General features: G+C 41.9%; 1 protein-coding gene across 1 annotated transcript; it reads left to right on the top strand.

The window, feature by feature from the left end:
- Positions 1–12,754: 12,754 nt before the first annotated feature.
- On the top strand, positions 12,755–46,836 carry SLC25A36 (solute carrier family 25 member 36). The gene is made up of 7 exons (XM_068145470.1): positions 12,755–12,906; positions 22,385–22,555; positions 27,266–27,343; positions 30,356–30,456; positions 37,604–37,670; positions 40,701–40,990; positions 41,509–46,836. Exons 1-7 carry the CDS (start codon positions 12,866–12,868, stop codon positions 41,700–41,702), a joined length of 942 nt encoding a protein of 313 aa, XP_068001571.1. The 5' UTR covers positions 12,755–12,865; the 3' UTR covers positions 41,703–46,836.
- The last annotated feature ends 25,253 nt before the right edge of the window (positions 46,837–72,089 follow it).

Raw genomic sequence — 72,089 nt, 5'->3', positions numbered from 1 at the left:
ATTTATCTGCAAACTACCTTTGGTGTATTTGCTCAACCCTCAACAGTTGCTAGCTGCATGTACTCTGGGAGCTCAGTTCTCTGCAGCACTGTCCTAATTTTATCTTGGTATAAGAGGTTGTTACAGCTGAGACATGGACAAACCTTTTTAGTCCCATTGTCTCCAAAAAGGCAAAAAAACAATCAATGAAGGAAGTTATAACAAAGAACAGTCTGAACACTAAAAATTATCTACTTTATCTAACTCACATTGAAGGCAGCATTAATTCCATTTACCCATGTTGGCTCTGAGATGCCATGTACTCCACCTCTCCTGCCTGCTTATAACTGCTTTTTAACCAGTGCTCCAGAGTACCACTAACCAGAACCAGAGCACTGTTGAATAATCTTTCTTCCCTCTACTTAAGACTACAGCAAGCAAGCAGAGCCTAACTGGAGACTGTTCCCTGATTTCCTGCTTCTACAACTCTTCCAAACCATGATTTATCTAGGGCAGAAAAGGTGGCCTCAAAGAATTCGTCCTCATGTTCAGGAGATCCTGAAGGCTCAGCATGGCAGCAGCTCTAATCACATTTTGCAGTACTTTTCAGTGCTGCAGCAAGCGAGAGAGGAAAAGAAGGTGGTGTCTCTTTTCACTCTAAACTTTTCTAGGTGGTGGTGGCAAGGCGCTAAGTGGAAGGTGACACAGCCACCCCCAGTTTGGGAAAGAGACAATATGCACAAGTCATGCAATATTCTTGAATTCAGACAGAAGAGTCCAAGGACTTCTTTACTATTTACTGCTTTCCAGTGCAAGAAAAACTCTTAATATAGCCAGAAAGTTAACATGAAAATGATCAATCACCCATACAATCCAAGTGACTTTATCCACAAATCCAGACATCTCTATATCCATAACCTTTGGTATCATTCACTCAGCCTTATTCCTGACTGCTGCTCTGTACACAAACCCTCTTCTTGGGTGTGGAAACATATGTGGCTCCATCTGCCTCACAGCTGGCTCTGCCTTCTTGCATAAAAATTGTGCTGTATTAAAAACAATGTAGGAAATCACCATCAGCTACCAGACAGTGATGCATTTGGGCTCACTTTTCTAATGAGATTCCTGAAAATGTTCTGAACTACAGCCAAATGACCACATCTGCTGTGGAGCAGAACACAACCCAGAAATTTCCTCATGTACTTCTCTCTCCTCTGCAAGACCAAGACTACAGGCCCTTAGAATTAGAACAGGAAACCTACTTTTTGCTCTTGAGGACAAAGCTACCTCTCAACAGAAGTTCCAATTCAAAATGTTCGGCATAAACAATGGCCTTAGTGACTACAGAATTACAAAATGGGAGAGGGTTGGAAGGAACCTGTGGAGATCATCTGGTCCAATCCCACAACTCTCCTTCCTAAAGCAGGGTCACACAGAATGCACTGCCCAGAATCACATCCAGGTGGGTTTGGAATCTCTCCAGAGAAGGAGACTTGACAATCTCTTTGATCAGCCAGTGATCAGCACCCTCACAGGTAATAAGTTTTTCCTCATGTTCAGATGGAACCTCCCATGTTCCAGTTTGTGCACTTTACCCCTTGTCCCATCACTGGGCACCACTGAAAAGAGTTTTACCTCTTCCTCTTGACCCCTGTCCTTTAGATATTGATAAGGACTGAGAAGATCCCCTCTCAGTCTTTTATTCTACAGGCTAAACAGCTCCAGGTCTCTCAGACTTGGTGGTGGCACCTCTGACTACTGCAGGCAGCATTGCTTGGGATGTAGAAAACAAGGCTGGGAATCAAAACATCCCCTTTGCCTTGAGAAAAGAAGATATGCACAACAAAATCACATCTAAGAAAGATGAAACCATGGTATTTAGCAAATCTATTGAGTTACAAGGCAGTGCAGGATCAAAAAAAAAGGCATTTATATGAAACAGCCTGGACAAAAAGGGCCTATGGACAAATATGTTCACACCACAGAATAAATTGTCATTGTGGACAAAGACTTAAGAGATAACACACTTAGGTTGCACTTAGAATCTGAGGAATTGGAAGTGGCACACTGCTTGAGGTTTGCTCAGCTTTATTCAAATTGAAATCTTTCTTTCCCACATGTGCATCACAACCAGCTTTCATTTAGAATGTTGAAGCCATGCTGATATAATTGGAACAAACCCTGGAAAGCAAATGAGGTTGATAAAAACACCGCCTTCTGTAAAGCAGACTGGAACATCGATGTTTGCACTCAAAAATCCACGCTCTGCTTTCAATAAACCAAGTTTGAATACTGAAGTTTTCATTGGCTATGTCTGATATATTGGATATAAACATAAGCAGTTACTTGGCAGCTGCTCTAAAGCTAAAATCACACTCCCATTTCAGAAAGAAAAAGGCTATTGCACTGGAAGAAGCCTTATGTTTATCCTGCTTTTAAGTGATGTCTCCATTACCTGACCTCTCAAAAAGACTACAAAAACAAACATCACAGGTGCATGTTTCCAACTGGGCTAATCTCTCCCTGTCCAGGCTGATTTATTGATTTCAGTTGAAGATTAGCCAACACTGAGCTGTAATGGATTACCTTCAGTGTGAATTAGGTTCCATGTTGAGTCTGTGGAACTGGAAGTAAGTATCAGGCTGAGGGAGCTGGGATTGTTTAACCTGGAGAAGGGGAGGCTCAGGGGTGACCTCATTGCCCTCAACAACTACCTGAAGGCAGGTTGTAGACAGGCAGAGGTTGGTCTCGTCTCCCAGGCAAGCAGCACCAGAACAAGAGGACACAGTCTCAAGCTGTGCCAGGGGAAGTTTAGGCTGGAGGTGAGGAGAAAGTTCTTCCCAGAGAGAGATGTTAGCCATTGGAATGTGCTGCCCAGGGAGGTGGTGGAGTCACCATCCCTGGAGGTGTTCAAGAGGAGATTGGACATGGCACTTGGTGCCATGGTCCAGTCATGAGGTCTGTGTTGATAGGTTGGACTCGATGATCCTCGAGGTCTCTTCCAAGCTTAGTTATACTGTGATATCATTTGAGGATTGCTCAGTTTTATTCAAACTGAAATATTCCCTTCACATAAGTGCACCACCTTCAGGAAGTGCTGAGGCTAATGGGATACAGCACAAAATGGCCAAGTGAAGATCTAGCACTTGGGTCACAACAACCCCATGACCTCCAAGGAAGAGTGGCTGGAAAGCTGCCTGGTGGAAAAGAACTTGGGGGTGTCAGTTGATAACCATCTGAATATGAGTCAGCATGCACCCAGCTGGCCAGAAAAGCCAACAGCATCCTTCCATTTATCAGGAATAGTGTGCCCAGCAGGACAAGGGCAGTGATTTTTCTCCTGTACTCAGCACTGGTGAGGCCATACCTTGAGTACCGGGCTCAGTTTTGGGGACCTCACTACACAAAAGACATTGAAGTGTTGGAATGTGTCCAGAGAAGGGCAATGAAGCTGGTGAAGTTTCTGGAGAATAGGTCATATGAGGGAACTATGATTCTAAGATTTGAGCTACTTGAAGTTGTATGCTTCCCCCTTCCATCTTCCTTTATATACCAGAAGAGACCATTTCTGAGGATGATTCTAACATCCAGGATAATGATTTTCATCATTGGAATATTCTTATTATTGGTGCCATACAAATCAGTAAAAGGCTGTGAAGGTCAGTGGGATGGAGCAGTTAGAGCTGTGCTGATCCCTAAGGGAAGGCTGGAGGTTGATGATGGCCTCAACACAGCTGGGCAGCAAGCTCACCTACAGGGCACCCAACACCCATGATAACAGGTCAGTTATTCTCAGGCAAAAGCAGGGTAAGAAGTCAGATCCAAGGTCAGACTGGGAAACACAATAATTCATGAGTGAGACTGGGAACACCTACATCATCTGTCCTGGCTCAGGCCAGGATTGATGGCTCAAGCCTAAGCTTAGATAATGTTTTTGGACCCATGGATAAGTGGGAGGTATGTCCTACAGCTGAATCCATGCCATCTCCTCTAGGATCTACTGCTGAAAACTCAGACTCACTGAGTTCTCCTAAGCCCAGCCTTTTCTCTCTGACATTCTTGTCCATCTCTAAAAAACATGAAGCTGTAATATAAAGGCCTCTCTCACCCACTTTCCTAATTAAGTCTGTACCAGTATTACAGTGGAGATGTCTCTTTCTTTTCAAAGACAGGTGGTGGCTAGTAGCTACAAACTGATTTATAATCATTTTTATTAACTTATACCAAAAGCAATGCAAGACAGACATAAACCTCAAGTAAACCTCTCCTCATGCACCATTTCATGTAAAAATGTGGCCAAATACCTCAAAACTTCAACATTGTGCTCTAGTCTGAACAAAACACAGTAAAGGAGAAGCAATTGGACTTTTACTGATGCACTCTCAGAACCTGAAGGACAAGAGGAAACAGATACATTGCTGCACAGCTAGATTTAGCAACATCTGAATGATGTTTGGGGATACTTGAAGCACAAGTGTGTTATGTAACCGCATACAGATTGGGCTTTGTGAGCAAGATATTGCTGCTTTGCTCACATGGCAAACTAAACCTAATATAAGATTAAACTGTGACTGGAGGAACATTGTGGGAAAGAATAAAGAGTATATTCTTAGCCAGACATTCCTCTCTTTGAGAGGAAAACTGAAAAGATTCTTTCAAAAAGAGAGATGGAAAATTTTGTAGCATGATTAAAAGTAGGGGGTTTGAAATGGAGGTCACCAGGCTCACTGAGTCATATAGAATTTCTCTTTTATTTATGGGGAGAATGATATCCCATTAGATACAGGTTTGATCATTAAATCAAGACAAAGAATGAAATCTCTTCATCATTTTATGTCATAAATACCAATTAAATATTGTTCTTCTTACCACAGTTACTAACACCCTAACTGCAAATTCAGTCTGGAATAAATCAGCTCAACTTGTCATTTTCCTTTTAAATGGGAACTTTTAAACATAAAATCTACTTTTTTACTCTTTTAATTGCTATTAAACATCTCTCATGCTGGCATCACTTTCACTCTACGTTTCTTCTAAGTGCCTTTTCTAGGCAAAGGTACTGCTGCCACAGGTTTTTCAGTGGCAGAAAAGAAACTACAACCTGATAACCTACCACCATTTGAAAACAACCAAACAAACTAAGAGATGGTCAGAAGACTCTGGACTATGACAAGCCATTTCCACAGCTTATAGAAAATAATGAAGACTTCCTAAATTGGAAATAAAAACTGATGCAAGAGTTGCTGCAGAAGGATAAAAAGAAACCCTATTAACAATGCTCAATATCCTCCGTTAGTATCAGCAGCTAATAGAAGTTTTCATTTTATTTGTGGTTGCTACACTTCATCATTGACTCTCCAACCCAGCTGTGTGTCATAGAATCACAGAATGGTTCAGGCTAGAAAAGACCTTTAAGATCATCAAGTCCTACCATTAACCAAACTGTACCAAATCGGCTGCTAAACCATGCCACTCGGCACCACACCTACACAGCTTTAAATCCCTTCAGGAATGGTGACTCCACTACTTCTTTGGGCAGCCTGTTCCAGGGCTTCTGGCAAAGCAGTTTTTCCTAATATCCAACATAAATCTCCTCTGGCACAACTTGGGACTATTCCCCCTTGTCCTATTGCTTGTTATTTCAGAGAAGAGACAGACTCCCCACCTCACCACAACCTCCTTTCAGACAGCTAAAGAGAGGTCTCCCCCAAATCTCCTTCTCTCCAGGCTGAACAACCCGTTACACAGCCAGTCTTCATAAGACTCATGCTTTAACTCCTTTAACAGCTTTATTGCCCTTCTCTGGCCCTACAACAGCACTTCAATGTTTTTCTTGTAGTGAGGGGCCCAAAACTGAATCTACTATTCAAGGTGCAGTCTCACCAGTACAGAGTACTAGGGTCAATCATTTGCCTAGTTCTGCTGGCCGCATCATTCCTGATACAGGCCAGGACATCACTGGCCTTCTTGGCCACCTGGGCATACACTGGCTCATCTTCAGCCAGCTGTTGACCAACACCTCTAGAATCAACCTAGTGTCATATGCATAACATCCAGGGTACAGCCCAGGAAACAAAAGCTACACGCTGCAGCCATGTACCAAAACTTCAAATGCATTATCTCCTGGAAAAAGCAAAGCCTCCTTGCAATGCTTCCTTAATTGGTTCATTAGCAATAATGAAGCTTAGCTCCCTAAGGTACATCTGATTCAGCAAATTCCTTGTCCAAGTTTAGACAGGAAGAGTAACATCTCCTCCAGATGGAAATTAATTATTAAGCCACATTTATTAAGCAAGACCAGCAAGGTGGCTGACTCCCTTGACAACTGCTAGTGGCCTGAAAAGACTTGTGTAGCCCTCATGCACATCTAAGAGGGTTGAATTTGCTCAACTGTCCAAATCAGGCTGCTTAAATTAAACCAGTAAGGGACAGTACACCACACAGACCAACTCACTCCACTGTTATTCCTTCTCTCCACTTATACCCAGGCTCTTCAAATAATCACATCAGTGAGGTGCAGTTACGAACCACACTACTACTAAGCTCCTTTGTTTTGCTTACTCCAGCTGTGTAAAACCCCTTGCCTAAACAAGTTGCTCTTCCTTCTGCCTTTTAATGAGAAATTGCAGAGGTTCTGCTTCATTCTATGAAGGAGTGAGTAAATTCCTCAAATCTTTGAAAATGTTCACAGCACAAAACTCATTTCTGGTCCGTAGGACACTATTTACACATCTCATACAAAGTAAGCCGAGGACAGAAACTCACACTTTAGAGATTGACTACAACAGAATTGGTTGATGGAGTAACATCTTTCAGGTGAGGGATACTTTTACACAGTAACCTATACTCATCCTCTCAGAGTCTGAGACTCAGATATCTGAGCATAAGATACATACATATTAGGGCTGGAGCACCTCTCCTATGAGGATAGATTGAAAGAGTTGGGGCGGTTCAGGCTGGAGAAAAGATGGCTCCGAGGTGACCTTATTGTGGCCTTTCAGTGTCTGAAGGGGGCCTACAAGAAGGCTGGGGAGGGACTTCTCAGGATATCAGGTGTGATAGGACTAGAGGGAATGGAATGAAGCTGGAGGTGGGGAGATTCAGGCTGGATGTGAGGAGGAGGTTCTTCACCATGAGAGTGGTGAAGCCCTAGAATGGGTTGTCCAGGGAGGTGGTTGAGGCCCCATCCCTGGAGGTGTTTAAGACCAGGCTGGATGAGGCTCTGGGCAGCCTGATCTAGTGTGGGGTGTCCCTGCCTATGGCAGGGGTGTTGGAACTAGATGATCCTTGTGGTCCCTTCCAACCCTGACTGATTCTATGATTCCATTCTAGACTCTGGGTGCTGTAGAAAAAACACATCACTTCTTTTCTCAAACTGGAATGGTTCATAACCTCTGGTAACTCTGCTAATATTGACCTTTAGCTTATATAACATTTGACTTTTCTGGTCCCTGTAGTTTATTCCCTTGACAGATTTATGGGCAGCCATCGTATCTTGTCTTAGCCTTTATTTACCCAATCCAAACATACAAAATCTTTTAAGTGTTCTCTGATATGATAAGCCATCCAATTTCCAGATAACATGCACAGCTTCTCTGTATACCTGATTCACTTTGAATACACCTGTCTTGAAAATCAACAGCTTAAGTCCAGCAGTGTTCTCTGCAGCTCTCACCAGGGCCAAATACAACAGAATTAAATACTTTCTTGTCTCTCTGCTAAGTATGTGGATGTTCCCAATTCTAAAATACATTTTTCAACACAGAGGGTTTATACCTTCTCTAAAAAGCTCCACCAGGTATTGATATGATCTATCCTCTCTTCACTTCTTGTTTACAGATCATCATCCTGCCTTCGCTTCTTTCTCAGTCTTACGTGTGTTACTCTTCCAGTCCTCATTTTCATGCTTTTGACATCCCCACCCCTATTTTAAGAAGGGAAGAGCAACTGATCTCCTTTATTTCCCTACTTATTATCCTTTTTTCTGGTCCTCTTCTGCTTTACCTTCTGGATATTTCCCAAAAGATTGTCAGCTACAAACTTCAGATAAACAAGTTATGAAGCCATGGACATAGAAATGCATCTGTCCTCAAGGAACAAAAGTTGCTTTTTTCTCAAGAAAAAGGCAGCCTCCACAAAGTATAAAGTTGTTTACCACAGCCTCTCTGCTGGCATTTTTGGTCAAAAGGTTATTTCTAAATCCAAGAGTGATGTGTCCCATGGTTTTGGTCAAACACCTGACTAGTCTCATTCTGCCCTAATATTTGTGAAACGGAGCTTAATATAGATTCACATGCAGATTGCTAGAAGAGTATTAATAAAACCCACAGAATTAAATTCCTTTCTCAGAGTTCAGAGTCAGGTCAGCTTTTGCTAGGATGGAGTAGAGGTCATCCAACAATTGTACTTCACATCATGACACAAATGCACCTCTACTATTTAAAAAGGGCAGGATTAATACTGGCAACAAAAACAACCTAATGGCGTCTACCACTGAAGCTCAAGTTGCACAAGTCAAGAAACAAGCTAGGACAATCTTAAGATTTTGTTTATGTGCCTGAAGTTCCTTTCCCTTCATTGGAAACACGAACACAAGCAGAGACAAAAAGAACATAGGATGTGAAAGCACAACCATCATCTCCCTCCATTTTGAACACTTTATGGAAACAAACAAGACAAAACACCAGGAAATTGGCATTAAAATAAAAAAATCACCACAAAAATCCAAACTCTTGATCTCATATACCACATACTAATGAGACCCATTGAGTTTCTTCCTAGAGGCTTACTGTATATCTAAATTTAACCCTTCTGCCAGTTCTTCATTAGCAGTAATGAAGCGGTTCAATTTCTCAGTGTCATTAGTAAACCCAAGGTCAAGTCTTATTTGTCAGACAGATGTACTTTAATGCTGTTTAAAAAGCTAAACTTTATCCATTCTCAAATGCTGCATCAAATGACTTTGAAAAATGCCCTTCACAGAACACACACAAGAATGTTAAAACAAGAAGCCTTAGCCACCACTCCTTTCACCTGTTTTCCAAAGCACAGAAGCTGTATTTTAAAGCCTCATTTGTGACTTCCTTGTGAGAGTTGCTCCCCGTTTTCCCCCCTTACAGCAGCAGCCCACTCACACTTTGCTGCTGCCATGTCCTTGGGCTTTGTCTCACTTGGTGTACTTGTAACAAGGCTTCATCTGAGCTGCAGCTGAACCTGCAGTATCAGATACCTTTAGCCATTTCCACTCCTGTTTATCACATCACTTTATTAGGCTGTTAGGTTAACTTGTCCTGTTTAGTATATTGCCACACATTCATTCATTCTTCTATATGATGTTGAAGTATGATGAAGACTACAGGAAGTGATTAAAAGCTTAACTTCATAGGCTTACATTCTGAGTGTTTTTAAGTTAATTCTATACAATTCCTGAATAACTTCATTTAAATGGAATGCCTTAAGACACTTTAGCTTTTCACGATGACTGGAGAAAAACAGAGCACTGGGGACAGTATGGTCATTTGAAGACAGAATAACTGTGGCTCTTAGCATGTTTTGAGCAACTTCCATAGACTGACCTGGTCAAGAGAAGCTGGTTTCTTCCATCTTCCTACTCAGCATCTCAGGGATGGCAAGTTGATAACTTGTTTTGCTTCAAAGCACCTTGAAATTTTAGCTGGCCTCTGCCTCCAACTATCAACAGCAATGCAGACCATACACAGCACACTCTATTCATGAGATATTCCCTAAGCCAGAGCCTGAGGTGACCTCTGTGTCACTGTTTTCTGTTCTTCAACCTCAGTTCTCCATTCACCACCATGAAAGGGGGTTTGTTTTTTTGGGTTTTCACATTCACACCAACTTGAGGAATCTGTCAGACTGATGGATCTTATCTACTTTCAGTGTCTCCTGGGGATATAAATTTCCCTCTCTCCCCCATGAACATGTAATACAGGCATCCATTTTACCATATCAACAAATAATTTCATCCCACAGCAGCAGAATTTCAGAAAAGGACAAAGACATGGATTAACATGGTTCAGAATCAAAACTCCCAGCTGAAGAAACCTTGTTTTTACATTTCTTGAAGGGAGAAAACACATTTCTGTAAGCTTGGCCAGGAAAGGGAATAATATATCACTTAGATCAACAGAGCATCTAAGAATGTTAAATAGTTGAAACTAAGTTGCTGAGGACAAATATTATTTCACAGAGGAATTGTTTTGTATTGTTTTATGAGCGTTAACCTTGGCACTGGCAAAATATAGCAAGTGCTTGTTTAAAGACTGTTGAAAAATAAACAAGGCCATGACTACACTAAAGCTGTGTGTCAAACTTGGAGTTGCAATCTCACTTCCTCTGTGTTAAATGTCTCCTTGTGGTCACATAAATATTAGAAAAATAGAGTGTCATTTTAAGCATATAAGAACAAGATTCCAACACAGCAGTTGTGAATAGAAAGACAAATGCAGTCTTGAGACTTTTAATTGATCATTAGCAGCAGAAATTCTACTGCGTGGCAAAAACATGTCATCCCACCTTAATGCTGCCATAAAAGAGCAGCTGTAAAAAAAGGTATCAGGAAAGTAGGAAAGTTTTTCTGTTGCTCTTTTTACCACTAGAAGGCATTGAGGAAGTTTAAGAAAGGGTGTTTTCTGTTGAAAAATGACAAGAGGTAAAGTGCAGCACATGCTATGGAGAAGAGTATCCTAAGACATTCAGAGCTAGAAAACATGGAAACAAGAGTTTAATTTGTGTCACTCATTATTCTCCTTACTGCAACGTTGTTGACTCCCATTTCACACCTTAGTTACACCAATCAGACAGGAAAAGTGAATCCAAAATCCAAGGGAATGTTTTTGTAGGCATTACTATTTGTAAAGAATCAAGAGGTAGAAACAACAGAGGGTTCAGCAGAAGAGTTACTCAGGTTTTGCTATAAAGTTATGGGGAAAAAATTCCAGAGGCTTACAAAGACACAGATGAATAAGATCTTTTGAAAATAGGACCTCACACATTTTGAATGCTTTTATTTATGTTCTGGGTTCTCAGATGTGGTCCCGCATGGTATTTCCTCTCCACACTTACCTCTCCCTGATGTATGAAAGGAGAAATACAACGTAAGAATGCATATCCATCAAACATTCCATAAGCAGCCTAGCCAGAGAACAGAAGAAAAAGTAGTGTTACAGACAGCTCTCAAGAAGTGCTGCAAAATCATTTTGAATCAGAGTGCTCCAGACTTCTAATAAAAAAATGAAAATATTTCAGGTCAGGCCTTCTAAGTGTTTCCATGCCATATTTAAGTTCCACATTAAAACATGGGGGGGGGTGGTGTTTATTACAAAACATCTAACAATTTGCATAAGCTGTTACAATAGCTCTACATATTCTTACTATTCAACCACCAAGCATAAAGATCATGTTGTAATATTTTTTCATTTGTCACACTGTACACAGCATTACAGTGTAGCTTTAGTAGCCAGAAGTAGTTACCTCCAGTGTAGCCAGAAGTTGTTACCTCCCACATTAGGAGTTCACCTCTACAGAGACAGAATAAAGCAGAAGTTGTATCTGGTATTTAATCTTTAGAATTCACAGGGACTGTGCAGGTTGCCCAGGATCACAATGTCCAGGCTGGTTTGGAATCTCACCAAAGAGGATGACTCCAGAACCTCTCTGGACAACCTGTTCCAGGGCTCCAGCATCCTCATGGAACAGACGTTTCCTTTCATGTTCAAATTGAATCTCTTGATTTCCAGTTTGTGCCAGTTATGCCTTGTCTTATTCCTAGGCACCACTGAAAAGTCTATACCCATCCTTTTGACCTTTGTCCTTTAGATACTGATAAGCATTGAGAAAATCCTCTCCATTTTCTCTTCCCCAGGTTAAAGAGACCTAGACATCTCAGCCTTTCTTTTTAAAAGGATACTCCAGATCTGTCATTGTCATAGTCCTCTGCTGGACTCCCTCCAAGAGTTCCCTGTCTCTCTTGAACTGGGGAGTTCAAAAGTGAATCAAACACTCTAGAAATAGCCTTATTAGGGCAAAACAGTTAATGTGGAATCTCCTGCATGCCAGTTTGTGCCCAGTACCCCTTGCCCTTGTGTTAGACACCACTAAGAATAGCCTGGCTTCACCTTTCTGACATCCACCTGTAGCAGTTTCAGGCTGTACCTAGAAAGTTTTCCACAGATCTTGAACAGAAAGTTGTAAAATATAAATAAACTACTATTAGGTATAAAAAGGAGGGGAAAAAAAAAGGCAATGATATCTAAAAGATCCTGTTGGATAGATAACACACATAAGCTAGTAAGGTAACGTTCAACCCACCACACAACCTAAAGGTGTTTATAAACTTATTTCCTAATACTGCTATAGGTGATCTTTCTTGAGGCCTGACACACAGCCAAGGGGGACAGCAACTCACTGTTGGCCTAACAGAGCTCAACAGAAAACACTCTAGGAAACAGAAGAGAAAAACAAATAAACCAACCATAAAAGCACCAAATAAAACTAGGGAACCTCAGGTATAGGCGTTCTTATTAAGAACCACCAGCTCCCCAGACCAGGAACACCGAGAGTAAGAGTAAGGCGCCCTCTCGCTTATAAGGCGGAGCCGCTGAAGACGCCACACCCCTTAGCCAATAGCGGGCTCTGTTTACGCGAGGCGGGGGCTCATTACACACTCACGAGGGATCCCACACCAGGACCTTGCCGCAGAGGCTTCGGGCAGGAGGCGGAGCCCCGCCCCTGCCCCGCCCCTCGCTGCAGGAAGCCGCGCGTCCGTGGTGCGTATTTATGCAGAGCCCGGTAAGGAGCGGCCCGGCTGAGCGCGGGGCGGAAGCGCCCGGCACTGCTTCCTCCCGCCCGGTTGCAGGCGACGAGGATGAGCCAGAGAGACACCTTGGTGCATCTCTTTGCTGGCGGGTAGGTGAAGCTGCTGCCTGGCGAGGGGAGCGGTGGACATGGTACTGGCCTTAGCCTGACTGCAGAGGCTGTCAGGATGGCCGCCCGCCCACTTCTCAGTTCCCCCGCCCTGACTTTGCTATCTCTGCTGCCCTTCTTTTTCCTTTGCGCTGGAAACCGTAGGGTGGGTGCAGTCCTGCAGCTGTTCCCCGCCCTTGTCGCTGTAACCCCGGAAATGGCTCTTGCGGAGTTTTCCCGTCTTGTGTTCCTAGTGCTGCGTGGATCTTGCCTCACCATCGGACCCGCCCGTCGCGGCCTGGTCCAGTAGGGAAGCTCTGCTGCAGTCGGGAGGGGCTGCCCGGTGGTATCGCAGGGATGCTTCCAGGGTGGGAGAGCTGAACGCGCACCCCTGGAGCACTGCGAGGCGCTGCTGTGCCTCTGAGGGGCCGTGGGGCAGAAGAGCAGGGGTCTCCGAGGGGTAGCAGGTCATGCTAAGACACTTCTGGTACGCCGCTTCCCGTCCGGTGCCCGGAGGCCCTTCTGGGCCTGTAGGGGGACCAGTTGCGCTCGTGTGGGCCCAGCCGTGCCCGGGCAGACGGCCCCGAGCCCTGTTAGCAGGCAGGGCGCACCCCAGTGCCTGCCGGCCCCGGATGCTGCGTTTTGTCACAGGCAGCGTGCGGGCGGTACGTGGGTCTTTGGGGGAAGAGGGGGTAAAGGTTTCCTTTATAGAGAGTGTATTATTTCTGCTGGCCCTTCTAGGGGGTTGTCCCTGTTTGATATTTTCGTGAAGAAACGTGCTGAGCTCCTCTGCTTCATCAGAGAGGCTGCCCAGATATGCCTCTTTGCTCAGGCTGAGAGCTGCAGTCTCAAAGGGCCACCGTGTTGCTTGAATGCATTTCAGTACTATGGTACTATTTCAGTACAACTTTTCACCCATGAAGACAGAAGAAATAAGTGGCAAGGCTATTGCTAAATGTAAAGACGTGGCCCGTGTAGCTGTGGTAAATTTGAGGTGACTGTTGTACCTTCACAGTTGTTAGTCTGTCTTGATCTTAAGCTGAGTAATGTGCAGCATGTCTGGATTACACAGCCTGTGGTTCCTCCAGGTGTAAAGTGGAAAGAGCTCCTACTTTAAAAGAGAAAGCTGGGCTTCCTGTTTGGAGTAACAGTAAAAAGTGTATTTTGAGTAGAGAGCATGGCTGTGTGACCTGGGAGAAGCAACAGACTAAGAACATACTTTGCATCCCAGGAGAAGGCTTGAAGCTTGACTTTCTACTTGTGCTCACTTATTCTAGACAGAGGTATTTGAAGTGGAAGAAGAGTGTAGCACTTACTTGGAGCAGGTGTGTGTGATTTCGGTACACATGAGTATACTTAGCAGATTTGTGCTGTGGCACATGTGATTTAGTATTTTTATTGGTGCTTTTTCACCCCCTTGATTTCTGTTGCTCTCCTTAAGAGGAAGAGGGGTTATATACAGCAGGAGGCATGAGATGTGACAGTGTGTACTTCTCGGAATTCTCATCTTTGCAAACATTAGAAAAGCAGCAGAAAGGAGGACTGCCTTATTTTATTGCTTTAACTTGATAGGCAGAATTGTGTGTAATGATAGTGCTAGGTTTATAAAACTGAAACAAGAGTGGATGCAGATTGCCTAGCTCAACTTGTTGCAGAGAGGTCTGGTCATCTGGGTCAAGGGTTATTCTGTGAGGAAAGGGCTGATTGTTGTTTCCTCGTGTGCCAGCCACATGCTTCCTGTAACCTTGGTTCAAAGTGAACTGTGTATGTTTGGTTACATTTAGCAGTGGAAAAGTTATCCAGGACCACCTCGTGATTCCTTTGTGAGCACAGTGGACTACAAATCACCTGAGTGATCTTTAGTCCTCAAGTGAAACTTGAAGAGAAAGGGAGAAAACTTTGTTTTCCCGTGTGTTTCACTGGGGTGGAAACAACGTGATCATCTCTTATCTGCTGCCCTTACTTATTTTTTTTTTAATGTCTGAGTTCAGCCTTCAGTTCCTGCTTTCTGTAGTGAAACTAACTGATGACACTGCTCTTTTAGCAATGTAGGTGGGGCTGTCCTGGGATTCTTCTGTAGCTGCCTAGCTTGCTTTGCCAGCTTTTGCACTCCAATACTTCTGGGCCATTAAAAATTCAGTTCTGTATTTCTAATAATTTCCCCCCTCATTTCTTTTTCTCTTATCTCTGAGTCCTTATCCCTTCCTAACAGGTCTAATAGTCTTTCAGCAGTGCTGGCCACTGAGTGAAGGAATTACTCAGAAATTGCTACTTGTTCTGTTGTAAACTAACTTTTACTCAAGCAGTTTCAATTGTAAAAAAATCCCAGCTCTGTTTTATAACTGTGTATTAATTGTGTATGTCATACTTTGTGACAGAAATACTAACTTGGAAGTTTAAAAAGAGAGAATCCAGTACTCACTCAGAAATGGCTTTAATGTGCTTTCTAACACTATCATGGAAGTGAAAAATAAAGAGGTAAAGAAGAAAGCTTGCCTAAATGGTTTTGCTGAATTGACTCATGCGTTAGCCAGTACATTAACAAAGTACTGCTTCATTTACATGCTACCACCTCCCCATGCAATACCTGGACCTTCTTGACTTCTTAAAATAGCATATTCTCAGAAGTTCTGTAGGTAAAATTAACAGCAAATGTGTTTAAAAGTGAAAAATACGTAGCATGAGAAAATGTCACACTTACATGAAGTAAGGTAGAGAGAAAAAGAATTTCTCTTTTGATTAAAAAAGGCTACTAACTTTTGAGAACACATTCCTTAACTGATGGAATTTGTAAGCTTTGTCACCAAAAAACACTTAAGGGTAGTTTTCTAGGCTATATTCAAAACTGTGATTGTGTTCTCTATGCTGAAGAGTGCATACAAGGAGCATACCTGATTGGATCAGCATCCTATGTGGAATTGTTTCATGTTGTGACATTTGAAATCATTTGTGTAGAGGCATTGTGACAAAATATGATGCATTTCTCAGCTTCTGTTTCGGCAAGCCAGCTGGTTACCACAGCTCCATTTGCTGTCAGTAGTGTCTTGTGCTTGTGGGTGCAGGAACCACCTGGTTGCCTGTAGTGTTGGCTTGTGACATAAAACTGTGCTTCAGGTGAAACTTTTCCCCTAAGGTACTCTGCTGCATTGCTGACACAGTACTTTGCATTATAGGGAAGATCAGTATGTTTTGGATGTACCTGCTTGCAATTGAATGAAAATTCAGGTATTGTCATGCTTTATTCTTAATTTTTGGAACGCCTATGACACTAATTCTCAACCTCGAAACTTCCATTGGGGTGCGGGAACTTGCTTGTGCTTTGTTTCCACAGCAAAAGGAGGGTGGGTAGAAGGTGCAACAGCTGCTTTTCTGAGTCTGGGACTGGACAGTTTCAGGTTTGCTTATCAAGTATTTCTGTACTCTTGGTGTTTCTTGGAGAAAGCTGGCTTTTTCTAATTCACTGCATGAGGAAGTACAAGGAGGGGGACTTGGTTTATTTGTTGTAATTGTAGAACCATCTCAAACTGGTCTGTAGTTTAAATTACTCTTTCTGGTAGGTTCTTAGCAAATCCCTCCAGTGACTGAAATAGACTCAGGAAATGTATGAGATAAATATTTGAATTCTTCAGAGAGATCAGAGTGTCAAAATACAGGAATTAAAGGTGAAAAAATGCTTGTGTTTTTCTAGTTTAGGAAGACCCTAGTTCATGTAGCAGGTAGTGTGATGATAGGGACTTGTTACTTCCTTTCAGAAAATAGCTGCTTGAGCCATAACTAAGTCACCAAGGTCTTAGATTTGTCTCTACCCTAGAACACATTCATCTCATAACAGTGTCAGCCTTTCAGAACAAGTTCTTCCTGTTGTAAGACACAGGAGACAGCTAGTACCTTCCTGTCCAAACCTTAGGTCTTGTTCAGATACCCTTCTGTGGAGAGTAAGGCAGCATTTCTTTAACACACTGATTAGCTTGGGGTTTGCTCCATGAGGTTTCCAGAGTGCATGCCAGTTGCTGTGAGTACTTGAAAACTGTGAGGCTGGTGTTGTTCTCATATTCTGTTCTAGATGAATGATGTTTTCAACTGGCTTTACATAGTACTAATGTGGTTGTAAATATTAATTTACCCAGGTGCATAACAGAATCTACACTGTGCAGGTTGATATTTGTTTTGGATAATGGAAGCTGGTGATGCTTGTTTACACTGCTGTTTTTCTTGGTTTCACTTGCAGGTTTCTATGTCAGCACAGGTGAATTATATTTTTATGCCATTAACTAGAAGTACCTGATAAGTATTTTTAGCTTAAGGATATTAGCTTAGCTTACACTTTGAGCAAAGAAACAGTTGGTGAATTAAGTTGTTGAAAGCTTCTGGCTGCCACTGCTCCTAGTCATTGTATTAGTGCTAAAGAGAAAGGAAGGTGTGTAATATACAAGTTCAGCAGTGTGGTAAAAGGAAAACCCTACAATCCCAGGATTACTGGGAAGTTCTTGGTGTTTCTGAAAGCTGTCCTTTCTAAAACTCTTAAGATATCCTCTCTAAAGAGGGATACTGTAAACTTAATATACAAACTTGCAGTTGGATCTGTTGATGTGAGTTGCTCATGTGTTGTAGGATGGCAGTATGAAATTGCTCATAGGTTTGGGACCTAAATTTGCAGTAAGGGGTGAAAAGATAAGGAGCTCTGCTTACCAACGCCTTGGGGTTTATTACTTTGGACGGAGTCTTGAGCTCAGTTTTCTTGCCATTTTTCTTGGCAGCCAATATTTGCATGGAATTTTTGTTTTCATACAGGAAAGAGAAACAGGTGGTAGGACATGAATGAATGTGGACCCAAGATAAGAGGGTCAGGGTTATCTTTGAGTGTCTGAGGCTGTTTACAAATACTGTGAAAGGTGAATCTGAGACTAGTGTTACGCAGCCTTATCTTATTGCATAAACCTCATAATTACCTGAAGGAATACAGTCTTGCAGAGTTTCAATTCTAGGTCAGATGACACTGATATTTAGAATATTAATCTGCTTTGGAGCACCTGCAATGGCTGAAGTTGAGACCCTCATCTATACTGAAGTAGTCTCTGCTTTTATTTGTAGGGATGTAAAGTAACAGCAGGAGATACTTCATTGCTTTGGGAAAAGGCAGTGGTTTCTGAGCAAATCCCCTCAACTTGCTGTAATAAAAGAAGGTTTTATTGTGTGGCCATCTCTGGAAATAAAATTTAGGATTTGAAGGCTACACAGGATTAAGTTTTCGAAGCATATTGCTTTCCTTGCTATGTCTCACAAATCATAGAGGTTTATCTGGGGAAAACAGGTTTCAATGCTATTTCTGTTAAATTTTTAGCAGACTTTAAAGCTCATATAGTGCCAGGTTTGTTAATCAAGTGATGTTATGGACTTCTAAATGCACATTAGGGATCAAATTAAATGTGGTTTTGTTGCTTTGGGGGTTTTTTTGCCTTTTTTGTATGGTTGCTTTCTGGAATAAACTGTAATTTAGGGTAACATTACCATATTCCTGAGTTCTTCTGTCTAACAAATGTCAGAGACAACTGTTCTTAGTTTTACTGTCTACAGTTTTGTCACAGTCATGCAGTCCACGTGACAACCAGATGTCTGTTTCACTGAGGGTCTCTATTTCATGAGTTGAAACACAGATATAATCCTCTTGACTGTGATGGTAGTGGGGTTTTAATCTTCCTTTTTTTACCTGTATACATGTATTTGTGGATTTACCTACCAATGTTTGCTCTTCCCATTAAATTTATTTGGGGCCTACAAGTACCTTTTCACACCCTTGCATGATCAGGTGTTTCTGTAAGTCAGCTCTGCAAATTCTTCTTGCACTCACTTGGTGAAGCTGAAAGGCTGGATTAATCATTGACTAGAGGTAAATGTCAAGTTTGGGATAGGTGAGATGAGCCAGTGGAAGTAGCTTCCAAAATCTCACCTGTGTTTTTTGAGGAGAAATCTAAACATTTTCTAACTACTTGTTTTTTTTCCCAAACTGCTATTCCCTAATTTGTGTTAAACCACAAACTAAATGAACTCCCCTTAAGTTGAGCCAGTGGGGATGGTAGCAGGAGTGGTGGCCACAGTCTGCTGGCAATTTATAGAACACTTCTGCTAAGCTGGAGCTGGTGACTGGCTGTTAAGGGCCTGCCATGACTTGGAGCACAAAGAAGTTGCTGTCTCAGTTTTTCTACTAGTCTGTTAAATAAGCAAGGCTGTAAATCTATTTCTAAGTAAAATATACTGTCACTGGTGCTAGGGGCAGTTGCTTATTTGTACAGGGTGCATAGTTACTGAGTTGTCTCTTCGTTTACCTACAAGCTATGTTTACTGACAGTTTCTCAAACAGATTTCTGTCAAGCCTTTCAGTGTTTATCTTGAAGGTCAAGTGAACCAGATAAATCAGTGTAGTTCATAGATTATGCTTTGACTTAATGATTCAGTTCAGACTCAGAGCTTGTGACTAGTGAGCAAGGTCTGGTTCCTCAGTGTTAGGGGGCTTTTTCCCTTTGATTCTTCAGTTCTCTATGCTTTCTCTATTTCATGAGGCTTTTGGGGGTCTGGAAGAGTGAAGTATTATACATTTTTATAGAAGTACAAGTTGGGGGTTTTGTGAAGCCTGAAGTGGTATGGAACCACATAGCACTATAGAAGTGCTGCTACATTAATTTGTAAGTAGCGATTTAAGGTCTTGAAGATGGGGGACAGGAGAATTTTAATCCACACTATCATCTGCTAGTGGAAAATATCCCAAATATTCCTGTTAAAAGAAAAATCAAACATCCCCAAACAAACTGCCCAACAAAACAGAAAAAACTACCAAGAGTGATGATTTGAATTGGTGTGAATGGGAGAATGTGGTGCAGGTAAAGCATGCCCAGTTCTCAGAGGGAGACAGTTGGTCTGCAGCTTCCTTGTGGTGCAGTTAAAAATAGTGCTGGCTGCTATTAGATCAGATGGTTATCACTGAACATTACTTGCTGTGGGCAGACTTAAAGAACAAGCTTTGAGTAGCTGTTATGTCTGCCCACTTCCTTAGTAATCCACTGCTGAATGGGGTATCTGTAACCTGTCCCCAGTGGCTGTCTCACAGCAGTGCTGTGGCAGTCAAGCGTCTCTTGTGGTGATGTGGATATGCTGCAGGGGAGCAAGCAGGATACCAGCTCCAGGTCACTGTTAATCTTCAACTTTGGAAAATTTTTTCAGTGCAAGGTAGCTGTGGAGCCAGTAGTATTCAAGGCTGCAAATTCTAAGTCCTTGTGAAGAATGCAGGCCAAGGTTTTTTCCTTTCTTCCCCAACCTTCCATAATAACCTCATTAATATAAACCATACCACATGCTTTCTTTTGTTGTTGCTTCAAAACAAGTCCTCATGTAATATGTGGAAAACTGAATGCAGAGAAGTCTGAAGTGGGTGGCCTTGACTAGATCAAAGACAGGGGTAGCAACTCAAAGCTTCCTACATTGGACAGGCCCATTATCAGCAGTCTGCTACTGAGCTGCAAGGAACACAGTAAATTACTGTCTTCTGTGAAGATATTCAGGCTCTAAAGCTTTGTGTCAGATGGTTTTGAGGGCTAGTGTGCCTGTGGTTCTCCTGTCGTGAACCTGAACATGACACAGGCTCTTGCTGCTTCCAGAAATAAATATTAGCACATCTAGTCTGTCTCTCCCTGCAACTCTTTTTAAAAGGCTATTTTTAGATTACTGTTAGAGTAGTAAGCAAGTCAATTGCTTGTACAGAGGTGTTTTTGATATGTTACTACTTTAAAAGCCATGCCAGTCTGTTACTGCATGCACTGGGAGACTATCTCCCCACATTCTGTGAGAATACCTTTTTCCAACCTGATGAAGAAACTGGATCTCTTTCCTTAATTAAAATTTGGGAGAGCATAGACTTCAGTCTAATGTTAGAGTTAGGAGCGGGACAAGATGCCTTCAGGCTTACTAATGATATCTCTAGGTCACTAGGTCTAAATGCAACTTCAAGTGAACATGGTCAAACATCCTGCTTTGCAACTGTTTGGTATCTTCAGGTCAGTTCATACTGATCAGTTTAAGATGCAGTGCTGTGTGAAGAACTGCCATTATTTCTGTCATCCTCTGCAAGAGAGGAATCAACACATTGCAAGCTACCTTCCTCTGAAGGTTTATAGGAGGTTTTGAGTCTTAGCTACTGCTTCTAATTTGTGCTGACCTCTGCTTTTTATTGTGGAAACCTTTACTTAAAAAATACTGTCGACCAAATCTTTTAGCTTTTAAAAGGTTTCAGGTGGTTTGAGCCTCTCATCATAACAAAATAGCTGGAAACTCCCCTGTCAGAATCAAAGAACAGCTCTAGTTAACTGCTTATGAGAAGTTGTTGTGGTTTTAGTGAATGCTGGACCCTGCAAATGTAGTAAGAATTGCTTTTTTATAAGTGGATTTCAGAATGAGTTATTACCACTGATTAACACCCTAATTTAAACCTGAGCTTCTCTGGTTATGTGGGTGTTTTGTTGCTTTTTAAAGAGTGCATGGTTGTAGTTTTAGGAAAGCTAACTGGTTAAGTTAAGACTGGTCTCAGAAAAGCTTCAAAGAAAGCACTTTTTGTTAATGGTTTCCTCAGGGAATTTGGGGTTGTCTTTGGGATCAGTTTTCTCTCATAGAGGCTGTATGTGATTGTAGTTAAACAGGTAGGAGTGTAGATATTCCTAAATGGGTCATGGACAAGCATCAGAACAATGCTCTGAGCAGAGCTGCTACATGGTAATATGTTTTCGACAGTGTTCTGCTCTAGCAGAACAAGAGTACTTCTCTGTTGGCACAAGTCACACGTGGCTTGGCTTGCTCATGGCAGTGAGTAGCAGACTGAAGCAAAACCTGCCAGTTTTTAACTGCTTAGTTAGTTAAAGCTCTTGTCTTCCAGGTTCTAGCCTGCAGTATCTAGTCTGTCTTGGTGTAATGGGCAGAGCTCAGGAAACACTCAGAGTTGATGCTTTCATGGTGCAATGCCTGAAATACTAATGGATTTCTGAAGATGCCTTCATAGTATTTTAATTGTATTACATTGCCATACCACAGGTTTTCATGTAGCATTGCATGCATAGTGCATAAATATTTTATACCCTTAATTTGTGGCACCTTGTTTATGGTCAAGAGTGCACCAAACAGAAGTTAAATTTTACCATAAGAAGTTAAATATTTTGACTGAGCTACTTTCCAGGACTCACTTGAACAGCATGTCCTGAAGACTGTGCTCCTTCATTCCTTTGGGAAGCTTTATTGTTGTCTGTTTAAATTTTCACTCCAAGTTGTGGGGTCAAACTGATTTAACAGTTTGCTTGCCATGGAGGGCAAATAACTGCGGCATTGTCATGCGTGTTGTGGTTGTGCTTCACCTTCTGCAGTTTGAGTATGAAGTTAATTATATGTGAAGGTACCTTTTATTTCTTTGCAGCTAAGAATATAATGATCCTGTTTCTCATTGTAGATGTGGAGGTACAGTTGGTGCAATTCTGACATGTCCGCTGGAAGTTGTGAAAACACGTTTGCAGTCCTCTTCTGTGACTCTGTACATCTCTGAAGTCCATCTCAACACTGTGAATGGTGCTAGTGTCAATCGAGTAACCAGAGTTTCTCCTGGACCTCTTCATTGTTTGAAGTGAGTTACTAGGGTATGGGGCATTTTGGGGGAGGGAAGAGAGCTATGTTGTGCAAATCCATATGAAAAATGCAGACTCTTAAATCTGCTCTCCAGTAGCCAGCAGGAAGGTTGTATGGTTAAGCTGCTAGACCAGGCTGCAGGCAGGGCTCACTTCTCTGAGGTACCCAAGCTAGCCAGTTCTGAGGAGGTACCTGCAGTATTTGGCAATGAGGGTAGCTTTCTTCTAGAAAGGACCTGCTATTGCTGCTTGCATCAGGAAGTATGTGAGAACTCAGACCAGCCATCTTCGATCCCCAATTATCAGTGAGAAGCAATGTGTAAAAAGCTTTCTCACAATTGCAGTGTAGGATTTAGACTTAGTATCATAGTATCAGTCAGGGTTGGAAGGGACCACGAGGATCATCTAGTTCCAATCCCCCTGCCATGGGCAGGGACACCCCACACTAGATCAGCCTGGCCAGAGCCTCATCCAGCCTGGGCTTAAACACCTCCAGGGACGGGTCCTCAACCACCTCCCTGGACAACCCATTCCAGGGTCTCACCCCTCTCATGGTGAAGAACCTCCTCCTCACCTCCAGCCTGAATCTCCCCACCTCCAGCTTCATTCCATTCCCCCTAGTCCTATCACTACCTGAGATCCTGAGAAGTCCTTCCCCAGCCTTCCTGTAGGTTAATTAGTTAAATGGTTATAGGACAGGATTTGTTTAAATGGAGGTTGTATCCAAATAGCTCCTTGAACAGAATATAGTTCTTATCCTGGAAGTTTTGATTCAGAGCCTGTTTATGTGTAAATGTCTGATGGGAACAGTTATGTAGGAAGGAGGAGCCCTTAGGGGTTAGGAGAGCACCATTTAAATTACTTAGCTTATTGACTTATCTGGGTAAAAGTTTAGCCATTTGGCTTCTTCACTGAAAGTATGCCTATCAATTTGTCTTCTGTTTAGAAACCTCTGAAAAGCAGGATGAGCAGACATTTGCTTTATGTGCCACTCTGCTAGAAGCCTTAAATCCAACCCTAAAACCTGAAGTAACTTGTCCTTCTAAAGAAGCAAATTGAGACTGAGGTAGAAGTAGTAGGTGCTAGGCTTTATTGATTCATCTTGTTTGGCTTGTTGGTAATCTGTAACAGAAGAAAATGTATCTTCTGCTTGTGTTGATCTGTGTGTAGATGTTCAGGTTTTTTCCATGTCAGTATCAAGCACCTGAGATACCAAGTATCTTTTTGGGGTTTCAAGTTCTTGAAGTACAGGAAATAGCAAAAAAAAAATCTCAAGTAATGTGGAAGTGAACTGACAATACAAATATGTAGGCACAGGATGTAATTATTCTTGGTTAAGGAGCACATGTGCTTCAGTGGGGCAATCAAATTGAATCCCTGTCACTCTAATGCCTTCACTGTTACTTGAGAGGTTATGACTCATGGGTGCCAGGGTTTGGTTGTCTCCCCTCATATCAAATTCAGTGTACTGCTCTAAGGCTCACAACATACATCATAAAAACAGTGAAGCAGGCTAATGATGTCAGAATTTCAGATAACTGACTGCTGTGGAATCACTTCTGTGTCCTAAGTGTCAACAGAGGTGACTTCGAAGGCATCTGTGTCAGGAATCAGACTGGCAGAACTGGCACAGTCACTGCATGCTCTGGCAAGAACAGCATATTCCGTTATTCTTAGGCATCTGTGGTGTGTATCATATTGCAGATGGCTCTCTTAACCTTGCTGACTTTAACCTGAGGTCTTGATAATGGGAATCTGACCAGCTTCCCAGTGCAGGCTGCCTCATGTGACAGAAAGCAGGTCAGCTGAGGCCATATGGAGCATTTCTGCTGTCCTTTCAACCATGGATTTGCTATTTACTGCTTTCAATAAACTGGGACATGCTCTTTAATGTGAAAAGTTTCTTGAGTCTTTGGTGTAGACTCTGGAACTCCTCCAGCTGGTGTTTGTGAATGCCAAAGTTTCGGTAACTACCACCATGATAATCCTGTCTGCTGCAACCTCATTAACCCTTTGTTGCTCTGTCAAGTCTAGGAGCACTGTAGATCCAGAAGAAACAGGCCTGCTCCACTTTACTCCCAAGTTTCTCCTAAGACTCTGAAGTTCCTGCTGCTTTGTATGCATTCATATATGTGCACGTGTAACACGTGGTGGTATTGGTTTTGTAGTAGTGTTTTAAGTAGACTGATCATATTAATTGCATTCTGCTTTGCTGTAATGTGTTGCTCTGCCCATGCTGACTTCTGGAATAATGCAAGATTTTTGCTTTGAAACTCCTTCCATAAGTGTTAGAAACACTTTACAAATGACAGACATGTTGAATCAATTTGCATTTCTGAGGTGCTTTGGAGTATGTGTTCAATGCTCTGGTTACTACTGTGAAAGAGGCTATCCACCTAGTGAAATCATCTCTACTTCTTACAGGCATGAAGTGTAGATGTTGCTGGACATCTCTCATGACAGCAGTCTTGGAGAGTGTGCAGCTGTGCAGAACCACCTCCTTTTTTCTTACTGAAAACAAATGCACAGTTTCAGTTAGATTTAGCAGTAGAACCAGCTGCTGGAATTCACAAGTGGTTTAGAATCTGTTCTACTGCTAAAGATGGCTTTCACCTGTTTGTTCTGATGGTAAATGCAAAACAAACCAGCCATTTATACAAGGGTAGTTTGCTTTATTGAGCAATTGACTTCTTGTTAACCTGCATGTGCCTTTGAAGAAGAAATACAGAGGAGTGGGTGTTGGCCAGTGTTTCTAAATCAAGAAGCACAGAGTTCAGGTTTGAGGCATCTAGTGAAGTAGTTAAAAATTAACTTCAATCTGATTCTAAAGCTTTGCTAGAGCAGTTTGCAGTGATGCGATGTAGATAGTCCTTGTTTCTCCTGCCATACTTTTTAAGGCACCACATCTGATTAGCATCTACATTGTTGGACAGATTGATTTCACTGAGACTAAATATTAATGGAGTATCCTCTTACTGTGTCAGTGTACCTTGCTGTGTAGTGGACTTGAGCTCTTTAAGTCCCACAGTTATATGGGATAGATATTCCAAACACTTAAGTACTAGTAATGCCTTGTTTGAAGTCTCAGTTCACTGCTAGGTTTCTCTGTAAATCCCACGGAGATGGAAAGTGATACTTCAGTGCCACCCAAGCAGCCTTTCCAGAACTGTTTATAGTGGAGATTGTACCATGAGATGCTACAGCTGTACTGTGGCTGTGATTCTATTCATGGGTTACACTTTTTTCAGTTACAACTAAGTTCAGTTTGAGTTTGTTCCATCTTTTCTACAATGAGTTGGAAAGGAAAAAGCATCAGCTGTACAGTCCAGCAGCAGTCCTTGGGTAGGTGTACACAAGCAGCAATTAAGGCTGCCAGAGATTCCCCTGTCAGTTCTTAAGAGGCTGCTTCTCACATTGGAGGCTTCTGTTTTAATTTTGCTGTAGTCAGGATAATCACCATATCTTAAAGAATAAAGCTCAGAATGGGTTCCTGTCTGAACCCTTACTGGATTTAAATCATTTATGGGGGTGGGGAAGATAGGATAGTGTACTTATATTTTTGTCAGAACCAGAGGAAATAGCTGCAGGTTGTGTCCAGGGAGGTTTAGTCTGGGTATTAGGGACAATTTCTTCCCCAAAAGGCCTCACACAGGCCACTCTGGGAAGTGATTGTACATGAAGGATGGAGAGAGACTGCTTATAGGCCTGCAGTGAGAGGACAAGGGGTAGGGTAATGGCCTCAAACTAGAGCAGAGCACATTTAGAGTGGATGCTAGGAACAAGTTTTTTTACTGAGAGTGGTGAAACACTGGAACAGGTTGCCCAGGGTGGTGTTTGAGGCCCTTAACCTGGAGAAACTCAAGGTGAGGTTTGACAGGGCTGTGGGCAATCTGGTCTAGCTGACTGTGGGGAGGTCAGACTGCATGACCTTTGGATGTCCCTTCTGGCCTGGACCATTCTATGATTGTCCCTGGAGGGATTTAAAAGCTGTGTAGATGTAGTGCTGAGTGACATGGTTTAGCAGTGACTTGGAAGTGTCAGGTTAATGGTTGGACTTGATAATCTCGGAAGGTCTCTTCCAGCCTAAATAATTCTGTCTAAAGGCTGCTTTCCTCTAACTTGTGGCATGTTTTCAGGAGTCCAGTAGAATCAAACCAAGTTAGCATGTGTGAAGTGTTGCTTCTGTCTTTGAAAAGAATAGTTACTACACTGTGAAAAGATGTGCTTGGCTGTACATGATAAACAGCGTAGCCAACGCCTTCCCAAGTGCTGTTGGAAAGTATGACTTGCTGTAACTGAACCTTCATAATTCTGTCTCTCTCTTCTCCTGATCTCTTGCCCTTAACCCTTTCCTGTCCCCCCAAAAATGCTCCTCAGTGTTGGGAGCTAAATGGTGACTAAAGGAATCTTGAATAGAATCAAATCTCTCCTGAACAATCTACAGGAATAGGAACACCTCCATGCTTAGTATTGACATCAGGCTATACTTCTGCATTTAGCTCCTGGATTTCTATGGCTGCTCAAGCCATAATTATATTCTATTTTGTGCTGGTTCTTGGAAATGACTCATTTTTTTTGTGGTCAGAAATGCCTTGTCAGTTGTCATGAAACTTTTGCACAGAATAAAGCTTAAAATATAGTTATGGTGGTCAGGGCATTTTTTTGCATTGTGCTCTGAATGTTACAGTATTGTCACTTGATTTTTCTAGGATGATCTTGCAGAAGGAAGGTCCTCGATCTCTCTTCAGAGGCCTGGGTCCTAATTTAGTAGGCGTTGCTCCTTCCAGGTAAATACAGACTTTTACAGTAAATGAAACCATTTTGGTGAAATATCATCTTCTGTACATTGTTTAAAGGATTTAAGTTTTATTTTGTGCAGTTTTCAGCTTCATTTGGTCATAACAGCAAATAACCTTTGGTTCCTAGGTTAACTGTTGCTTAGGAAATGAGCCACCCGTGTACTCTGCAACTCCACTCCCTCATTCCTGCCCTGCCACAGCATTTACTGTCCCATATGCCACTATAATAGCATTTATTGTTGTGTGCTATCCTTTGTTCAGTGCAGAAAGAAGATGCTGCAAGACTTGCATATATCAATAACTTTGTGTCTTTGAAAATACAAAGGTAGATTTAACTTCAGCTTTCAGTTAATCCATCTGCAGAAAGCAATTGTATGTCCATAGCCTCAAAACACTGGGTTGTTTCTTCATGGCTTCTGGTAGAGCAAAGACTACTGTCCTGCTGCAGCCACAAGCCTGTTCTGAAACCTCAAAAAGGGTGAGACTTGGTAGGATGACACTTAACAGCTGTCCCAAAGAAAGCAGATCCATCAGTGGGCTGGTCTCCACAATGTATGGGGTCAGTGTCAGAGTGCAGCAGACAGGGATGCAACTGCTGTAATTGGCAGTGCTAATGCTACTGCCAGTTGCTCTGCATCAGCACAAATAGCCCAGCTACTCAGCTGGCAGTGATAGTGCCAGATATGCCAGAGTTGGAATTGATCCTTTGGTACAGGTGTTAGCTTAAACTCATTCCAGGAGTAGAACACCTAAAGAAGTGTATGCAAACAAAGCTCTGTAAAACTAATATAAGTACTTAATCCTGGATGACTCTATAGTCATATTCTTGCACATTTTAATGCCTTTCTTTTTAAGAGGAAAGTCTTTATGCAGAAGACATGTCTTCCACAAAGGTTTTACTCCTTCTCTTTGTCTTAGTGCCCTGGTTTTTTGTTTGTTTTTCAAGGGTGTGGTTGCTGTGTTTTGTTGTTTGAGTTTTATTTTTATTGGGGTGAGGGAGGATCTGAAGAGATGTCTCCTCTGCATCCAGTTGGAGACTCTTACCTTTTCTGGTGTAAACTCTCTGGATGCTTCTGGAAAACATCATTAAACCAGACTTTTTATTCAGCATTGATTTGATCTGGCTGAGGTGATTTAGACACAGGATCCACAGAACAATGGGAAAACATAACTCAGGAGTTGGAGTACTTTTATTTTAGCAGCCTTTTTTCAAGGAGTTGGGAATACCTGAGGTTTTCTGGTCACTGGTTTCTCCAAACAACAATGTTGAAGTAAATCCAGTAGCTTTGTTAGTTGTTGACACACCTATATGAGCACATCCTAATCTGAAGGGCCTCTTCCTTTATTAGATAGTCCCTCTGATCTGAATGCTCAACACTGACATTGCTTCAACACTGATACTGCTTTAACAGTGATTTTTTTGCAGCAATGGATACCACTTTTAGTGACTCCCTTCAATAAAGAATAATCTCAACTGCAAAAAAACTTTTCCATAAGTTTTATGTTAAGTATCTTAATTCCCTTTCCCCCAGGTAAATACTTAGCTTATTTCCCCCCTCCTCATACTAAAAATGTCAACTTGATATAATGTGTGAGGTCTTCCATATAAGCTTATCCTCATTCCCCTCTGGCTAACTGTCTTCACCCAGTACTTCATTTCAATTAAGCATTAGCTAAGTGGATTTAACAGCAGCCTGTTGTTTAAATAAGCTGTAGAGAAGCATGTTTCATAACACATTCAATATACTTAACTGAGTTGAGATTTCCATTTTGGAAATTGCCCCCATGAAGCAAGCACTTTATCTTTTCTGTAACAAGGAAAAACATGTTTGCACAGCTAATGAGGTTAAATGTTCTGCTCATGAAAACTGGCATGTTCTTTTTTTCCCCCTCTTGTGGAGAGGTGTCTGTGTTTGAAAGTTAGTCACAATCTTAGATGTGAGGTTTGGGTGTGCTTCAAGTAAGGGGTTATAGTTTTAATGAATGAAAACAAGTGGGTTTTTTGGTTATGTAATGCATTGGCATGTTAACTTTTGTCTCTGCTTTGATTTGAATATAGTACAAGCTTGTGGATTTTCTCTGAATACACTGCAAAAAGTAATTTGCATGTTTGAAATCAGAACTAAAAAAAACCCACAGAATCCAGCCTCACAGCTCTTCCAGCATTTAAAATATACCTTGTGGTTATTAGTATTTATATAGCTAGGAATATATACATCAAGTGTTAGAGCAATATTATATGTATAAATATGTTTGGCTTTTTGAAAGCTATATATGTGCTAGTTCTCTTGACACTGTAATGCTATTGAAATTAGCTTAGGTTTAGGAGAACAAATTTGATCTGTTACTAGAGAAATACAAGACACTAACTTCAGTTTGAGTTCAGCAGTGTTCTGCTTCCTACTGTCACAAAAATTGCTGCTGTTCTTATCCTTCCCCTCACTAATTAATTGGAGCTGCTGGGGAAGAAAAAAGTTATAGAATCATAGAATCAGTCAGGGTTGGAAGGGACCACAAGGATCATCTAGTTCCAACCCCCCTGCCATGGGCAGGGACACCCCACACTAGATCAGGCTGGCCAGAGCCTTATTGAGCCTGGGCTTAAACACCTCCAGGGATGGGGCCTCGACCACCTCCCTGGACAACCCATTCCAGGGCTTCACCACTCTCCTGGTGAAGAACCATTTGTTGTAGTCTAGCTGTCCCACCACCCTGAGCACAGCTCCCAGGACAAGGTGTAACTAGGGGAAGACATTTATTATGTTATACAGCAAAGTTGTGAAGTGTGATTTGTTTTCTTTTGTTTTGCTGTTTGTTTTTCCGTTCTTGTCTATTCTAAGAATAGTCCCACTACTTCGGAACAGTTATTCCTTGAGTAGCTTTCTACTGAGGAAGTAAGACTTGACCCAACCTCTTCTTGAGTTGGTGAAGTTAATGGCACTGCTTCTAGAAGTATTGGCATGAAACATAACAGAACTTTGGATTTTGTTCTTATTTCAGAGCAATATATTTTGCTGCTTATTCAAACTGCAAGGAAAAGTTGAACAATATTTTCAATCCAGATTCGACCCAGGTACACATGATTTCAGCTGGTGTGGCAGGTAAGGATCTGTAACTTTTCTTGGCTTCATTCTGGAGTCATGGCTACAAATGAGGTGGCAGTAAATAGGGAAAAGAAGAAAATCAGTGATATTTACTTGTAGTATTTACCTTCTTGGCATCTCATTAAAGACACTATCTGCATGATATGTGTATGAAACTTTCCACTGAGTGTTGAAGATCTTTGTGTATGAACAGTCTTTTCTAGGAAGAGTTGTATGCCTGTTTATTTTGAATTGTGAAGTTGTGAAATGGAAAAATGAAACTCCAGTAGCTTCTCATTATGCAGACTATAAATCTACTGTTTGCCCTTAAATCTGGTTTAATGCTGCTTAGTCTGGTGTTTTTACTATCACTTCGTTACAGCTTTGTTTTTGCCTTTCTGAAATGCACCTGCAGATGTTTGCATAAATTATATGTAGTACTCCCTCCTCCTGTGGTCAAATACCAGTCTGTGAAGTTTGCTCTATCTTTGAAGTGATACTGAGCAGCTTTCTGTAGTTTTCATATATGCCTCTCTAAATTCCTGGTTTGTATCTTCAGTGTAGCTTTGATGTATATAACAGCTCCCAATAGTTGCTGCTTTATTTATATGTTCTGTGCCTTGAGAACATTAACAAGAGGAGTTAAAGGCAACTGAGCTGAGTTACTTGCTCTGGGCTTATCAACTCTTGGGCTGGCAATACTTCACCTGTTGTTGCTCGTGTCTTTCCTACAGAAGAAACTTCCTCGAGTGTTTTTCTCTGTAGGCCATAGACACTTGGCCAACAGATTCTGACAATTTTCTGGTATCCTGTTGAAGTTCAATTCTTGTCACATTGTGCAACCAGTCTGAGAGTGCTAGCTGTCTAGAATGGGCTGCCAAAGGTGATGTCAGAATGAATAGGAGTAGTTTTTTATATAATATTTAAGTCTGATGTAAAAAAATTGTTACATAGCCTAGGAGAGATAAGTGATATTAGTTTTATACTTGAATAACACTAATGGTCACCTCTAGCACATAAAAATGTGATACCAGTTTTTAATCTTTGTAGATATGTAAGGAGAGCAATTCTTGTCTTAAAGGGGCAAAATAAGTTGCTCAAGTGATGCATTACCACCTGGGAATGTGCTTTGTTGTTAGGTGAGCAGCATAGGGAACAGGATGGAAGGGGATTTTTGAGAAGTTTGTCCTAAAGAATCAATTACTCAGAAATTTGTTTTCAGCTATATGTCAGGGAGGAAAAAGTAAGTTTAGAACCTGTCACCCATGCAGTCAATGAGGATTCAGAGTATTCCTTATCTTCAGAAGCTATTGCACTCATTCTGTAGCAAAAAAACATTTTCAGAGACATCCTGTAGTGACTTCTATGAAGTACTTGCAGACACAGACTGTGTTTTGTTACGGAGTTCTATATCTGCAAATTACTGCTCTTTCTTAAGGTTAGTATTGTTACACCTAGGACTGCAGGAGACTAGGGTAAACACACTTGAGCTTTAAATGCTTTTTTATGCTCCTATACTATTTCTAATATTGAGCAACTCCTGTGCCTGTTGTTACTCTAACTTATCTAGTTCTGCAGTTTTATTTCTAAACCATACAGCAAACGAAGCTGAATCCCCAGTGCAGGTTCACTCTGCAGGTCACCACTTGGCACTGTCACAGACATTCTCTGGAAGGCTTCTAAAAGAAGGTTTTCTTGACAAAATTTCTCTATATTCAGTACTGGTGGTGTTCTGATTTAGTCAGGACTGTAGGTAACATTAGGAGTACTTTCTTTGGAATGTGCTAACCTTGTTTTTGTAACTCTAATATATTTCAGAGAGTGCACTTAAACCAGCTATTAACAGTTTTACCTGAAAGGTTTGTATTGCTGTGTTGCAAATCAACTGAAGGAAATGCCAAAATAACAGGGATAAGGTTGAACGTGAGCTCTTAACTGGTTGATTTAGGGCTGACACAGAACATCACCATAGTATGTTTCAGGACTTAGGATTGTGAAGTTTGCAAGGTGGATAGATATTCTAATAATCAGCATGGAATAATCAGTATTGACTTTTTTCTTTTGCAGCTGCCCTTGGTTTCAGTAAGGAATTGAGTAACTCAGTCAAGGGGTGTTTTTGGATATGAACTTTCTGTTACATAAAAGCTTCTAACACCTAATGAGGATGAGGTGGCTCCAAGTTACTGTCTTGTATACAAGTACTTGAAGTTGTGAACTTCAGCTGACTTTAAATACTGTATACTTGTATTGTATTGTCCCTAAATATCTCAGGCTAGTCTAATGTCACTGTTAAATAAGGACTTTTTGAATGCACACAGCATTTGTAGAAGGGAGAAACTCAGGTATGGCACTTCAAGCTTTTGTTTGGTTTTAGGCCTGATTCTTTTTTCTAAAGATAAACACACATTTTTGTTTGGACTCTCATTGTTTTATCCTAAGGAGGATGATTGATGCCTTAAGTAATTAAAACTGTTTCTCTCTTGCTGTGTGCTAGCTTCCAGCATATAATTCATGCCACCTTCATATCTATATCTGTGTATTGACATGAAATACTTGGTGATCTTTTGCTTACTACTCGGCATATCATATGGGGTTTTTGCAGGCTTGGTAAGTGACTGTTGGAAGCACATGACAGAAAAGTTTTCTAGTGTCAAGACAGTCACTCACTGTACATCTGTTAAGCCTAGATTCTGAGATTCAGTATGAACTCTGCCTTCACATTGCACTTAAACTCTCTTGCCACAGAGGACTGAATGAGATACGTGATTGCTGTGTGGCTTTCTGATTTGCCATTAATGATTCATAGCCTCATTAGCAAATCTGCTCCCAAACTGCCTTGCCTTGTATGTTATTGCTGTTCTTTCTAGAGCTCTACTGGGAAACCAAGCCAAATATCTTTCATTATTTTTAAAAATGGGACACCACTTTATCACTTTGAGATACCATATTTTTTTAAGTTTAAAATGGGACTGCTATTACTTAGAGATACTACACTTATGTAACTTTTTAGTATCTACACAGCTAATGCCAAATAAAATGTGTATTTAACTCATTGGTACTAGGAAGCTTGATTTCATAAGGCATGTATCTTGTTGTTTCAGTCTTAAGACTGAAAAAAGCTTTTTTCCAATATTTGGGAGGGAGTGGGGAAGGAGGAAGGCTTCAATTGCAAATTTTACATATATGTAGGTAAGTATTTTGAGGTATCAAATTGACCTGCTGCAAACGAGCAGAAATTTCAGTACTCAGTGCATTTTACACAACTATTTTAATATCTTGTGGCCTGTTCTGATTATTTTTCTTTCTTTCTTTTTTTTTTCCTAAACTTTTACCTGAAAACAGTTAGATCTCACAATAACTTAACTCACAAATCCTTCCACTGGGATTCGATTTGTACACAATGTGTCTGATGAGGTCACTGCTTGTTGTTATGATACAGAAAAGCCTGTGTCTATTTTAGGCATTTACTGTACATTTCTCCCGTGAAAAGAGTGAGATCGTGTCATCTCATGCTCCCCACCCGCAGGTCACTTCCTGCAGAAATATGGACTAACTTAAACCTCGTGAGTACTGAACCGAGCATCTCTTGCAGCCTCTAGTGTAAGAACCACACGTTGGGTTTGTAACTTATCTATGAAATAACCAAAATAAGGGGAAGTCACTTTGTGTAGAACTTGGATGATGTGCATTGTGCGAGGACGTCACTTTTGAACACGGTTAAGAGTTGTCTTGGTTTTTTTGCTTTTTTCCTGGGCAGTTCAGGGAAAGGTGGGGGAAAACCTTTCACTGAGAGCTGCTACTTCAGCTCTAGCTAATAGAAAGCCCCCACTGGGTTAAACAAGGCCTTATGGTTTTGGTTGGTTGTTTTCTGGTTTTTTGTTTTGGTTGTTTTTTTTAAGTGTCCCAGAGCTGCCTGTAAAATGTTGCAGCTGGTACTGTGTTGTCACATTATTTGAAAGACCTCTTTTCTTTGTCTCTTAATATGTGTATAATCTCTTTTCTGTCTCTTTCTGTTTTCTCTTCTGGTTTGTTTTTATTTCACTACTTTGGATTTTTTAATTCAGCATTCCATATTCACATGTGTCTGTATCAATTACATTGGCTTATAGATTAAAAAAAGAAACCTTAACCTTTGAAACACATGTAATAGGAATACCTGGGATCTTACCTGTCTATAGCTGGTAGAGCTGAGAAGAGTTTTGAGGTAATTCTGACTGAAACTGGGATACAAGTCATAGACAAACCATAGAAAAATGCAGTAGTTGTCAGTACTGCCAAATTGATCCACACTTAGTATCATAGTATCATTCAGGGTTGGAAGGGACAAGGATCATCTAGTTCCAACCCCCCTACCATGGGCAGGGACACCCCACACTTCTAATGAACCTGGAATCTTTCTTGAGGATGCCACACATTAAACTTCATAAAGCATTCTTAAGTTCACTAAGACTTCTAAAAATCAAAGGAAACAACTGCTAGAGTTTTGTATAAGTTGTTGCAAGCCCCCTCATGTATTGACAAGCAGTTTTGCCACACATTTTCTGTATTTAAAAGGAAAAGCTTCTTATCAAATATCCCAAATGGACTGGTTTTCAGTTTTGGAGTGCTTTTCTTGATGTCTGCATCACTCAACTCTTTTTTTTCTTCTTCCACTAACTGTATTTTCTCCATTACCTGTAAGAACTGTGCTGCAGTAGTTTCATCTTGAAACCTGAATTATCAAAGACCCTTTGATTTGGAACTTTGGCTCAAACTGCCATGTAATTTAGGTTTATGGAATCCCTAGGGAAGTAAACTGGCTATGTTGCTAAGTGCCTATCCTACTTTTGGGGTGCTGTGCTTACTGTTTAGAGCAACCCAGGGAGTGCAAGGTTGATGAGAATAGATTGTCCTCTGCCAAGCACCCTTCACTAGCTATTTCCCATATAATCTTCCCAGCCTCCCTAGAGGCTGCTGCTGCTGTGAATGAGTACAGCCACTCATGTCTGTGTTACTGCCTCTGAACTCACCTATGTCTCTTGTCCCAGATTCAAGATCTATAGAGACCATTTTTCGGGGGGGGTTGAACAGGAAGGAGAAAGGGCTGAATAGGTCATGCTTTGACATTGTAACTTCTTAACTGTATGTTATAGCATGAAACTCAAATAGGAATGCAAAAGATTATTTGGTCTTTTGCCCTTGGAATTAAGAAGTGGGGATGGCTTAGGAACTAGCTTTGGGTATTAGAGAAGTCTTTCCTGGAAAATGTGTTGGTAGGAGGAAACATTTTTCCCCACATCATTGCAAAGCCTACTAAGGCTTTGTGCATTGCTAGTGCCCTTTGCTGTGCTATGGATATGGAAAGAGTGATTTGAAGTCAAAGAAAATAGAAATAAAAAACACCAGAACAATGTTTCTATTCAGTTTAGATCAACCCAGGTTCAAGTACTATTGGACCCAGTAGAGTCTATAGCATTGAGTGAAAGATCAGAAAGGCTCTGGCTAGTTGAGCTATGGAACCTTGCTTGTAGATGTGGTACATTTTCTCTTTACATCATTTACCTACATGAAATAAAGATCTGAACCACTTTTGGCTTGCTAGAATTTCACTCTATCATATGAGCAGCTATATATGTTCCTAGACACAGCTATAGAAAAAATAATGTTTAAAAAAAGGCTAGCAGAAGTTTTTCAGTGAAAAGACTTGAGTCAATTTAATGATCTGCATAATCAAAAGATTAAACTGACATCTCTAAGGTGGCTTTGCTGTTTTGGCACAAAAATATAACTAAATCTTAGCTGCTAAACCTGTTAGCTTGCATTTTAGAACTAACTGAAAAATCATGATTTGTTGAAGATAGGGAGTAGGAGCAGGACAAACCTGATAACAGTTAAGATCCCCTGGCATTTCTGAGTATTGCAGTCATCTGTGTGCAATGTCAACCTAGATTGTGATTGAACAGAAGGAACAAGTATGCCAACAGTTCTGCTAAGCATATCTATGTGAGCTGTTAATGATCTCCATAAACCAGCTTATCGATAGCCTATTTGCTGTGTAAGAATTGTGCACCAGATGTGCACTGAACAAGGTAACTCTCTGTTGCTTTCCCACACCCCCAGTCCATTCCCTTGCCGGAGGGCAGCATGTCTCTCTAATGATATACAAGTGATGTGTGCCACTTACAAAGCAAGTGTCTAAATTTAATCATCTCTTGCCTGGCTATGTTGCAGCTCTTCCCTTTTCTCTCCTGCAGACATGACACCTCATTAATGGTGCATGTGTGGTAGTACAACTCTAGATGTGTTGGTGTTTTTTTCACCTTTTTTCAGAGCTGCCTTTCACTCTGCTCTTTTTCTCTCCACAGTTGTGCAGAAGTAAGAGCTATTCTTACTTTGCTTTATTTTGGTTTTTAATTCATTTTCTTTTCTCTTTTTTGTTCCTTTCCTTTTTCTTTAAGTGGACTGAAAATCAAAGCTTTAACCCTTAGCCCTTATGCAAGCCTGAATAGTTGCTGTCTGGAAAGTAATAAGTCATACTATTTACTTTAACAATCTAAACACTCATATGCTTGTAAAAGTATTCCTCAGCCACCCAATAATTTCTGCTTTGAATACTAAATAAAACATTAGCAGTCAAATTTAATTGTTCTTCTGTAGCTCAGTATTAAAAGGCCTCTTAACTGGCAGTAATACCTGCCTTTTAACTGCACCAAAAGTCATCTATATGCCATCTGCATGCTTTTAAAATCAGATTGTTTCAGATAGCACATTAAATTGAGACAGTGCTTTATTAACATCTCAAATTGCTGTACCTGCAGTGCATTTGTACTGATGTTTGCCAAATTGGCTAGTATTAGCTAGCTTTGCTGTTCTATGGTGTCAGAGCAGGGCTGGTGTCATTAGGTAGGCAGAGAAATGTACACTATTGGGCTGATTTCATGAGGAGCCTATTGGTAGGAATCAAACTTGCTCAGTATTAATGGAAAATTGAAAAACAAGCTAAATGGTTTATTTTGTCTGTACAGATTTGTAAAGTAGCAGAAAAGGGCTACAACAGGTACTTACTAAAAAAGCAGTGTAGTCTGAGGTTTTGCATTCATTGTACCTTACTCTGTGCATCTCAAACTTAGGTGTGCTTGCTCTTGTGATGCTGTCACATCTAACTTTTCTGTTTTAAATGTTTTAGGTTTTACTGCCATCACAACAACTAATCCCATTTGGCTGGTAAAGACACGATTACAGCTTGATGCAAGGTATAGTGACAGTGGGAAATCTTACTGCAGCAAAGATTTTCCTGAAAACTTGTATTTTATTCTGCATCCCAGAACAGAATGCTCCTTTAAATATCCAACACTTCAAACTAGAAAGTTGATGCTGGTCTATCTACAAGTTACACTATCACTTGTCTCTGTTTTGAAGCATGCTTGAGGCACTAGAGCAGGCTGGACAGCAAATTTGGAATGACTTGTAGGGTTAACAATATCACATTCTTATTTCAATAATTTTCTACCAATTGTATGCTTATATTTCCCTTTAGGAATATATTCTCTTTTAGCTATTAAGCTAAATATTTCTCAAATAAAAATTGAAGCGTTGAGGCAAAAGCTTAGAAATATAACTTGAAACATCCTGGGGTTTGTTTTTTGACATATAATGGGTTTCAGCTTATAAAAAGAGGAAGACTACTTTTCATACCTCAAAACACTGGAATTCTCCCAGGAGAGGGTAGTTGATGGAACTTGTTTGGAATGAAACAGTTTCTGTAATCAACTCTAGAATATTCCAGAACTTGTAATGGAGTACAACTTTGAAAGGGGGAGAAAGACAGTCTTTGATACTTGCAACCCCAGCTGTAAGTATATGGAAATATCTCAGTGCCACTGTCTTGTCCATTTGATGGATGTTCTTACTGAAAGCTTAGCCCATGGTATAAAACTTTCTCTGGCCATTCTAAATACATTAGTGAGTCATATTCCTCTTTTGACGAGCTGTTGGACTTGCTGCAAGTGCATGTTAGCATTTAGCCGGCATACTGCTAAGTGTGTTGTGACTGAAAACTGGCATACTGCCAGTTAAAAGGTCCTGTGTACCAGTTCTGGCCTCTTCAGTTCAAGAGCTGGGGAACTAGTGCAGCCCAAAGAAGAGGGGACTGGAACATCTATCTGAAGAGGAAGAGCTGAGCAACTTGAGGTTGTTGAGCCTGAAGAGAGCAGGCTGAGAGGGGATCTCCTCAATCCTCATCAATATCTAAAGGGAAGATGTCAAGAGGATTGGGCCAGACTCTCTTCAGTGGAACCCAGTGATAGGACAAGGGGCAACAGGCACAAACTGAAACCCCCAGGAAGTTTTATCCAAATAGAAGGGAAGACTCCTTTCCTGTGAGGGTGCTGGAGTCCTTGACCGGGCTGCCCAGAGGGGTGGTGGAATCTTCTCTGCACAGATTCTAAATTTACCTGGCCATTGTGATCCTGAGCAACCTGCCCTAGGTGACTCTGCTTTAGGAGGGGTCTCAGGCTAGGTCTCTAGTGGACCTTTCCAATCCCCACAAAGCTGTTTTGTGTGACCATAATAATGTATCCCAGAGGTAATTTTACCACAAAGTGTTTTTATCATTGTATGACTGGGGTGGTAATTCCATGATTAAGACCAAGGGGTATTAGGCACTATGTGCAACCTGACAGCATTTTGTGCCTGGTTTTTTTGATTACTCAAATTGCTTAAACCATAGTATTATGGGGACTTAGTGAGAATTATGGGTGTCTTGTGCACGTTATTTCTGTACATTATATCAAGCACATTGTTCATGTGGGAGACCCAAAGAAGACTTTTAACTTCATGTAGGATACTGCAGTGATGTGGGCTAGCCTAGCACATATTGCATTCTTGGCTCCTTTAGTTCAGTTATTAGAGACTTAGAAACACTTGGCCTGTGGAGTTGTCCTGACTTGATATTTTTTCTGTTGAAGTTCTTCTCAAAAATTCTCTGGTCTCAGGGAGAGTTGGGGAAGGTGTTTGTTTCCAAAGCAAAATTGTTTGGGCCTTTGAGATAATGTACATCAAAAGAACAAACTCCTAGAGCAGCGTGTCAGTGCACCTGCTCAAGTGAACTGGGGACATAATAGGGACTGAGGTGCTCCTGGAACTGCAGCTGTAGGTCCAGCTGCTCTTCTCACCAGTTGTTCTTTCACTCTTCTCTTGTCTGTCAGCAAATCAGTGCCCAGTTCTCTGCAGCATCTGCCACCTGACTTAATCTGACTTGCAGCTGTGTGCTGCCTCTTTCTCTTCATTGTGCTTGATCTCTTGTTTCACTACTGTTTGACGTTGCATGTTCAATCCACCAAGACTTAAATTCTGCCACAGAGTGATGCCTCATACAGTGTACACAGTAGCTACTGCTGCCGCCTGTCTTCTTTGATGGGACCCATATGAGTTACCATAACTTCTTGGAGTTCTTTACCCTTTTTATTCTGTGACTTGCTTGCTCAGGAGACCTCTGCTGGCAGTATCCACATGCTTCAAGTGCATGCACTTGCTGGTGAAATGAAGCACATTTTATACAGTACTGTAATGGTTTTGCATAGCTGTGTACAGTATGATGAAGATTTGTGTATGCACAACTCAATTCAGTCAGCAAAAGAAAAGTGGACATACGATTTTATTTACCAAATACTGCTTGATACAGTCATACCTAGTGAGCATTTTCCTCAACATCAACAGTGACTTGGTTGAATCAAGTAAGAGCTACCTGTGTTGGTTGGGATGCACCCTTTGGATGTGCTTAGTGTTTGCTAGTAGTCCATGATGCTGTAAGGCCTGCTGTTCAAACTCTTAGTCACTGTAGTTACCTTGCTACTGAACTCTACAGGAGAGGCAAAACTTAAGGGAAATCCACTCATGCAGAACAAAATGGTCTCCTTTTTTTGGGTGTTGACAGTTTGAGAGTGCTTTCAAGCTATTTAGTCTTTTATTCTGTAACACTTGTCTGATTTCAGTCACCATATGAAGCCTGGCTTGGATTCAGTGTAATGCTTTACCTATGTTAAATGCTGAAGGCCTTTGAGACTTTAAGTTCTGCTTTAACAGGAGTGGACTAATCTCCAGAGGTCCTTTCCAACCCCTACCATTCTGTGATTGTATGTGTTCTGAAGTCTATTTGAATTAGACCCTTTAAGCATCAGTATAAAACACTGCCTAAATTCTCTTGTCACTCAAGTAAACCTGTTTGATTCTTTTCCAGTCTCATGCTGCAGCAGCTTCACCACTTCTTGTTCTTTCCTTTCTAGGAATCGTGGAGAAAAGCGAATGAGTGCTTTTGAATGTGTCCAAAAGGTTTATCGATCAGATGGTGTTAAAGGCTTTTACAGAGGAATGTCTGCTTCCTACGCAGGCATATCTGAGACTGTTATTCATTTTGTTATTTATGAGAGTATTAAGAGAAAACTACTTGAGCATAAGACTGCTTCTGCCATGGACAATGAGGATGAATCAGCAAAAGAAGCTTCGGACTTTGTTGGAATGATGATGGCAGCTGCCACTTCCAAAACATGTGCAACATCTATAGCATATCCCCATGGTAGGTGGGGTTTGTATGGCTGAAAGCTGGAATCATATTGTTCAAAGAGTTTGCTCAGTGGCATTGGTAACATACTTTGGCTCACTTGCTCAAACTCATTGTCTAAAGCTTTTCATGTCAGATTCAGTGAGCCCACATGAGTGTAGTATTCAGAAATTGAAGTATTTTTAAAGCATGGCCTCTTCTCCGGCAATATTTATTCTTCCAAAGGACTTGTCAGGATATGGCTCCAAATACATAAGGGAAAGGGCTCTTTTCACTTCAAATCCCTGTGTATATTCAGCAATTTTAGATCACTTGCCAGCAAGTTCTCTGCCTCACTGCAAAGCAGGCTGTGTAGCTTGGTTTTCAGTCACACTTACTTTTCCTGCTTGTCTTCCTGCTTTGTTTAAAGAGCTCTCCTGCGATTGAGAGCTTGGGAATGGGGGGAAGGTTGTGTGTTCAAGTAAAATCACTAATTAGCTCCTGGAAGAGCTAATGAAGTGGTGAACATAACCACGTGTTTTTTCTTTGCACAGAGGTTGTACGAACAAGACTAAGAGAAGAGGGGACAAAGTACAGATCTTTTTTCCAGACACTCTCTTTGCTTGTGCGAGAAGAAGGGTATGGATCCCTCTACCGCGGTTTAACTACGCATCTGATCAGACAAATTCCAAACACGGCTATCATGATGTCAACCTATGAAGTGGTAGTCTACTTGCTGGATGGATAGCAGTGTGACAAGGCTTTCTAGAAGAAGGTGGAAGATGGAAAGACTGGAGTGGACCACTAAATGTCAATGTTGATGCGGTGGGCAAAAGGAAAGTTCTATCAGGAACATGCAGCTCTGGACAAAAGAAGGGTGGGCAACTGTGAATAATTTGGCTGCCTTATTGTATGGTCTCATGGTAGTGTGACAGATGGGGAAGTGCCCCTTGGGGAATGTCTTTATACATCTCTTAATTCAAAATCGTCGCTTTCCTTTCATCTGTTAATCTACACAGGGCCATTCATTCATCTTCAGAGGCCTGATGGGTAAAGGAGGGGGCATAAATGTGTTCTTAGGCAGCCTTAGTCACTGCTTAGTGGTTGCTCTCAACTGCATCCTGTTTGCTCTCTCTTTATTGCACAGTAACCTGTTGCAGGAATGGGGAAGACAGTGCTTTCATACCCTTCCATACCTGAAACTTCCATTCAGTTGCTCTGAAGATTCATGAAGAGACTGAGGTAGTAATCAGCATATAAAGTGTTTTCCATGTTGCTACCTCAAGACAATACACCACAGGGACCTGGAACAGAGTTATTTCTTCACTACCAAAAGTGATGCTTAGTTTGTTTGGGTTGTTTTTGTTTGGGGGTTGGGGTTCACTTATTTTTGTTCAGGACTTTTTTGTGGGGTGTGTTGGGTTTTTTGTTTGGTTAGTTTTCTTTTGAAGTTTGAGCGGTGTTGTAGGCTAGGGAGAGGATTGATCTGATTGAACTCTGGAGGTTTTCTGTCTGTTAGTATTGGTGTAGTTCTGCTGCATCATCCTTATTCTGGAACTTTCCTTAACTAGGAGAGGCTTAAGAAAAGCTCTCCTATATCATCAATTTCTTGCCAACCTGTCAGGTCGCTCACACAGCTAAGGAAGAACTTACTGAATGCCATTTCTAGCCTTTTTAAGGGTTCTTAGTGTGATGAGAAACTTAACTAGTTCAGCCTACTCTTTGTGATGATGGGATTCACTTAGGTAGTTATATGCTACCTAGTAACAAGCTGTATTCCCATTAAGTTTCTGGCAAATCTGACCATGAGTTACCAGTACCTGCATGGGAGTACAGGGGGAAAAATCCATCACCATGGCTGAGGCAAGCAGAAAGCAGTTGAATTTGTGGTAGATACTTTCAGTGCAAACAGCCTCATTATGGAGAGAATTGCAGATGAGCTTTGTCTTCTGAGCATTCCCCTTGATAACTGCTGTATTCCAGCTTGAGCCTGTGTACTGAATTGCAGCAGTCCTTGTCCCCAGGATTGTCCAAAAATTCAGGTATTGGTATTGTCAGTTCTATAAGCCAATTGCAGAGCAATGTGCTGCATTCATCAGTAAGGATGAGTTTGTATGTTCTGTCATAATTCACAGGACTTTCAAAAACCAGACACCTGAAGTGTCAAAATTGGAAACCTAATGTCACCAAACCTGTACCAGTTTCCAAACATGTCTTTTATCTGCACCTTAAGTAATTATCAGTCTGTATCCATGATCCTTATGAGAAAGATGCTCATTATAGACTGGGGACAATAGCTTTCTAAACATAAATGCTGCTTACACTGGTGTGGACAGAACTGTGCTATCAGCTCTTCCAGTGTGGTACTGCAGTCCACTTCAACTGTGCATTGTGTGCAATGGCTTTATGAATTATTCTTTATGCACTTTGGCCTCTGGGCCTTATGACTTTTCTTCCTCAAAACTGTTTTTAAGCAAACCATGTCCATTTTATTTCTGTGGAAGCTGTGCCAGATAAAACACTTTATGCTGTAGGTCCATAGTATCTGTTGCAGTAGTTCTGTAGGCTGTATGTAAAAGCTTAAAAGCATGAAACTTGCAGAACAATTAACCTGAGTTTTTTTTTTTACCCTTGTCATCTTCACTACTGTGTCAAAGCATCTGGATATTTCATGTAATTTCCTAATTGCTCATCTGAAAAGCCACCCATATGGCATATACAGCAACCTTGTAGTGGCTTAGCTGTATTAACTTTCTTTGCCATGGAAAGTGTTGTCTGTTTAATGATGGATAGCATGGTCTGTGATGTGTCCAAAGGTGAGCATGGCTGTTGAAGTGAGGGGAGTGCTGAAATTTGTGTCCTCAATAGTTGGTTTTTTTTCCTAGTGATCTCTCTAGGAGAAGTCTGGAGCATTTGTGACTCTGACCTCAATTTTCGCTGTGATGCCATTGTTCAGATAATTAAGTGCAGGAATAGCTGCTTGCTGTAGTTTTTGTTCTGTAGAAAGGATCCAGATTGTTCAGTCATAGCCAGAATTGCAGTTGGCCAAGAAATATTGGACTTTAGAATTTGAAGTTGGATTCAATGCTTGGATTGGCTTAGGCTTCTTCAGAGTTACTGTTGGATACGTTCTCCCTTAATTGCATGTTCATTTCCCATTAATTCACTGGCACCATGTGTGCACCTTGTCTAGTGAGAACACATCCTCTGGAGTTCAGCAGAGGTTGACAAGGATGAGGCAGTATGGGAGACAATAGTTAAAGGCAGACAATCAATTATTCCGCTTTTGTAATGGGTGTTTAATGTTTTAAACTTTGGGCTGGTGATCTTGTTGGTTCACTTTAAATAAATCCAAAGTTTTTAGTTTTAAGTTACCAGTACATGGTAAGTTACCTCTGAAGTATTTCCCAAAGATCTTTGAATTATTTCTAGTTTTACTTCGTATTTATTACTGCAAAGGGAATAAGAAGAAAATGCTGCATTCAGTAATCTTAACTACAGAACTAAAAGGAGTGCATTTCAACTTTCTTGTAACTGGTTCACATTGATCTTTTTTCTCTTCATTTATCTTTATGTATCTTGATACATCCATCATGATTTTTTTTATTTGTATTTGAATGTAGTATGCTTGTCACTCTGCTGTGCTAGAGACAAAGGTCTGAAGAACTCCTGCTAATCCGTTTCCTCATTTTCCTTGCCCGGATGAAACCTAAATGTCACTGCAAGGTACCGATTTTGACACGACAACCAGTTCTGTTGGGGAAACCGAGTGCAGTTCCCTGAGGCAGCCAGAAGATGGCACTGGAGCACGCATTCGTCGCGGGGAAGGGCTGCCTCTGTCAGGGCCTGGCTAGAGCCCTGTGCCACAGCCTGCCATGTCGCTGAGTGCCTGTGCCACACTAGGGGAATATGGCGAGGTGGCCCGAGTTCCGAAAGCCGTAAAGATTAGGTTTCAGTGATTGCAGTCACATTTATCTGCCCCTCTATTATTGGTTTGGTCCCGGTAGGGCTGTGTGAGGACAGGTGAGTTAGGGTGTGTGGCAGGAGCCTGAGCCCAGCCTTTACAACTGTCTGATCTCCTGCTTGTCCCATTTTCTGATCTCCTAGACTGTTGTTTTAAGCAGGTTTAGACTAGGGATTTAGGGATTTTTTTCCCAGTCACTTTCATTTAACTGAAACATCAATCTGACTATTTGTATATTGACATTGCATCTATGAAGTTCCCTGTTTACATCATGCACTCCATGTATTTCATTACTGATTGAGGTGTTTGCCACTGGCAGTTCCTGCTTCTCTGCTTTTGTTCTTAGTGTCCTTTGTAACATTCCTCAGACTGTAGCATTTTACAAGAATGCTTCCAGATACAAAGTTTGGAGAGCCTTTATGAATGTTGCTTTCTGTTTAAGCTGTTCAAATTTGGAGAAACAAGCTGGATGCTGAAGTGTGCCTAAGCAAATGTACTTCTCTGAACCTTACGTCTGTTAAGACTCAGTTATGTAAGTTTCTAGCTCTTGTACTTCAGAGAGTCTGCCTACCCCACGTGTGTGAACATCATTATGCCCTTGGAGTTAGAGCAAGACACTCACAAATAGCAGTCTGGCACTACTGCAGTGCTCATGTGAGGTTTGCTGTTACTCTTGCATACATGTAGTTGGCTGTAAACTATGTGCATTTGCTCTGTATTTATATAGCTAACTGTTTCCTGGTTGATTTAAAATTCAAAGCAAATTAAAATGTGTTTCTGTTCAAATGTTGCCTTCTGTGCTAAACTGTACACTATTTATACCTTTTTGTTTTTCTCTTATTGCTATATACCAGTGCCTGGACAGTTGTGATTAAAAATGAGCAATTCCTTAGTCCAGTGAATCATTTTATAACAACTCAAAATTGTGTTATACCTTTTAATGTTTTTTTGGGGTTTTTTGGAGGAGTTTATGGATGACTTAGACTAGTTGGATGTGTTCTTGCTGTTGGATTTGAATACTGTTAGCAGAGCTGAGTGGCATTCTCTCTTAATTGGGATTCAGTAACTAGTGATCAGAAAACTTATGCATGTTTAAAGTGCCAGCTAACACAAAGCACTGACAAACTCTGTCTGATTATAACCAAGTTCTTGAATATGAAGCATTGTTACATATCCTTTCTCTTAATAGTAGGTGTTGGATCTGAAGTCTGTCTTTAGAATTTCTTCATAAATCATTCTGCAAATACATTTGTAAGTTTTAATGATTATGTGCTGTGATTTCCCCCACACCTCCCAATGTGTGTTCTGCAACTGAATCCTTTTCAGCCTTTAATATGGAGCCAGACCTGGTGTCTCTGCTTTCAGTTATTCAGAACTGTTTCAATACTTGCATTAAAACAGCACATTGTTTTGTTTCTAACTTATTATTATTATTTTACTTTCAGTAGGTGTTTATGTGAACTGACTTTCCTTGTTCTGCTTCTGAGACTTTCTACCTTTCACAGGTCAGCCAGGCTTAGAGATGACCAATCCTTTGGAATCAGTGCAGGCAACCAGTGTGCTTATCCCTGACATCTGAAAGTATGTCTCTGATACAACTAGCTCTCTGTAATTGATCTTTAACTCTGAAAGAGGTACACTGGCAGGGTAGAGCTCAGTTGAAGTGTGACTTTCTTGCTGCTGTACACCCCTTTCTGCTGGGGGGGGTGGGGGGTGCTTAACCTCACCATGGGGGAAAAGCTTGTATATAAAATGAAGGTGTACTTCAAGTCTCAGTCTTGGTAATAGTGCAATAGTGTAGTCTGACATGGATGCTAGCTGAAAGTGTGAGGTTTAACAATACTCTCCTTCACAAAAGAAAGCCTTTGAATTTGATAATGCACTTAAGGCTAAAATAAAAGCTACTTCCAAAGACAAATATTTCTCTCATCTTCTATTTGTTGCTGCCAGCCAGTGTGCTTTGTGCTGACTCAGAACATCCTTATCTTCTCCAGTAGCTTGTGTCAAAGACAGTAAATGCCAGGGCAGGAACTTAGTTCTCCTGAGCTAATGGATGCAAACAAAATGTTGGTATTGAACTGTGGAAGATATATTGGAGAGGAGGAGCTTCTGGCTTTGTAGGTGGAATATTTCAAGGGGAGTACTGAAGACTGGTTTTGGTAGTGCAGAGGTACTTGTTAGTAGTAGAGTTGTGTGAAGGGAACTAAAAGCTTTTAAAGACTGCTAATTGGGGTAGCTTTCTGCCTAAGGGAGTGTTTCCTCCCATAGCTATGGCTGTTTAGAAGTCAGTAGCTTTTCTAATCCAGATAATTGGGATTGGACTGAAGATGTAAGTGTTGAGTTGTCTGGAGTCTTCTGAGACTTGATCATCTGCCTAGAATTCTGAAAACGCATATGCAGTGTGCAAGGGTGGCAGAAAAGAAATGAAGGGGTGTTTTAATGTTGGGCTGTCACTGTATAATTAGGCACTAGGTAATATAAACCAGTACTTAAGAGGGCAAACAATTAAATGAGGAAAGTACAGGCTCATACAAGCCAAGCAAGTACATCAGTCTTCTGCAACATGTTGTAGACATAAAGCTGACTGGGCAGTAAGCACCAATTGATGGCTTTAAAATGAGCTTGATGGTTGTTTGTTATCATCTGTTTTAGATTAAATAAATGCAAGAGATCTAATCCATGTGTTCTTGTTTATACAGAGCTGTGTGATGTAGTGACTCAAAAGAAATCTCTAGGTCATTCTGACTTGGAAGATTTTACATAGTTTTTCAATGGGAACTGCTGGATTGCTGAGGCTGCATCAAAGAGAAGCATAGGCAGCAGGTTGAGGGTTGAGAGAGTTGGAGCTGTTCAGTCTGGAGAAGAGAAGGCTCCAAGGAGACCTTATTGTGGCCTTCCAGTATTTTAAGGGGGCCTACAACAAAGCTGGGGAGGGACTTTTTAGGGTGCCAGGTAGTGACAGGACTAGGGGGAAAGGAACAAAACTAGAAATGGGTAGATTCAGATTAGATGTTAGGAAGAAATTCTTCACTATGAGGGTGGTGAGACAGTAGAACAGGTTGCTCAGGGAGGCTGTGGCTGCTCCCTCCCTGGAAGCTTTTAAGGCCAGGCTGGATGTGGCTCTTGAGCAACCTGATCTAGTGTGAGGTATCCCTGCCTGTGGCAGAAAGGTTGGAGCCAGGTGATCCTTGAGGTCCCTTCCAACCCTGACAATTCTATGAATGCTACAAGTACTTGATCTCTGAAGGATTTTGCAAGAAGTGATCTTGGTGTTTCTACTTTATTAGCAGGCTTGGCAGAAGGGCTCAGGCAACACTAGTGAGAGTTGTGCATGATTGATTTGAAACAGTTTGCAATAACTGTTTTGAGTATGACCAACAAAGGAAAATTAAACAGTGCAAAATAGATTCAATCAGCTAAAAAGAAGAATTTTTTCTTCTAGGCCAGGAGTGTCACTTCCACAGTTGGAAAGAAGGGACTTCAAGTGTAGTCTGTTCAACAGTGATCACTGTTACCTGTATAAAAACTTGCAGTCCCAGGATGCTGGAGTGAAGCATGCACAGCCCTATATGTACTAATCTTGAGCTGATGTAATTTGGGGTAGATGCATAGCTCAAGTTCATCACCACTGTAGGGAAGAGAAGGCTGTAAACAATGATCAGAGTAAGTGTGTGTAACCTATCAGAAAACGGTAGTTCAACCTGATAGAATCTGATATTACATAACTACATACATTACATAAAATCAGAAGTAGTACTGTTGGTAAAAGTATATTGTTACAAGACCTGCTCTTACAGAATGAAGAACTGTCCACTGGTTCTTCTTATTTCTAGCTGTTTTTAATCAATGCAAGACAGTCTCAAACACAGACCAGGAAGCCAGGCAGCACTTCACAGTGCTTGAATAGGCTGCCCAGGGATGTGGTGGAATCACCATGCCTGGAAGTGATCAAAAGATGTGTAGGTGTGATGCTGAGGGACATTGTTTAATGGTGTGCTTTGTTCTGCTAGGTTGATTGCTAGATTTGCTGATCCTGGAGGTTTTTTCTGACTGTAATGGTTCCATGAGTCTATGAAAAGTGTGGAAGTTACTTTGACACATCTGAGATAGAGCAAGTAGTATCGTTGCTATGACAAAGAAGAAACCTCCAAAGATAGACCAGAAAGGATGCAAAGGCCATGTGACTGGGTTTGCTTTTGTTTTCAGGATCTGAGGTTAGATGTATAACAAGATATTTTTTTACTTTAAATACTGGAAGAGAAGGTTCTCTTTGCTAGGAGCTCCCATTGAAGAGAATACAGCTCTGAGAGCACAGCTTGCAGAGATGTTACCCCAGTTTACTTGTGCCACTTTCTTCCATCGAGAAGGTAAGTGTGAGTACTTTCAGGGACACATCTGCTTTGTGCTGTCTCCAGCTCCTCAACATCTCCAGAAGAATGTCCAACAAAAATATTTCTGTGCACTCAACTGCCCTCTGAAGAGAGATGACCAGGTCTCATCTGACTGTTCAGTGTGCACTCAGAGTAGGCTCTGGCAGAGATGAGTACTAATGAGAGCCTTGTGTGTAACAGATACTGGGAGAGCACACCTCTTGGGAGGAATTCTTCCCAGTATCTCTAGTTTATCCCTGGATGAAAAATAAGTAAATACTGGAGAAAGGGGGGGGGAACACAGAAAACCCATTCTTTTATTAAGAAAACTCAGTAAGGATGAATCTGTTCCCAGAGATTCCCAGAGACATTCTCTATCTTGAGTCATATGCAGGAGCAAGGTCTTTTGGGGGAGAAATCACAGAATCACCAAGGTTGGAAGACACCTCAAAGATCATCAAGTCCAACCTGTCACCATAGACCTCATGACTAAACCATGGCACCAAGTGCCACATCCAATCCCCTCTTGAACACCTCCAGGGATGGTGACTCCACCACCTCCCCGAGCTCCCCATTCCAAGGGCTAACAACTCCCTCAGTGAAGAACTTTCTCCTCACCTCAAGCCACCTCCTGGTGCAGCTTGAGACTGTGTCCTCTTGTTCTGGTGCTTTTATTCCCTAGAAATAGTCTCCTGTTACTCCTTTCACTATCCACAAATACTGTTTCCTACAGAAAATTACCAGTATGAGGATAACTTTAGCCTGCGTTTAGCAGCCAGAGGAAGAGGGATTGGTTTCAAATCTGGTAGATTTTCATGCTAGGTGCTTTCATGCTGTCATTGAAGTATTTGTTTCCCTCTTTCTCTTCTGAAATGTAGCCATCAGTAAAAGTTTACAGTGCAGATTACTTTGCCACTAGAAATGTTTCCTGGCCTTAACAGTCAGTGAATGACTTGCAGGTTACTTTGGGGACCTGCAGCTGGACTTGTGCTGAATACATTTAAATGACTTGGGAATATGGTTTTAATTACTTGAAAGAAGAATGATCTATTATCATTCACACATTTTCCTAAGAGACTAGTTGAGGGGCAAGTACTGAAAAATGACAACCATCCAGCTCTGCTTGTCGGGTGGTCCAATATTATTCCCTAATTCATTCAAGCAATAGGCAAAGATATAAAAGTGTTTTCTTTGCAATGCTGGAAAAAAAATCACAGAACCAGTATTAAAAAATACAGCCCTCTCCCCATTAGAGAAGAATATCTGCTCTAGTCCCTGACTGTTACAAACTGAGGGGACTGTTGCCAAAAGTTTTATAGCTTAGATGTAAATGCAGTATTACCTCTCGAGCAACAGCAGCTTAGAGCTGTTAAAACCACACACACTGAAATGCTTTAACCACACAGGGGTGAACCAGTTAGAGCTTGCAGTTCCCCCTAGCTCCATTCAACCAGAACTATATTTCCTTCCCACCGTCTTTCCCAGGGTAAAAAATTGTTTCCTTATGGCAGGGCAGGGACACTGGAGGGGTTCTCAGACAGGGAGATTTCTGCTGGACAACATTTTGGGAATTCCCAGGATCTGAGCTTTTTGCTTGGGTTGTCACTTATGTTACACCACCCTCCCTCCTGAAAAGGTGTGCAGAATATGGGAGGTAGGGGATTTTTAGAGATGACAGACTTGAAAGGGCACTGAAAGATAAGTAAAAGCATAAGGGCTTTGGCCTTCACTAGGAAAGGCAAAAGACGTAGCACCACTACCCTCTTTCCTGGATATCTCAAGAAAGACAAATCCCTAAGAAACTCAGTTTTATTTCTTCTTAGCTGTGAAAAGACATCTCTCATTATTAACAGGGAGAGTTGATGTGTGGTGGCAGCATCTGCCAAGCTTCCTAAAGATGAAATAACATTGTAATTGAGCACTGGAAATCCCTTCCCAGAGAAGCATGCAGGCAAAGAGACAGCAAACAGGAAACTCATATAGTTTTGAACTGCTTCCTTGGGGTGAATGAGGCTCTAAACTGAAATTTATGTTCAGCATGCCATGCCATGCACATCTTACTCAATTATATCCAGTCTTTCTAGATGTCTTCTTGTGGGGACTAAATAGAGGAACTCTCCTAAATACTTCTTTCTTCTCAGCCTTGTGTCCAAATACAGCACTGAAGGGAGGTGGCATGAAGCTGCAGTAACATTTAGACCTGTTCTGCACTGAGTGTTGCACTCCTTCGCTCAAGCCAGGTAAATTACGTTGGGGAAAAAGGATGGGTTTAAAATGTTAACAAGTAACAAACTGCCTGGCTCTCTTCCTGATTTAACTTTACAACTATATGTGAGGTGTTTATTTCCTTGTATGACTGTACTGTTTTTCTTTGAGTTGCTGCCTTCTGATGTTAAAAGGGAAAATGGAGAAAGCAAAATTAGCTAAGATCATTTTTTCTTTTCTACAAGAAAACTCAAGTCAGCATTGAAGAAAAATGCTCCCAACAGTAACATCTACAAACATCCTGAGCTGACAGACTAAACAGCATTCTTGTGACTGAGCAAGGAGCCTGCTAGTTACTGCTCAAGGCAGCATAAGAGCAGAATGTCAGCAGGGACACCCTGAAAATGAGGTGAGCTGTATGTAGGAAGGTAGAATGTTTTTCATACGGAACCTGGTTAATTCTCTTGCATGGCATTAAGGCCAGACAAAGGGGGTGGGGGTGGGGAAAATTAGGTGCTAGTCAGTGAAGCTTTGCATAAGAAAAAATGAACTATCACCTCACTCCAGAGCAGGGAATAGTCCAACAGTAGTATTTAGGGCTTGTGTGATTATTTGGAAGTTAGAGAAACTTGCACTGAACTTTGAATACTGCTGTGTGTGGAAGAATCTAGCATGTAGGCCAAAGCTTTTTCCACATGATGGATGTCAGTATTAGCTGTCTGTTGGAGTGTTTGGGTTAAGGCACTGCTGAATAAACAGATTGATGTTGCAGTTGCTCTTGAGCTGTGGTGGATGGGTGCATTCAGTCTTCAGTATGTACCAAACCTGCAGCATTTTGTTAGTGACTTGGTGGTTCTGCAGCATGATGATACAGCAGTAAGTCTTCATGATAGTGTTTCTTTTCTGGGAGACTTGAGTGAGAACTTCACTGTCTTTTCCTTGTAGATGCTAATTCTTTCCTTCTCTAGAAAGCTGTAGCCTTTCAGAAGCATGTGGCAGGCTGTTCAGAGGAACCTCTTCTGCTGGTCTTTTCAGCACTGTCCTGCGTTGAGCTAGAATGTCACACATCTCTGAGGAATTCAGGAAAGCTGGGGAAACAAGAGGGAGAGACAGGTATTGTGTTGGGTGGTTCTGGCCTCCTTTCTCATGTCACTAGTAAAAATGGAGGAATAAAACTACAACAATCATGGCTTTGCTCCCAAAGAGTGACTTTTCTTTTGCCATGAAGCTTAATTTCCTTTTTATACACACTTTTTTGACTTCTCCAAAGGTTGGTTTTTTCCCCACATAGCAGCTCCCCCATAGCCCTGGGAGCTGAGACTGTCTCCCCAGAGAGATGAGTTTGTGTATGAGTTTGCTCTAGCAAAGGAGAGATTGATTTATTGTGCTCCTTCCTGCAGCAGAAGCAGTGTGCTTTGCCTGGGGTCCTTTGGAAGAAAGTGCATTTGAGTCTGTGGCTGTTGTCTTGAGTGGGCAGGTAATGCTTTCTGTACCAATGTCTCATAAGGTCTGCATCTCTATTAGTATCTGTAAAGAAATAATTACTTGCTGGCCCCAAAGTGCCACTGGTCAAAAAACAAAGTCACTGCTGTAGGTCAAGAATGTAGCTGTCAGTCTAATAGTTAACACTTTCAGATGAGCACAAATCAAATTAAATAGGTCCAACCCATGAGGGCTGGAGTGAACATTGGTGGTTCAGCTCTACATTATTACTCCTTTTTCTGTTTAGTTTCTATGAAGTGTGCTGATGAGGTGACCATGATTTAAATTCAGGAAGTCAGCTAGTCTTTTATTGAATTGTGTTGGAGCAATTTAGATTATGGTGAATATTCTTATCCTGACATTGAGCAGTGTTAGTCATGGATCAGGTTCCCTATGTAAGCCACAGGCACACACATTTTGAGACAAGGTCTGCCTTATAAGCAGGCCCCATATAGAATAGACCAGGTTGGAAGAGACCTTCAAGATCATCGCGTCCAACCTATCATCCAACACCACCTAATCAACTAACCCATGCAACCAAGCACCCTGTCAAGTCTCCTCCTGAACACCTCCAGTGATGGTGATTCCACCACCTCCCCGGGCAGCCCATTCCAATGGGCAATCACTCTCTCTGTGTAAAACTTCCTCCTGACCTCCAGCCTGAACCTCCCCTGGCGCAGCCTGAGACTGTGTCCTCTTGTTCTGGTGCTGGCTGCCTGGGAGAAGAGACCAACCTCTGCCTGTCTACAACCCCCCTTCAGGTAGTTGTAGAGAGCAATAAGGTCACCCCTGAGTCTCCTCCTCTCCAGGCTAATCAGCCCCAGCTCCCTCAGCCTCTCCTCACAGGGCTTGTGTTCCAAGCCCCTCACCAACCTCGCTGCCCTTCTCTGGACTCGTTCCAGCAAGTCAACCTCCTTCCTAAACTGAGGGGCCCAGAACTTGACACAGTACTCGAGGTGTGGCCTAACCACATGCAGAATGACCTCAATGATCTTTGAGGTCTCTTCCAACCTTGGTGATACAGCCATTTTCTGCAAACTAAATCAGGTGAATATTAAAAATAATTCTTGATTTAGCTTCCTTTTGATTTAGTTTTCTAAGATGTAGGAGACTCAGTGGGAAGAAAGGCATTTCTACCTTTAATATGACTTCAACAGAGGTGTTAGGTAGCCTGTTAATGTGAAGTTGTAAAGTGGCTCCTGGTGACAAAGCAGTGTAACTCCAGGGGACCTGGGGGGAGTAATGAAAAGGTGCCTATTCTTTTGTAAAAGGTCATTCTAAACTTCTAACTCTGAAAGCAGGGGCTTGGGCTCGGCATTTGGTCCTTGGGCTCTTGGTGTTTCAGACTATTGAAAACAGAACTACAGAAAGCTACCAACTTTCACACAATATGAAAACTGATAGTTTTGCAAGTATGTGAAAATTTGATCCAGGGTACAGTTTGCTCTGCCAGCCGGCGCTCCTGTTTGTGGTGGAAATCGCTGAGTGTCTCCCTCTGGGCAAAATGGGGAATTTGTTCAGGCACAAGTATGTCTTTTCAGGATGAAATTTTATCCTCCCTTTATCAAAAGCAGCTTTTTATACAGAAACATGGTTTCCCCACTGTTATTCTAGTCATAAGAATTTCTGTACAAAAGCAGTGATATGGTCTCAGGGGAATTGTAGAGCAGCTCAAGCCATTCCATTCATTGTTCTCTAAGCAGTGTTTTCACTCCTCCATGCAGCCCTGCTTCAACTTTTCCAGGTTAGTAGGATGTCAGCAAGATGGAATTCATGGAGTTGAAATTACATGGATGCCTGGGAGATTAATATACTCTGAATATTTCTGTGTTTACAGGCAGTCAAATACCTGCTAATGTGACTATAAGGTATACAACAGGATGTGGAGCCCAAGACTGTCTAAGAAAGCACTTTGAAAGTGAAAGACAACATTAATACCATCTTGCAGTCGAAGTTGTATACATCACAGGTGGGGTCACCCAACTCAATCTTGAATGTGTTGTTACTCTTAGAGGACAGAAGTACCACAGAAATTCCCATTCATAAATAACATCTTTCCTATCCCACAGAACTGAAAGAGCTGTTTGAGCTTTCTCATCTTCTCCCTCAGAAGGTGAAACATCATGGGAATTACTTTTTTAGGATGACTGAGTGTAAAGAGATGGAGATGTAAATCAATGCAAGTTCTTAGGGTTGGATTTTAACTTTTTATTGAGCTTTTCATGATGGAGAGTTCACTGTGGATTTGATGTTTCTGATTACTAATTAAGCTGATATAATCAAAAAACTTTACCTATAGTACTTGAGAAAACAAAAGCATTGTAGGTGGTCAGCACTGAACAGCGAGTTCTGGAATTACAAATCAAGTGAACTACCTACTTCCTCCTGAACCAAACTGCAGAGTTATGTCTGAAGTTACAGACTGGTGGGGGTTGGAAGGGACCTTGGGAAGTCAAACCTCCCTTCTAAAGCAGGATCACCTATAGCTGTCTTCTTAGGGTTGCATCTAGGTGGGTTTAGAATCTCTGCAGAAGAGACTCCACAGCCTCCGAGGAACTTGTAGGAGTGACAGAACCTTGGAACAAGAAAGACCTTTTTCCTTGTGTTCAGATAGAACTTCCTATGTTCCAGTTTCTGTTGCCATTTGACCTGTCTCTGGGCACCACTGAAAAGTCTAGCTCTGTCCCCTTGACATCCTCTCCTCAGATATTGATAAATGCCTCTCAGTCTTTTCTTCTTCTAGCTGATCAGCCCCAAGTCTTTCCTCCTCAGAGATGATCCTGTCCCCTCAGGATTTTTGTAGCCTCCACTGGACTCTCCAGTAGTTCCCTGCCTCTCCGAAATATCTTAGGGAAGTATCTCTGTTCTCCAGGGATAAGGGCGTAAGACTCTAGAAAAAGATTAAGTTGTTTTGATATAACTATGCAGGATTGGGGATTCAAATAAGTCAAAGCCAAGACCCAGGTCGCTGTGAAGGTGAGGCATAAATGTGGTATGGTATTGCACATGGGCAGGAAGAGCCTGGATAGAGCTTTAATGCATCAGGGTATAAAGATGTTAGTGGATTATTTTCTTTCCATGACTGATAAACACTTGGAAGTAGATGTATGGATTAAAAGATAAAATCCTTAATCCTATCTTAATACAGGTGCAGGAGAATTTGTTTTATTGTGTGGGTTTTAGTCACACTTCAGCTAAGTTTTATTGTTGATATTTTGCTGCAGGTTGATATTGAAGAGAATCTGTTGTTAGCAGATGTAGTAGATTCTGCTGAGTCAGTAAATTGCTTATGAGATTACACCAAAGATCTTGTGATACTGGCCTAGGTGTGGTGAAAAGGTTAAATTAATATTAAATATGAATTATGAAAATAATATTTTATTAATTATCAAACTATTAATAACCAATGAATCACCAACTTGTATACATGTTCTAGTGCACGTTCGTGAAATACACTCCACAAGTGGCTTAGTGTTATGATTCGAACTTAACTGAACTAGTTACAGACGATTTCGTTATTTATATAACAAAGGGTGCAGTTCCGCCGCTTGGCCACTAGATGGCGACTCGGCGGGACACGGGCGGCTTCTGGCTATACACAGCAATATTACAATCTTTCTATGCGTCAGCTCTTACTCTGCTAGACGCGGAGACTTTGAACTGAGTGCTAGTGGATGGAAAGCACGTGGAAGATGCTCTGTAGCTGTTTGTAGCAAGGTGGGGGTCCTGCAGATGACTGCCGCTGAACTGGATCCTAGTCGAGTTGGACGGCGGTGTTGGGTACTGTCTCCTCTCTTCACAGCAGGGAAGAGGGAATAATGGAACCTGGGCTTAGCGTGGAAGCCGGTTCCCTTCAGGACTCGGTCGATTCCCTCCAGACAACACGGATCGGTCCTGGTCGGGGTCAGCCCTCGAAAGTCGTCTCGCACGGCAGGGCGGGGCGACGGTTGCCGGTAGGCGGGCTCGGAGGATATGGCAGCAGGCAAAGCTACGGGGTCGGGCCAACCACGGCGATTCTTGGGGCTGATCTAAACAGCCTCGGGGAGAGAATGTGGCTGCGTTACGCGGCGTGAGCTCCTCTCCCGTTATGACAGGGCTAGGCATATGTGGACTCAGTCTCGATCAAGTCCTTTCTCACTGGCAGCTGAGCAGATCTTACCCTCAGGGGTTGGTCCAGTCGTCCGGTGGCACAGTGGGCTCTCCCGGTCCGTATGACTGGCTGTAGCGACGCTGGGCTCCTCAGGCGCAGAGAAGGTCCTCCCTCTGTGGAGATGATCCTCACAACTGCTGCTCACGATGCAGCGGCTTTCAGTATGCATGCATGTATAACAGAAGCGAACAACAACACGTTCAATGGTAGAGGCTGCAGCTTGAGAGTTGCTCTCTCGAGCAAGCACAGAGACAAAGTGAAAGAGGGGGCAACTTGTTTACCAACTGGGGTGACACTTATAGATTCCTCGAGGCTGGGCTTGACCAATGGGCACTCTCATAAACAACTGGCTTCAGCCTATAGAAAGCGTGAAGCTAGAATTATGCCCATGCTTGGTATCAGCATGAGCACTGCATGCGCTGGGTGTGTGCTGGCCTGGCTAATGCCTTGGCTTTTGTCTTCCTCCTGAAGGAGGGGGAACTTGTCCACATTCTAGGACAAGATTCAGTATCTGGGCATAATGTGCCTTCACTAGGGCACTGCTATTTGTATAGATCCCACTTTGCCCAAGGGTTTATAAAATTTAAAGCAATGGGACTTTCATGTGTAGGTGCAGTACTGCTACTAAGGATCAGTGTGATTTTTCTGGGCTTTTGTCATTTAGAAGCAGACTACCTAGTAAAAGTTTAGAAAAGAACACTGAAAAGCTAAATAATGTGTAGTCAAGAAACATCCTTACCTGGCTCTCCATGAAGGGCTTGCCACCCCATCAGCCTCATGCAAACCTGCAGTATTACTTTTTTGTGACACATAACAAGAAATCAATTCTCCCTTACTTAGCGGCACAGGACCAAAAGGGGATTCTGTTGTGATTCAATCCAGGCCCTTGTCATGGGAACTTGTAGGCTGTAAGACCATTCATAAATCTGCCAAGCTTCATCTTTAATTAGATTACTTGTTCTACTGAGAGGTTGCTTCAAAACATGCCTGGAACTGATCTAATTTACTCTCCTAGCAACATTACTGTCCTAGTCCCTAGCAATTGATATAACCAGGAAGTGCCGATAAGCCCTCTAAAGAGTCACTTTTGTGTCCAGAGAAGGGCCACGGGGAGGATCAGAGGGCTGGAGCACCTCTCCTATGAGGACAGACTGAAGGAGTTGGGGCTGTTCAGTCTGGAGAAGAGAAGGCTCTGAGGTGACCTAATTGTGGCCTTCCAGTATCTGAAGGGGGCCTACAGGAAGGCTGGGGAAGGAGTTCTCAGGATCTCAGGTAGTGATAGGACCAGGGGGAATGGAGTGAAGCTGGAGGTGGGGAGGTTCAGGCTGGAGGTCAGGAGGAAGTTTTACACAGAGAGAGTGATTGCCCATTGGAATGGGCTGCCTGAGGAGGTGGTGGAGTCAGCCTCACTGGAGGTGTTCAGGAGGAGACTTGACAGGGTGCTTGGTTGCATGGTTTAGTTGGGTGGTGTTGCATGGTAGGTTGGACGCGATGATCTTGAAGGTCTCTCCCATCCCATCCGCTTTTATCTTCCCAGGGTTTTTTTGAGAGAGTTTAGCCTTCCCTTACTTGCTGCTGGGAACTGCATAATCCATAAAATATGTGAGTGCATGGTACTGATTGAGGTTAATGCCAATAGGAAGATTGTGTGGGGAAGAAAGCACTTCCTGTAGGAGTTCAATTACTGATTCTTGGTGGCTTTAAACAAAAATTTGCACAATTTGTCTTGATTTGCACAGCTTTTGCTGCTGAAGAGAAATAGATATATAGTTATTTTTGTGAATGACAGAAGTTGTCTTACTTTTGGCAGGAACAGCTTTCTACTAATTTCAGAGGAGCTTTCTGCAGACACTATAATTTTGTTTCCAAACCTAGACTCATTTCCTGGACTCACCTAGATGAGCATTTGCTACATTCAAAAGGCATTACACATCTTGGGCTCAAAGCCTTCAAATTACAGCCACCTAAGTATAATTCATGCCAGATTCTTCTGACCCTCAGGCTGTTATTTTGTGACCTCACATAGGATGCTGTTTCCGAATCTTAAGTCCCAAAATTGATAATGAAAGCAAATGTGAAGGCACTGCGGTTAACTCTTCTTGAGAAGGGCAATGAAGTTGGTGAGGGGTTTGGAACACAAGCCCTATGAGGAAAGACTGAGGGAGCTGGGGCTGATTAGCCTGGAGAAGAGGAGACTCAGGGGTGACCTTATTGCTCTCTACAACTACCTGAAGGGAGGTTGTAGACAGGCGGATGTTGGTCTCTTCTCCCAGACAACCAGTATCAGAACAAGAGGACACAGTCTCAGGCTGTGCCAGGGGAGGTTCAGGCTGGATGTTAGGAAGAAGTTGTATACAGAAAGAGTGATTGCCCGTTGGAATGGGCTGCCCAAGGAGGTGGTGGAGTCGCTGTCATTGGACATTTTCAGGAGGAGACTTGATGGGGTGCTTGGTGCCATGGGTTAGCTGTTTGGGTGGGTTGGATTGGTTGATGGGTTGGACGCAATGATCTTGAAGGTTTCTTCCAACCTGGTTTGGTTTATTCTAAGTAAAGGTTTGAGGGCTTCATTGAGGCTGCTTTTCTCCCCACTGACACTCCTGCTGAGTTTTCCCTGCACTGCACCATATCTGCTGGTACAGGCTGTGAAGGAGATGGGGAGCTGAGCAATGGGTATCCTATGGTGTGACCAAGAGGAAAGCTCAGATACTCTGCCTTTCAGGGAAATAGAAAACGGAGCAGTTGCTGCTAACATTCCTCACTTCAGGTGAGTACTGTCCAGAATATGCCTTGAATGGGTGTACTGTGATGTTCAGTGTGAGCCTCCACTATGAAGACTTTGACCCAAGTGACTTGAGAGGTGTGAGCTTGTCCAGAACCTCTCTTCCTCTGCTTCTGTCACACATCTGACTTTTGCTGTTTTAGATGCTCAATAACCTTAATTCAAGCCACATTCCATTATTCATCATGCTATTTTTTTTCATCAGGAAGGACAAGCTGCCTTAGACAAAACAGTGGTAGAATAGGCATAAAGGATGCAGCCAATCCAGTTATGGTCTCTGAAATCTCCAAGTGATGTGCTCAAATTAACTTGCTTCTCTGCTGTCTTGCATAAGTAAAACCATTAAACTAACATGACCTAGTGGGAAAGATATTGCAGTCACATAGCAGTCAAATTATAGGCTTAAATGAGCCAATTCATAGCCAATTTTCCTTTTTATTATTGGAATTTAGTTTGGATTATTTGGGGCATCTGGGGAATTGTGTATAACTGTGGTGAATCACTTGATGTTTAGCAGTTTATGGACATTGTTACTGTGAAATCTAATTACTGTACTCATGCTTCAAGTTTATTTCATGATATAAAGTTAGTATATCATGGAGATAGCCACAGAATCTGTCACTGATTGGATTTTTGCACTCAAATTCTGGGATGCTTTCAGTAAGGATTCTGCCTTTTCATAATGCAGTTGAGATTCTGCAGATGAAAACCTTTTTGCATGTGTACACCTTTTCTGAGACAAAGACAGATTTCTTTATATAACCAAGGGCAACTTCAGGGGCTGTGCTGAGTGAGTACAATGGAAATGTATCACAATCTTTGTTTTCTCAAAGTAATACATTGCAGAATAGGGCTGGCTTTTCTCTGGCAATACATGTCACCAGCTCTTGGCATACTTCCCTGTTATATTTTTCTGGGTCAGACACTGTTTTAAAGAGGTGTGATGTGCAGGTAGGTGAGTTTCCATGTGGTTGAGGTATTTGAGAGTGAGAAGCAAGCAGAAATCTTTGACATACCTGTTTCCTGTCCTCGAGATAGGACACCTTGGCAGCTTCGTAGGATGGACTTCCAGGAACAGAACAACAGCTACATTTATTAATATTTAGATAATTTATGGGCTTGCTTGCTGGTCTTAGTTTGAAGGCTAGTCTTAAAGAAGCTATCTGATCAACTTTATTCCTTGTAATGATTGTTATTAATAGAATTTGAGGAAAGAATTTCTTCTCCTGTCAAAATGTGAAGAACAGTCTCAAGCTGCACCAGAGGAGGTTTAGACTCGAGGTGAGGAGAAAGTTCTTCACTGAGCGAGTTGTTTGTCATTGGAATGGGCTGCCCAGGGAGGTGGTGGAGTCACCGTCCCTGGAGGTGTTCAAGAGGAGATTGGACGTGGCACTTGGTGCCATGGTCTAGTCATGGGGTCTATGGTGACAGGTTGGACTCAATGATCCTCGAGGTCTCTTCCAACCTTAGTTACACTGTGATACTGTGAACATCCACCAACATGTAAAATGGAAAGTAAGCTTTTTCTAAAGTCATCACACACCAAGTGATTCTAAAATGAAAATGTAAGTAGACCCAGATAACAAGTACAAAAATGTAAGTTCTGTTGTCAAGCACGTTCTGAAGAGCTGTGAATATTGTCTTGTCACGGCGGTGGTTGTGTCCTTCACAGTCATGAAGGGATGTGAGCTGCAGATAGAAAGAAGCAGGGATTTCCTTTTCTTGCACAAGTATCCCAAGTTCTCCATCTCTCTAGCTGCCAGACACGGAGACTGTGTTTGGCTATTCCACACACAGCTCTGGGAGAGAGATTCCTGGAGCTGGCCATTCCTCTGGCTTGGAGGCAACTGGGCCAAAATGAAGCCGTGTTTAGGTGTGCCACTTCTAGGATCAGCTTGAAGTTATTTGCTATCTGCTTGTTACCATTCCCTGGTGGATGCAACTTTCTTCTTAGGTGTGCTAGCATCTGTATCTTCATTACACTGCTTTCTAACAAAAGTCCTTCAGAACAATCTGAGCTATGTGTTCAGGATAGTGGGGGTTTAATTGGGTCTTCTGTCAGGAAAACATTAGAGCAGTATTGTATGTGTGGTGTGCCAAAAAAGCTAGGGATTGGGGAAGCAGCTGAGAAGGAACCTGGAGTAATAATGTGTTTTGATGGTCTAGACAGAAGTCTGACCACTTGTGATGTGTACAGCAAGAGCTGCCACACCTGTAGGAGAGGATCTTTTAGCTGTGCACTTATTTGGTTCCCACTGGAAGTCATCCTGAAAGTCAGGAGCTGGACGCTTGACTTCCATTTGTGTCACTGAAAACCACCCCTTTTATTTTGCAAGCATGCAACAGTGTTGAAGTCCAGCAGGCCCAGCTGATTTTGAGATACTTAACATCAGGGAAAGAAAATGGATGGTGTGAAAGCACTGCTCAATTTTACAACCCTGCTTTGCAATGCAGAACTCATTCATAGCGAAGTTGTTTAATCAAAGGCTCACTGCTGCCAACTAATTATTTAATGTTCTCGAGCTAATGTTGTTAAGCAGCCAAAAATGGGCACTCCTGTCTCGTTCTTTTCTCATTAAGCAGGATAAGCTGATACATTTTTTTTTTTCTGCTTCAGTTGTTTGATTTGCACTAAATTTGGTTTGGGGAAACTAAGTGTCTGTTCCTTCTCTTCATCAGCACATCTAGGAAAATGGCAAGTCCTCTCTTTGCTGCTGGCTCTAGAAGGAAATACACTTCCAATCAGATTTCATTATGCTTTCCAAACAAAATGCATTTCAAAAAGTTATTAATATGATAATGCAGAAGCCAACAATCTGTGTGACTCATTGTCTCCATAAGGCTTTTGCATATAGTGAGAATATGACAGTAAGCTGGAAAGGAGTGCTCATCTGCTTGAGGGTAAGGGGGTTCAACAGACAGAACTAGACAGGGTGGATTTATGGCCTGGGACCGGTTGTATGAGATTCAACAATGCCATCTGCTGGGTCCTGCACTTGGGTCACAGCAAGCTCATGCTTGGGGAAGGCTTGGGGAACAGTGGGTAGAAACTGCACAGCAGAGAAATACCTGTGAGTGCTGCTTGACAGCCAGTTGAAGATGAGCCAGCATGTGGCCAGGTGGTCAAAAAGGCAAATTACATCCTGATTTGTATCAAAAAGTGTGGCCAGCAGATCCAGGAGAGTGGTTGTCCCCCTGTACTTGGCATTGGTGAGGCCACACCTTGATTACTGTATTCAATTATGAATGACACTGAAGTACTGGAGTGCATCCAGAGAAGGGGAGTGAAGCTGTTGAAGGATCTGGAGAACAGATAGGAGGAGCAGCTGAGGGAAGTGGTGGTGTTTAGCCTGTAGGAGATGAGTCTTAGGAAAGACCTTGCTCTCTAGATCTACCCAAAAGGAGGTTGGAAAGAGGTGGGGATTAGTATCTTCTCCATAATAAGTGATTGGGTAAGAGGAAGTTGCACCAGGCAAGACTTAGATTGGATATTAGAATAAATATCTTCACTGGAAGGGTTATCAAACACTGGAACAGGCTCCCCAGGGAGGTTTTTTTATAGATGCAGATATGTGGTGCTGAGGGATGTGGTTTATCACCAGAATTGGTAGAGTTAGGTATTGGTTGGCAATGATGGTAAAGGTCTTTTCCCAACCAAAACTATGCTATGATATGAAAGAAGATGGCTGTTAAGTTACTTGCCAATGATTTGAGAGCTCTGCCTTCAGATGGCTGCTATTGCAAACCATTACTGGTCCTGTAAGATTGCTGGCAGGTAGTTTTATCTTTGAGCACTGTCTGTAAATAGGTTTTTCTTGAGCATTAAGAGGACAAACACTGGAATTCAGGTGCAGTTCAAGGGTGTTTGGATATCAGGCAGTTTAAAAACTGAACACAAGAGCACCCTACAGTACCACCCCCACCAGCTCCCATGTGATTTTTCTGTACACCATTGCTAAAAGATGAGCTTTGTGTCCACTGAAGCCAGGGGGGAAATTGCTGTTGATGTGAGTACTCCCTTGAGTCAATCTTCAGTTTGGTCATGTTGAAAATTGACATGAAATACTTCTCTCTTCCTTGTAATATCAAAACATAGGCAAGCTTATTTTCAAATACAGCAGCTCATAGCTATCCCATATGGAGCTATGATTTGATCAGGTCTTGCAAACAAAGCCTGGTTCAGAGGCTGAGAAGGAAAACCCTGAATATTAGTGATTTGATTTGGTAAGTAGAGCTGTCCTTCTGTTCAGTGCTAAGTTATTTCCTTCACAATGGACAGAATATTTGTTGGATTAAATGCTGTTTCCTGATGATCTATATACAATCACTTCTTCTGTTGAGATCTTGATCACTGCACACTTAATTTTTCCTCCAAGTCTTGTGTCTGGCTACTGACCAGCCCCTGTGTTAAGCTTACAGTCTTGCTGGAGGTCATGTGTGAGATTTGAAAGTAACATCACAGTTCAGCTAAATCAAACCTGAATTTATTGAAACTTGTATTTGTCTGGTGAAGGAAAGCCAGTAGAAGGTCCCTTTGGTCTTAGAGTCAAGGTTTGAGATCTTTAATCTGAGGCCTCATGACAAAGCATTTCTAAAAATGTGTAATAATCAATCTGTCAGACTTTTGGCAGAGCTTTTGCTTGTGCCTCTGTAGTACCCTTGACAGTCTTAGTGCACGGAACTGGTCAGTCAGAAGAAATGGTTTAGCACCAGACTTGGTAGAGTTAGATAATGGTTGGACTCCATGATCTTAAAGGTCTTTTCCAGCCAAAGGGGTTCTGTGATTGTATAATTGAGTCATTAAACTGTTATACCCAAGTGTCTTTACTTAAGGAGGAAGACATCTCCCTAATTCTTAAAGTAGTTCAGGAAAAACTCCACATGAGGACTGGATAGAAATACAGAGTAGTACTGGAAGTTCAGATGGAAGTGCTATTAATAACTACATGCTACAGTGCAAAGCATATAAAGTACAAAGAAATCCATAGGCCATGGTTATCCAAGGACCTCTTGAGGCCCAAAATCAACATAACCAGTTACACACTCAATTGGAAAGCTAACATTCATATTAAACTTTCACTGTGTATCATGGGCAACCTTAAAGGGCATATAATCACCACCTGTATTTTGTGCCTAATTCAGACCTCAAAGCCACAGTGTCATGATGATGTGATTCAGATGGCCTTTGTCCAAGCCTGTTGAGTTCTGCCTCATTAGAGGCATTACAAAAGCAGTCACAACACTCAAGAGAAGAACTTGCATTGTGTAGCCTGAGTACAGTCCCATATGTAAGGCAGAAGCAGCTGGGGGGTTTACACCAAACTCTTGATGCCTTTTATTTAAATTAGTGCTCTAGTATTTGCCAAATATGACAGTCTGTCTCCAGGTAACATCATGTGTGCTGTACTTACAGGTAAACTTATCTGTTGGCTGTGTCATGTAAACAAGTCAGTAGGAGAGCCTTGGATTGAAGGCAGAAGGGACAGAGTCCTCATTGGACACCAGCCATTGAAGAAGAGACACTGATGGTCGTTCAGCTTTGTATTGAATATGCCATCCATGGAATAGAAACCTTTGCTGGTTAGTTTAGCGTCTCACCTTTCTTGTCTGCTCCTTCTCCCAGGCGCCGCATCCTGCTGCAGCCTAATGTAGGTCACAAGATTTGGCAGTGACCTTGGTGTGTACAGGAGCAAGGATCAACAAGAGCCTTTGTGCACCCAAACCATTGGAATTGACTAACCATCAGCATTATCACTTCTAGAAGCAGCCACTGTCTGAGAACATGCCATGAACTGGAGAAAGTGCCATCAGTGAGAAGAGACTGAACCACTGAACAGAATCAGTTCTGATCTAACTCAAATTAGGACAGAAATCCAGTGTCATGGATTGTCTGTTCTCTGTGGGCACCAACTGACTTCTGATCATAAAATGGGTAACTCTGCTGTAATGGTGGTGACATAAGTACAGTTCCTCCTTTCTGTTGTGGCCTTTTTACCATGTGTGGGTGTTCAGTGTTGTGAAGGCATCGAGTACAGCTCGGTTCCATTATGCAAAGGTTTGTAAGGAAGCTGTGCTCATCAGAAGAGCTCTATGGGGACAGTTTGTTCTCTGGTCTCTTAATCAGCTCTTTCTGCAAGCATCCTTGCTATCTGGGAGGTGTTTGCTTGTGCCAAGCAGAGATTTTTATGGAAGATCTTGAGGCATTGAAGCACATCAGTTAAAACTGAAAGACACTCAACATTTTATTTCACTGAATGCAATTCAAAGCATAATCCACAACTGACATGAGCCAAGTTTAGGATGGTGACATAGACACAAGTGTCAAGGTCAAGAGCAGAGTGGGGCCATTAAGGGGCTGTGAAAACTTGCAAATGTTTCTTTTCCCTGCTGATAACACAGATGGTGCTGCTTTAAAACTCTTCTGTTTGACCATACTGCAGTGGCTGGTGATGAAAGAGCATTATGCTAAAATGAAGGGCATATGTTATCTCATTTACATAATGCACACTTTTTATTCTCTGAATTTCCAGTGATTGAGAAGTTTGGCACCATGTTCAAGAGTTTCATGTTAAATTAACTGTATAGCTATCTCATTCTTCAGAATTATCCACATTCATTTTCACTTACAAAGCTTGTGCATTATCTTAGCCAAGAAAAATGTGCTCTCACAGATCGAAAACTCCTTCTGCACTGAAGGAGAGTTTCATCTTTGGAATGACAGAGCAGCATGCAGAAACCATTTTTTTCAGGGAAGATGTCAGAATCTGTATGTGCATTCTTTCATGAAAATGTGTCCTGAGTCATGTTTTTGCTTAGGTTTAAAGCTGGAGCTTAGAATGGCCTTTCAGAAAAGGACTAACATCTGCAGCCCCTCTTGCAATGCCTCTATCTCAAACACTCAGGAAGATTAAGATTTGTGGTTTAGGAAGAAGTTCCTCAGTAGGAGAATGATGGGACTCTGGAATAGGCTGTGTAAGGGAGGATGTGGATGCCTCCTGCCTGGGGGTGTTTAAGGCCAGGTTGGATGGGGCCTTGAGTAGCTGAGTCCAGTTGAGAGGCATCCCTGCCCATGGCAGGGAGATTGGAGTACACTATCTCTAAGGTCCCTTTCAGCCTAAGCCATTCTATGACTTTTAACTTGTCAGCACCAGCCTGTACCCATAATCAGAGAATCACATAACTTGCACTGAGCTGTACCTTTGGTAATAGCTGGCTTTTTATTGTTGTGGTTGCAGTGTCACACCATGGATGTACATGATGCAAGATTCTGGCTGGACTCTGCAGAGTTCTGTGCTAGGAGGAGTAGATGGTATCATGATGGGCTCTACCTTACTTTTAGATTTAGGTCTAAACTTTGGTTTTGTTCTGCAAAAGCATTAAGAACTTCAGTTTTACACTTCCCCAGCTGTAGGGAATGGTGCCAAATCTACTGAGGATTCTGGTGAGGTTATTTAAGTGTACTGTAAGGATTAGGATGGGGGGGGGAGGGGGCAGGGTAAATACACGCTTCTAAGTTGTAGCTGAATCTTTTCTCTTCCTCTAGTATAGAATAAGCCCAAGGTATTAAGCTTGTGCCTTGAATCACAGTTTCAGTGTAGATATTGGTAACCTGGGAGTGGGGTTTGAATTAGGGTTTGGCTTTTAAAAACAAAGAAATGAAGAGCCAGGATGGGGGCTGATGTTGGCACAGTCCAGCTTCCATGAAAGGGTGGCTATGTGCTTTCATTTCCAGCTAAGACTTACAAAATGTTACTTTCAGAAAAAGACTGAAAACTCTTGCTACTTTTTTTATTTCTTTATGGTTCAAAAATTGAGAGTAACAGCTGGAGTCAACACAGTCCCTGTCCTTGTTTTCCTTCAGTACTGGTGACATGGCTTTATCAGTGACTGGCTTCAGTTCTGAGTGAGGGTTGGGAGTTAAAGGCAGAAAGTGTCTGGAAGGCTTAATTTTGCTTTAATTTGATTCTTCCAGACTTGGCTGGGATCACTGATTTCTGCCAGTTGATGACTACTATTGATCTTAAGGGTTAAATTGCATGTGGGAGAACTCTGAAAACTGGACACTCATTACTAGGGTCAGCTTACAAGGTAAGTGGGGAGTGTTACAGCAATACTTGTTTGTAGCACATGAACTCTGATCTCTTCATAGGATTTTGTTTCTCTTTTGTTCATTGCAACTGATGAAGAGCAAGGATGCTGTGACCTCTGACAGAAGAAAAATCAAACCTTTTAAGGGTTTCATTTCAAAACTTCAGAACTTGCCAGCTGATACTTTAGATAGCCAGAGACATCCTTCCTGGAACACTTTTATTCCAGGTGCCCCTTCAAGTTCTCATCTACAGATAGAGGGAAGTGGCTGTGCCACCAAAGCTTAAGGTTCACTTGAGCAGCTGGATTAAGAGTGTTTATCTTCAAGCAGTATCCTTATATTTGAGTACTGATGTGAAGCCAGAGGCACTGGTTTCAGCAACACAACTAGGAAACTGCATGAATGTACATTTCCTGGGCCTGAAGAACAGTTGAGAGGGAAGTGATGATAAATCCATGAACATCCTTGTCTAAATGGAAACACTATTTTAATCTAACAAATAGGAAGAGTGTCTTGATAATACTTAACATTACAAGTGGCACCTCAGAAAATGTGGCACTTCTGGTGTATAGAGCCACTTACTAATGCCTGGATGTTGATGCTCATTTTGTTGTGGAACTGACTGATGCAGTCAAGCTGACAGCATTGTGCTGAGAGCAAATCAAGACAAAATGAAATAGTGCTTGTTGGATATTGTTGTCCATTATGCTAGAGGAATTACCCTGCTTTCCACTGTTCTAAGCCTGGCTTCTGAAGGAAAAAATGCTAAAGAATTCCCATTATCCTTGAGAGTGTCTGTCCTGTGTCTCTCAAATCACCTCTGCTGATTTGTTTCTCTCCCTGTTGGCTAATTTTAGTCAAATTTGAGGCAACAGTACAAATTATGGCCAGACAAATTCCTCCCAAATATAGATCATGTCTCAATGAAATGCCCTTATCGAGGGGAACACCACAGCTTGAACTGGCACATTACTGAGCATCAGAGAAGCCACCAGGCAGTGAGATCTCAGCCCAAGTATCTGTTAAGGCTTTGAATCAGTTGTGGCATATGAATGCATAGGAAAGCAAACTTCATTAGCTCTGCTGCTCACACAGGAAACTTGCATCACTGTGAATTGCACAGGAGACTGGATATTTAGATAGCTCTAGGTTACTTAGGGCCATAAGACTTACTCCTGTGGAGAGGAATGTTACAGCCATTAAACATGTAAGTAGGATGGTGCCCTTGGCATTATGTCAACAAATGTCTTTCACTAGAAGGAACTTGGTTTTCCTAATTTGTAGTTTGGTACCTTGATGCCTTAGTTTCTTTTGGAGTACTTAGGAAAACAGGGTCTTGAGACTATCAGGGACTTGCCTTTTTCCTTTATCTTTTTTTTATCTTCCCTATCTTGACTTTCAGTCCATTTTCACTGCATTAGACTAGGGCAACCTGCCCTAAATGTCTATCAGGTTTAACAAGGGTTAATCTTGAGTAACAGCTGAAATAATGCAGAAAGCACTTGTTATGCAAACAAATTATAAGTACAGCGCTCTGCTTCGGTTCCCACCATTGAAAATGAGAAAGCTTTTGCAGAGTCATGGAAATGAAATAGCTGTGCTAATCTGCAAACAGCAGCTCTGCTTAGGTTTTCAAGGAGAAAAGAAGAAATCTGATGCTTGTGAATGGCTGAGTCATAGAGCAGTCTTGGACTGGAAATCTAGAGCTTTGCACCTCTTTCCCTGTCTGCCTTACTGCCTGAAAGGCAGTGATGGTGCCATTTGAGAGGACATTTGTTTGCATGTTTGCAGGCATTTGAAGAATATTTCAGAATCATGCTTGCTAGTAAGAAAAATCACTGTGTAGAGACAGCAGTCAGCACTACAGCAATCCTTTTCCCAGAATTACATACTTGTGGTGCTTTTGGATCTGTTTTTCTTATCTCCAAGAATTTTCTCAGATGCTTGAGGGAGAGACAAATCCACCCTCTGATTTCCTCAGTGAAAGCACATTATGGGTGGTTTAAAAGCTATGGAGACTTCCAGCTGTCTTCATCACAGTATTAGGCAGACTTTCAATATGCATCTCCCCTTAGTCCTTTCACAGCACAGAAAGGCACATATGACTAGAGATCAGCATGCAGATTGTATTGAGTTCATTATAGAATAGAATAAACCAGGTTGGAAGAGACCTTCAAGATCATGGCGTCCAACCTGTCACCCAACACCACCTAATCAACTAACCCATGCAACCAAGCACCCTGTCAAGTCTCCTCCTGAACACCTCCAGTGACGGCGACTCCACCACCTCCCCAGGCAGCCCATTCCAATGGGCAATCACTCTCTCTGTGTAGAACTTCTTCCTAACATCTAACCTGAACCTCCCCTGGCGCAGCCTGAGACTGTGTCCTCTTGTTCTGGTGCTGGCTGCCTGGGAGAAGAGACCAACCTCTGCCTGTTTACAACCCCCCTTCAGGTAGTTGTAGAGAGCAATAAGGTCACCCCTGAGTCTCCTCCTCTCCAGGCTAAGCAGCCCCAGCTCCCTCAGTCTCTCCTCATAGGGCTGTTATCATCAAAGATCCTGATTTCTCTGTTCTGGTTCTTCATGCAGCTTGTTGTAAATTCTCATAACCTCCACAGATTTGTGCTAAAACAAAGGTGAGAAGGTATTCCATCCACCTACAAGTCATAGTCAGCAAGTTTTTATTGACCAGTCATACCAGATGACTCTAGGCTCATCTCTACTTTTATAGAGAGGTAATAGGGGGAAAGAAGTCAACATTAACATTTAGACATCTGTAACTGTACAGTGAGGCAGGACTCAAACCAGAGAATAAATACTCTTACCTTTCTGCAATTGCTGTTGTAATTTGTACTGGGGCAATGAATAAGGACCCATTTAGCTGGTCACTGAAGGAATAAGCAGAAAGCCTGTCTCCTGGGGAGCTCAGTTCTGTGATTTTAATAACTCTCTTCTCACTTCCTCCTTAAATGTCTCTTAAAATAGGTGAAATGATAATAAGAGTATTTGTCTGATGTGTTTTTAATGGGAGAAATATTAAGACTGTATTTTTCAGTTCAAAGATATCTTTATGCTTTTACAGCCCTGTAGAGTTATCTCTTTTGCAGTGAGAATCATAAGCAGAGAAAAATGGAAAGTATGCAGTTAGAACTGCTTGCTGCTTTGAGAATTCTGTGATGGAATTGGGAGATGAAATCTGGACACTATGGCAGGTGTCTGAGATGCTTTGTCACCCAGTGTGACATCCATAGACTGATTAGTCCAACATGCCTCACATTTTCTGCCTTTTGTTGTCTGGAGTTCTGCTCTGTTCAGGTGCTGCCAGGCAGCTTGTGCTGTCAAATGAGACCATAGGAAAGCAGAACAAACACAGAAAATAATGTTGTTACATAATGTCCCTGTTACTTTTCCCCTTGTCTTAGAAAGTGAGGTTGCCTCTACATCAAACTGAAGTGTTTGTATCTCCTGTTCCCCTCTTAAAAAGTAAACAGGGCAGCTGCCTGCAACAGGCTTGAAAGAGCCAGCGATGTTCCTGGTATTGCTACAGGCATGTGATTACTGAGAGCATGTGGTTATTTCCTGGGTAACTCTGTGCTCCTCTGCCTTAATTTTTCCTGTGGTGGTAGCGTTCAGTAGTCTGTTGAAAACGTGCCTGGTAAAGCATAAAGGAAATGTGCTGATAATGAGGTTCCCTGCTTAGCCATTCGGTCCTTTCCAGTTCCTCTGAAGGTCACCTTCAGCTGCCTCCTTAAGCTTCAGCTTCTTCTTGTTCCACTTCAGTGCTCTGTGCAATGACAGGTTTCAGAATTCAGTTTCTTAAACTGGCATCTTTAAGGAGCCCTACTTTGAATAACTAAAGACTTTAATGAACATATGTATTCACTCTGCAGGCTTTTATATCATAGTTTGGGTTTTCTTACTGTTGAACTTGAACTCAAGCCATGAACTGCTCTGAGAACCAAAAGAACAAAAAACAACAACAAAAAACCCAAACCAGAAGCCACAAATTGTTTTGGTAATGGTATTTAAAATCTGGTGGTCAAAGGCACTGTATGTGTCCTCCCCATCTCTGGAGAACAGAGATGCATGGACAGA

The sequence above is a fragment of the Melanerpes formicivorus genome, unplaced genomic scaffold, assembly GCF_026170545.1.
Source record: "Melanerpes formicivorus ecotype bairdi unplaced genomic scaffold, bMelFor1.0.p_v2 SCAF_12, whole genome shotgun sequence".
NCBI classification, from domain to species: Eukaryota; Metazoa; Chordata; class Aves; order Piciformes; family Picidae; genus Melanerpes; species Melanerpes formicivorus.
This window is presented reverse-complemented; position numbering and strand designations above follow the sequence as displayed.

What these genes read in the sequence shown, in the direction of transcription:
- SLC25A36 (XM_068145470.1), top strand. Translation starts at nt 12,866, where the DNA reads ATGAGCCAGAGAGACACCTTGGTGCATCTCTTTGCTGGCGG. An exon ending in GATTTCAGCTGGTGTGGCAG is followed by an intron (nt 30,457 to 37,603) that starts GTAAGGATCTGT and finishes TAAATGTTTTAG; the next exon opens with GTTTTACTGCCATCACAACA. An exon ending in CGATTACAGCTTGATGCAAG is followed by an intron (nt 37,671 to 40,700) that starts GTATAGTGACAG and finishes TTTCCTTTCTAG; the next exon opens with GAATCGTGGAGAAAAGCGAA.